Genomic DNA, 72089 nt, shown 5'->3' on the forward strand with positions numbered 1-72089 from the left:
CAATTCAGCAAGAGGAAATAAATAAGCACTCAACACCACAGCATGCAAATATATAAAGCAAATATCAATAGAACTAAAGGGAGACATAGATTGCAATACAATAATAGTAGGATAGTTCAACACCCACTTTCAATCAGGAACAAATCATCCAGGCAGAAAACCAACGAAGAAACATTGGAGTTAAATTACACTCTAGATCAAATGGACCTAACAGACTATTACAGAATATTTTATCCAACTGCTGCAGAACTTATATTCTTCTCCTCAGCATATGGAACATTCTTCAGGATAGACCACATGTTAGGCAATAAAACAAGTCTCAGGAAATTTAAAACAATTGAAATCATATCAAGTATCTTTTCTGACCACAAGGAATAAAGCTAGAAATCAATAATAGGAGGAACTTTCAAAACTGTACAAATATGTGGAAATTAAACAACATGCTCATGAATGACTAATGGATCAATAAAGGAAGTAAGAAAGAAATTACAAAATTTATTAAAACAAAAATGGAAATACAACACATCAAAAGCTATAGTATACTTTTAAGAAGGAACTTCATAGCAATAAATATCTATATCAGAAAAGTAGAAAGACTTCAAATAAACAACTTAACAATGCACTGCAAGAACTAGAAAAGTTAAGAATAAACCAAAAGCAAAATTAATAGAAAGAAAGATATAATGAAGTACAGAAGAGAAATAAATAAAATTGAAACTAAAAAATACAAAATATCAACAAAACAAAATGTTAGTTTTTTGAAAAGATATACAAAATCAACACCCTTAGCCAGACCCAGTGAAAAAGAGAGAAAACCCAAATAAATAAAAGCAGAGATAAAAAAGGAAACATCACAATTTATTCCACAGAAATTCTAAAGATAATTAGAAACTAAACAACTACATGCCAACAAATTGGAAAACAATGATAAGAAGTGAATAAATTTCTGCACACATACAACCCACAAATATTGAACCATGAAGAAATCACCAATAATAAGTAACAACATTAAAGCATTAATGAAAAATCTCCCATCAAAAAAAAAAAATCTCAAGACTTGATGGATTCACGCTCAATTCGTCAAACACTTAAATAGGAAGTAATACCAATTCTACTCAAACTATTTCAAAAAATTGAAGAGGAGGAAATGCTTTCAAACTCCTTCTATAAGGCCAGCATTACCCTGATGCCAGAATCAGACAAGGACACACACACACACACACACACAAACTATAGGCCAATAACGCTAATACACATGGATGCAAAAATTCTCAACAAAATACTAGCAAACTGAATTTAACAACACATTAAAAAGATCATTCACTGTAATAAAGTGGGATTCATTCCAGGGATGTAAGGATGGTTCAACATGTGCCAATCAATATGCATGACATAGCACATCAACAGAATTAAGGACAAAAACCATATGATCATTTCAATAGATATTGAAAGGTATTTAATAAAATTCAACATCCATTCTGATTTTTAAAAAACTCTCAATAAATAAGGTATAGAAGGAATGTACTTCAACACAAGGAATCCATATATGATACACTCCATTTAATATCATACTAAACAAGGAAAAATGGAAAGGCTTTTCACTAAGATCGGAACAAGGCAAGGATGTCCATTTTCACCACTTTTATTCAATATAGTACTCAAAGTCCTGGCCAGAGCAATTAGACAAGAGAAAGAAAGTAAGGGTATCCACATTGGAAAAGGAAGACATCACATTATCCTTGTTTGCAGATGACACAATCTTATAGTTAGAAAAACCTAAAGACTACACACACACACACACACACACACACACACACACAAATCAGAAGCAATAAATTAATAAAGTTTCAGAATAAAAAATGATCATATAAAAATCAGTAGCATTTATATACATTAACAGAGATCAATCTAAAAAGGAAATCAAGAAAGCAATCTCATTTACAGTAGGTACAAAAAACATACCTAGGAATACGTTTAACCAAGGAAGTAAAAGATCTCTACAAGGAAAACTATAAAACACTGATGAAAGAGAAGAAGGAGGTACACAGACACAAATGGAAAGATATCCCATGCTCATGGATTAGAAGAACGAATACTGTAAATCACCCAAAGTGATCAATAGATTCAATGTAATCTCTAGCAAAATACCAATGATGTTCTTCACAGAAACAGAAAAAAGCATTCCTAAAAGTGTAGGAAACCACAAAAGACTCCAAATAGCTAAAGCCATCCTGAGAAAAAAGAACAAAGCTGAAGACATCACACTGCCTGATTTCAAATTTTGCTACAAATGTATAGTAACCAGAACAGCACAGTACCAACACTAAAGCAGACATGTGGACCAATGGAATAAAATGATGAATTCAGAAATAAATCCACGCACTTACAGCCAACTCATTTTTGGCAAAGACATCAAGAACATACATTGGGGAATGGACAGTCTCTTTGATAAATACTGCCAGGAAAGTTAGACATGCAGAAAAAAATGAATCGAGACCCCCCCTCTTTTACCATACACATACATCAAATCAAAATGGATTAAAGACTTCAATGCAAGACACAAAACGATAGAACTACTACTAAAAAATAATAGGGAGAAACATTCCAGGACATTGATCTGGGTAAAGATTTTTTGGTAAGACCTCAACATTACAGACAACTATAACAAAAATAGAAAAATAGTATTATATCAAACCAGAAAGCTTCTACACAGCAAAGGAAACAATCAACGAAGTGAAGAGACAACCCACAGAATGGGAGAAAATATTTGCAAACTACCCATCCAACAAGGGATTAGTAACCAGAATATATGAGAAACTCAAACAACCCAATTAAAAACTGGGCAAAAGACCTAATAGACATTTCTCAAAAGAAATGGCCAACACGTACATGAAAAAAGGCTCAACATCACTAGTCATTATGGAAATGCAATTCAAAACCACAAGAAGATATTATCTGACCCCATTTAGAATTATCACAAAGACAAAAAATAGCAAATGCTGATGAGAAGGTGGAAAAACAGGAACACTCATACACTGTTGGTAGGGATGTAAAGTAGTACACCCACTAGGGAAAACAGTATGGGGGTTCCTCAAAAAACTAAACTAGAACTATGTTTGGTATGGTCCACCAATCTTACTGCTGGGTATACATCTGACAGAAAGGAAATCAGTATATCAAAGAGACATCGGCCCTCTCATGTTTATTACAACACTACTCACAATAGCCAAGACATCGAATCAACCTGTGTTCATCAATAGGTGAAAGGACAAAGAAAATATTGTATATGCACACAATGGAATACTAGTCAGCCATAAAAAGGAATTAAATCCTGTCATTTGCAGCAGGATGGATATATCTGAAGATCATTTTGTTGTGTAAAATAAGCACGACACAGAAAGACAAATGTTGCATGTTCTCATTCATATGTGGGAGCTACAACAGTGGGTCTTGTGGATGTTGAGAGCAGGATGGCGGATGCCAGATGCTGGGGTGGAATGGTGGAGAGGAAGATGAAGGGGAGCTGGTTAAGGAGTACAAGAATACATTCAGAAGGAATGAGCTATCACATGCAGTATAGTAATATATATACTTATTATATTAAGTATAATAAACTATTATACTTAATAGTTTATTGTACATATCAAAATAGCTAGAAGAATTGTAATGTTCTCAATACAAAGAATACAAAAATGTATGAGGTCATGAGTATCCCAATTACCCTAACTTTATCATTACACATTTTAAACAGATATCAAAATATCACATATAACCCAAGAATATTACAGATATTCTAATCAATTAGAATTAAATCTTCCAAACTATACACGGGGGTGTCTTTCCATTTATATATGTTTTCTTTAATTTATTTTGGCATTGTTTTTCTGTTTTCATAGTACAAGTCTTCTGCCTCCCAAGTTACATTTATTACGAGGTATTTTATTGTTTTGTATGTTATTGCAAATGGTATTGTACTTTTAACTTCTGTTTTAAATTGTTTCTGTCTGGTATACAGACGCACAACTGATTTCTATGTGTTGATCTTGTTCTCTGACACTTTGCCAACTTTTCCACTTCTTTAAAATCCAGAATAAGTATGGCCTGAGACAAGGGAGAAGGTTTGTGTATTCATGATGCATATGTATAGTCACGTGTATGTTGCTTACGTATATACCATTCAATAATCAATACATAAATATAAATAATAAGTATCTCCATTTTAACAACTGTAATTTATTCCTAAAGCCATATTTAAAAATAATTACATTTTTAAATGGTAAAAGTCATATGAAGATTCTGTCCCACCTCAAGATAACTAAACAATTTTTCAGTAGAAAAATAAATCTAAAAACAGAAAGAATAATAAATATTTTAAAAGTAAATAAATCGTACATAAAACGAAGCGCAATTGAGTTTTGTTGCACTAATGCTTTCTTCCTCTTTTTACACCATTTTGTTTGCAGAATCGACCTTTTGAAGGTTTCCGGTTACCCTGCAGTGAAGCTGTCATTCAAGCACAGTCAGGGCCCAGGAGAGGGCGCAGGGAGGGCGCAGGCGCGCAGGGAGGGCTGGGCATGAGCTCGGCGGGGCCTCCGGCTCTCGGGGACGCGCACGGGCGGAGCTCGCCGGGGCTGAACGCGCTCAGCTTCCTAGGGACTCCCCGACCCAAGCCCGGCAGTCCGCGCGCGTCGGGGGTGTGCGCTGGAAGCCGGAAAGTCGAATATCACTTCCCATCCTGCATCTGATGTGCTTTGGGGTTGAGAAAGCCCTTATGTGGTAAAAAAAAATGTCAGAAAAGTGGCAAAAGTCTTCAAGGGCCTGAAAATGGCCGAGGCAGGAACTGAGAAGCTGGCAGTAGATCCTGCTACTGCTGCAGGGGCGGCGGGCGCCCAGGGTGGGCCACGCGGAAGGGACAGCCGAGGCTCCGCGCCCACCCCACCCGCAAGGGGCCAAGCGCAGACTCAGGGGAGCCAGAGGGGCCGGACCCCTGAGCAAGGGCTAGGGAAGGGTGAGTCAGGGGTCCCTGTGGGACTGCACGGGGCGGGGGGGCTCGGGCCCGGACCTTTCTCACAAATGCCCCCGTGGTCCCCAAGGCTAACGCCGGCTGCGTGGGCCGCAAGCTGTTCTGGGTCCTCAGCTCACTCCCCTGGGCACAGGGCTGACACCCGGGCGAAGCAGGAGTGTCCCGGCTTGCTTCAGTCCCTCCCCTGGGCCCCCAGGCTGGTGGCTCCCGAACGACTTTCCTAAGAGGGTGGGAAGCATCAGTGCAGGTACCTGCCCTGGGCTAAGGGCCTCCTGTGGGTGATCTCAGCCCTCAGCAGGGCCCTCCCATTTGGGCATTGGCAGCCCACAGGGCTGTGGCCATGGAGCTGTTGAGTGGCAGCTCCCGGATCACCCCACACCTGCGTTCCTTAAGGCCTAGGCACTACTTGCTCCATGGTCAAAAGCATCACTGTGTGAAACGCAGACTGAGCAAAGCTGGCCTAAGATTTTGGTCCTCCAGGAATGACGGAAGGAGCTCTCTGCCCCCATGTAGCGTATAGCTGGGACACGCAGCAGCCAGTGAGTTGGTCACGGTATGAAGGCTTCTCTCCTCCCGGCAATCACAGATCCCAAGCTTGGATACTTGGGAATGAAGATGTGTTATTTCACCCACCGACTCGTTCCACACGACCAAGGCCTGTGCCTGCCCTGAGGGCGAGTTGGTTGAGCCTTGTACAGACAACTCTCAGAGCGTGGGCCTGGGCCGAACCTTTCCCTGTGAGCAGCAGCATCAGCGTCTAGAACGACGGCCCTCCCCGTCCACGGTGGAAGGTGCGGAGCTGCCGTGGTGCGCTGGCAGCCGTTCACAGAAGGGAGATGGAGGGGCACAGGGCAGGTCCTCGCACGGAGTCATCCAGGTCCAGGGACACCTTCCTCCCAGGTCAGCTCACAAAGGCACCACACATTAATCCTTGGAGACAACCATTCTGATGTGGCTAAGGCCATCGACAGGGAACATGGTTGTCAGGAAACCTCAACTTTTCGATAAATGACAACAAAACCTGAATGCACGAGAAATGTATCTCATTTTAATGCCTGACTTCTAAGCATCCTTATTCAACATATATGTATTTTTTGTTTCATGAGTAAAATGTGCATTGAGCTTCCTCCAATAGCTGTCCATAGACCAGCCACTATCACTGCTATCATTATTTTGTTTCTAAACTTTTCTTTTACACATGTAGGTCTAGCTTTTTCCTCCATATTGATGAAATAAAACTCACTCATTTCACAACTCAAAGCCAGGGCCTTCAGTTCACAGCCCGTTGCCTCAAATGGCCTTTCCTATATCTTATTGCTTCACTGTCTGACTCACTCCAGCGTGTTTCAGCCAAGTATACTTGTTTTTATTCATCTTGCTCTCTTTTCCTCCCTCCCCCAACTCCCCCTCTTTCCCTCTCTTTGTCTCTTTCTCTCTCCCCCATCCCTCCCTCTCTTCCCCTTTCTCTCTGGATGCCCTCTCTCCCTCTCTCCCTGTTTTTCTTCTCTGTGTCTGGCTCCATAATATTCAGAAATCCCAACAAGAGCAGCTGGAGCTGCTAAAGAAACCCCAGCGTCCTGTGCTGCTGCCGTTGCCTCCTCCAACTGGTGAGCCCGATCGGCCCATTTTTAGGCAGTGCTGTGGTTGGAAATGGGCCCTTCCTCTGGGGTCCGCTACTTCCCTCCGCCTGACTCAAAAGAATGAGTCAAGAAGGAAGAACAGCTCGTATTAGGGAGAGGGTCCCGTGTGTGCTGTTGCCTTTTTCTGAATCATTTCAATCATGTTTGCCAAATTCCCTACAAGGTTCTGTTCCCTCGTTTGACAATGAGCAGAGGCAGGAGAGATGAATTCCTAAATGGTTGTATCCCACGCCGTGCTGGGAGGCTCAGCAGAACAGAGACCTGTGTCAAGCAGGGCTTCCTTCTCCACCAGGCCCTTCAGCCTGCATTTTAACCTGTGACTTGCGAGGAGATAGCCCGTGATCACACCACAGGCCTGCTTACATTACAGGAAGCAAAATGCCAATTCCTTCGACCCCTTTCCCCCCGGTAGAAACCCTGCTAGTTCTTTTTAAAAAAGGGAGAGAGATCATGTATAGAAAACCTTTTTTACAATTTATTTCCTGTTGTTAATCTTTAAAAATGAGGTTCTAGCTAAGTGCAGGGTTTCAGTGGTGAAATTTTGACCATGTGAACACATAAATAAATATTTACAGTCTTTGGCAAAACACATGACGTTTCATCAACCTATACGATAAATTTGTTTAGAAAAACATAAATAATTTACAAAAAATATGGTACATTCTAAATATTCACATCATCATCATTCCCACACCGTTGTATGGTTGACCCCACAACACGGAAACAGAAAACCTGCACGCTGTTGACAGTCGCTACATTTAATGAAGTCTCCCAACGCTTCGTTGGTCTCGGGAATACAGCTCCACACAAAAAAGTAAAAAGTGCAGCAAAACAACAACACAACGATCAACCTCAAAGGAAACAACAAAAATAATTTTATCAAAATGCAATGTGTACATTAAGACTAAAGTTATGGATCGTTCCTGTTTGGCATAGAAATGTGATGACTATTAACAGAAAGGGGAAAAAGATTTGCCCCCTATCAGACAGACAGACTTCTCTTACTAAACCCTTTATGTGGAGTGGGATGAGTGACTATTTCCTGCAGAAAGATCATGCAACTTAAAGCCAAAACACAAACCAACCAACAAAAAAACAAAAACCAACTTGTGCATATTACACATGACTGATTATTGGGTATGCCTGGCAAAACTAAATACTGATTCGTTTTCAGCGTTTGAATTAAAAGAATTCCATATACAGCAGATAGATAACAGTAACAAATATTGAACTAAAATCGCTGGCAACATTATATATTAAGGTTCCATCATAAACTCCTCGTTATTCTCTATGTATTCTGTTACAGCTTCTAGCATGCTTCATCATGACAACCTAATATTATAAAGCCTCATATTTTCACAGGATTATATACTTATTAGATGTTTGTTTCTAGAAATTATACTGCATATGTGTTACTAGGCATATTTAAAATAAGTTATTGGTAAATGGAGCTGCATTCTATATTCACTTAATAAATATTAACAAAATATTTATAACCGGAACCTTAATGAAATGTATTATCAAATCAGGTAAAAGCAACTTGTCTGCAGTTACCAAAGCCTAGATACGAGTTAGATGCGCCTTTTCCAGCCTGTGCGTCTGCTCTGACTCCTCTCAGGAAGCAAAGCTGGGGAAGGAAGCTCAGGCAGGAGCTTCCCCGAAGCCACAGCAGCACAAGCAGCAGCTGAAGCACAGCACTTTGCTCTGCTAACCTTTTACTTAAATGAGGTTTTGCCAAATCCACATCTGGAACCATGTCACACCCATTTTGCAAGGATGTTTGTTCTTTGATGAAACTGCATCTCTACTGCACATGAGGGTTTTCATTGTAGGACAAGAGGAGAGTTCGTTTATTTTTGTAACTGCTTTCCATGTTCCAATTAGTTAATCGGTAGCTTATGTCATTTGCTATGCCTATTGTCTTCTAATCTCTCCTTACTAAAACATTACTTCAAATTTGAATTGAACCTTCTTTATAATTTATTTAATGGGATTTGTGTGTCATTGTAGAGCAACTCTAATTCAAGAATAGTGACAACTTTAAGCACCAAAAGTAGTTCAGCAATATTTTTCATGCTTAATTTATCATAATGGCTTATGCACAATATTCCCTTCAACTCCATATACACATAAATACAATAAGTAATTACATTTTATATGTAAACGTCATTCTTTTTAAACAAACAAGAAAAAGCAATGTAATGGCATGCCCAATTTTCACTCCACATAAAGTCTCATATATCACCAAACTGGTTTCCTCTAGTGGGTTAGATGTTCATCTCTGAGTTCCATTGATATTTATCCTCTGAAGGCACTTGGGTTTGGGGTTGCTGGCAGGAGGTGAAGAACCATCAGAGTTAAGGTCAAGGGACAGGAGGTGCTGCTGGAGAGAGAAGCCGCAAGGACCACAATGAACTGAGGTGTCTAGGGACCATGGCACGCACAGGGCATTGCCGGAAATGCAGCAAATCTTGTTTAAATATCTACAAAAAGAAAAAAAAAGCAATAAACAGAATTAGCATAACTGGGCCATGGGTAGTGTTTTATTTTGTTTTACCTAGAACCTGAAATATAATTACTTTAATTAAAGATGAGATCTACCATATGGATGGATGGATGGATGGATGGATGGATGAAATGAATGGGTGGGTGGGTGGATGGATGGATGGATGGATGGATGGATGGATGGATGGATGGATGGATGGGTGGTTGGATGAGATGGGTGGGTGGGTGGATGAGATGGATGGGTGGATAGATGGATGAAATGGATGGGTGGACGGATGAAATGGGTGGGTGGATGGATGGATAGATGGGTGGATGGATGGGGTGGGTGGGTGGGTGGATGAGATGGATGGATGGATGAAACGGGTGGATGGATGGATGAGTGGGTTGGTGGATGAGATGAATGGGTGGGTGGATGAAATGAGTGGGTGGATGGATGGATGAGTGGGTTGGTGATGAGATGAATGGGTGGATGAGATGAATTGATGGATGGATGGATGTATGAATGAGACAGGTGGGTTGGTGGTGGAGATGGATGGGTGGGTGGATGGATGAGATGGATGGGTGGGTGGGTGGCTGAGATGGATGGATGGATGGGATAGATGAGTGGGTGGGGGTGGTTGAAATGGATGGGTGGATAGGTGGGTGGATGGATGGGTGGATGAGATGGATGGGTGGGTGGGTGGATGGACTAGATGGATAGGTGGATGGGTGGGTGGATGGATGGATGGATGAGATGGATGGGTGGGTGGATGGACTAGATGGATAGGTGGATGGGTGGGTGGATGGATGGATGGATGAGATGGGTGGGTGTGTGGGTGGGTGGATGGATGAATGAATGGATGGATGGATGAGATGGATGGTTGGGTGAATGGATGAGATGGATGGGCGGATGAGTAGATGGATGGATGGATGGATGGATGGATGGATGAGATAGGTGGATGGATGGATGGATGAGATAGGTGGGTGGGTGGATGAGATGGATGGATGGGTGGGTGGGTGGATGGAGGGATGAGTGGGTTGGTGGATGAGATGGATGGATGGATGAGATGGATGAGTGGGTGGGTGAGTGGCTGAGATGAATGGATGGATGGATAAATGGATGGATGGATAAGATGGATGGATAAGTGCTGGGTGGATGGATGGATGATGAGTGGGTAAGTGAATGAGATGAGTGGATGGATGGATGGATGAGTAGGTGGGTGGATGAGATGGATGGATAGATGGATGGATGAGATGGATGGATTGGTAGGTGGGTGGATGGATGGATGAGTAGGTGGGTGAGTGGATGAGATGAATGGATGGATGGGATAGATGAGTGAGTGGGGGTGAATGAAATGGTTGGGTGGATGTGTGGGTGGGTGGATGGATGGATGGATGAAATGAATGAGTGGGTGGGTGGGTGAGTGGATGGATTAGATGGATAGATGGATGGGTGGGTGGATGGATGGATGGATGAGATAGTTGGGTGGGTGGATGGGTGGATGGATGGATGGGTGAGATGGGTGGGTGTGTGGGTGGGTGGGTGGGTGGATGGATGGATGGATGAGATGGATGGTTGGGTGGATGGATGAGATGGGCAGTTGGGTGGATGGATGGATGGATGGATGGGTGGATGGATGAGATATATGGGTGGGTGGATGAATGATATGGATGGGAGGAAATGAGATGCCTTGAAAGACATCCTAACTTAAGGAGAAGAAAACCTCCACAGAAGCAAGCAGAGAAATCAACCCCAACAGGGTTTTGCCCTGTTGGCCAGGCTGGTCTCGAACTCCTGACCTCAGGGGATCCACCCGCCTTGGCCTCCCAAAGGGCTAGGATTACAGGCATGAGCCACTGCCCCCAGCCAAACACATGATTTTCAATGTGTGATTCTTGAGAAGCATCCTGAGCCTTATTTACTGCATCTATGGAAGGGTAATGCACATTTGAAGGCAAGGAATTAGAGCAGATGGGATTCAAGTTATCTTCCAGGTCTATAATATTTTGATTCAAATATACCTGTAGTGAGATAACTATAGAGAAACCCCTTCCTTCCTTCCTTCTTTCTTTCCTTCCTTCCTTCCTGCGTACCTGCCATTGCTAATGCAAGGGTACCAATCTAAAATGGCGTCAGGAGCCTGGAAGTGGAGGAAATCTAGGAAACTCTAGGATATGGCACAATGAGGATGGGTGGGACCTGTAAATAATTGGAAAGTGTTCTACCAGAGGCATCCAAATGCAATTAAAAACAAAACAATCCAAGCTGACCAAATGAAATGGCTGCTTGGAATGTACAGGGGGCTCATGTGTGGTATTGTGCATTAGGTTTATTGCCCTGATGTACAGCTTTTGTAAGTGGAAGAGTGCACTGTGTACCCCTTTCCCTTTCCGGCAGCTTTTGTAAGTGGAAGAGTGCACTGTGTACCCCTTTCCCTTTCCGGGTGCCACATGCCTTCCCCACTAATCTGTGCTCACACTCACCTCTGCATTCGTACTTGAGGTCTGAGAAATAGACCATTTCTTGAGAGAAGACAAATAGACCCAGCCGCCCGCCAGCGTAGGTTTGGTCATAGATAGGTCCTGAGTCTGCCATGACCTGTTTTCCTTCATGCACTAAGACTCTAAAAATGGTGTTTAGAAAGAAGAAGAGGAAAGAAAGAGAACATGAACTCTGTGAAGCATTCAGCAGTGGTGGAAGGTCAGCTCCAGACACAAGCTGTGGATACTCTGCCCAGGGCTTCAGTGCCCCAGGGGGCATCGCTGGCTTTCTCCTTTGGAGCTCCAGCCACCCCTGGTGCAGCACTGATCCAGGGCACACCTTCCTTCTTGCAACCACACTATTGTCACAATCTGTGAGTTCACTTACAGTCACCTGGGCAAGGGCTTTAGAGGAGACTCTACCTTTGGTGGGGTGAGGAGGAAGCTTTCCACTTCCTGGGAAGACGCACTGGACTCTCCCTACTTCACCTTGTGCTAAAACCATGAGCTCACCAGCTCTCCTCTCCACTGTGGAAGCTGCGTGGGAGCAGGACTGGATACACCAAGCCTCCAACAGGAGGATGGGACATAAATGTGAATAAACAGGAGGCCCCCTAGGGAAACATTCCAGCCAGGCCATGAGCCTGCACTTCACCCACACAGATCTGCCCACTATTGCCAGGGACTCACACACTCCTGGCATCTGCACAGAGTCTGGCCTGATCTTGGTGCTTATTAACTTTGAAAAAACAAAAACAAAAACACCTTGATTTTAAATTTACCACATTTTGTTTGAATAAAAATCAATTATAAATGCTGTTAAACCAAGGGAAAAGATTCTGTTGGGCTAACCATGTCAAAACTTCATACAACTGTGTCTTAAATTCAGCCATTTACATCATCAGAAACAGGTACAAACCTAGTCTCCAATAAAGCACATGCTAATTCTGCAAAGATGCAGTTATTTTAATTGCAGTTGTTCTCCCCTGCCTGGGGTATTCATTAGGAGAAAATACGGTTATCATCCCAAAACAAAGCAGATTGTATATTCTCCTTTTCAACCATTTTTTAAAAATACTTAATATTTAGTAGAGATGCAGGATAGAAAAGAGAAGGCAGTTAATGCTGAAGAATCATCCAGAGTAAAACAAAAAGTTAGAATTCACTTGAGCTTATTTGTCTATTAATGTTCAAACGTGCCGTCTGATGGAAGCATGTTGGAAGAAACGCAGCCCCTTGGAAGAAATGCAGCTGTGCTGACCTGCCCTCACCTGATGTAGCCGGTCTTGGGCCTGTGAGTCAGATGCCACCTGTAGGCCGTGTAGTCCTTCCAGCCAATGTTCCTGGGGTCGTGCCATAAGGTTCGCACCTGAGAGAGAACATAGCACTCTTGAGTGCCATGGGCACCCGGGGCCTTAACCACAGCTCTGTAACACCAAGCAGGAAGCAAAAACATGACTTTGCAAGTTCATGCTTAAGACTCATGGTGCTCCATATCTCTCTGATGTGTTTATCATCCAAATCTCTACTGTGGATTGAAGCCCATGGACAGAGAGTGTGGCTCAGGGCTGAGAGCCCAGGCACCTGACCCTCAGATTCCTGGACTGAAGAGCCCAGGCACCTGACCCTCAGATTCCTGGGTTCATGTCTGGATCTTCTCTTTCCTTGATATGGGATGTTGGGCAAAATACTTAAAAGTTTTGATATTCAATTCTCCCTAGCTTCAATTTTTAAAATATTTTTTCATATTATATCTTTGATCATTATGTCCTATGCTCATTCCCTATCTCCAGAAGAGGGTAAAAGAGGTTTAATTTGTAAAAGGATTAGCAGCTGTATTTAACTGGTAATTATCAACTGTGTTGAGTTGTAACCCCAGGCACAGTGCCTATAATAAAGTAAGATTATTAAAATAACTGTGCCTGGAGTTAAAATTAATAAAAACAAAAGTGGGGTCTCTGGATTGGGCTAGTACTGCTGAAACGCCCCACAGCCGCAGTGGCGCAGAGGAGATGCGTGGGCCCGGCCAGCCAACCTCACCTGCCCTGGTGTGTTCCCCGTGTGCCACAGCGCATTCCTCAGGTGCTCGCCCGTCCCCGTGGTGGAGTTCACCACCTTGAGGGACACACCGGAGTAGCCATAGGCCCGCGTGGGCTGGTCCTCCCAGTAGGTCTGTGTCACCTGCTTCCACATCACCACGTAGAAGCGGCTGCTTGACTGGTAGCCAAAGACGAACCCAGCATAGTCGTCGTCCCGGTCAGTGTTTACGTAGAATGTGCCACTGAAGTCCACGGACCCAAACTCATCAAAACCTGGATGCAACACCATAAGGTTTCATTAGAAACACCTTTCAGGTGGCCAGGAGTGGTGACTCATGCCTGTAATCCCAGCACTTTGAGAGGCCGAGGTGGGCAGATCACCTGAGGTCAAAAGTTTGAGACTGGTCTGACCAACATGGCGAAACCTAGTCTCTACTAACAATACAAAAATTAGCTGGGCATGGTGGTGGGCACTTGTAATCCCAGCTACTCAGGAGGCTGAGGCAGAAGAATCACTTGAACCCGGGAACGAAGGTTGCAGTGAGCTGAGATTGTACCACTATACTCCAGCCTGGGCGACAAGAACAAGACTTCATCTCAAAAAAAAAAAAAAAAAGAAAAAAAGAAAAAAAGAAACAGGTTTCAGGCAATCCCCAGCTTGGCCCTGTGACCATCTGACAGTGGATGCCCAGTGGGTGGGGCGGGCTCCCCTCTTCATCCCACTGGGCTCTTTTACCATGAGATTAGTGGAATAGAAGGGATTTTTTTTAGATCCAACTTACAAGAGTTCTGAGAGGATTATGAGGTCCCATTTCATAGACCAAGTCTATAAAATAAAATGGTTTACTGAAATTTCAGAGACTTCAGAGCGGCAGGTGCATGTACCTGTCAAGGTTATTTAGGCAGACAGTTTCACAGACCATGGAAGGATGGGGGCTTCCAGAAAGACCACATGGCATCCCACCTGCATGATCTTAAAGCGCAGTCTGCATCCTCTGTAGGCGCCTCCCCCGGAGCAATGCTGCCACCACCGCCGTGTCTCAGAGACTCACCTACAGCGATGCCGGGGTCCGAGTTGGCTGTCTGAACCAGCTCCTTGCCTTGATGGCGAATGACCCAGTTGGGATCAATTTGGGTGGTCCCTTTGGGATCCAAGGGGACCATCTGGAAGTTCCTGAAGTCTGTCTCACTGATGGCATTGTTTTCAGGACACACATCATCAATATCTGGGACATTGTCATTGTCAAAATCATCTTTACAAATATCACCCCGTCCATCACCTATGCACAAAGAACAAGCACAAAAAGAAGAAAAAGAAAAAACACAAAAAACAAAGAAGCAAAGTCGGTGGTTTGCCATTTGCTTTTCTATGTCTGAGAAACATGAGTGCATCTTTCCCAGAACATCTAAGACTGAGTGCTTTGCAGTGTTTTGTGGATTCATGCCCTACAGTCTCCAAAACATTTGACTTCACAGGAGCCTCAACTCTTTTCACGACATTTTTGTGATAAATACACAGCAAAGGCCAGCACAGCAAATTCACATAAAGCCATTTCTCACCGTGTTCCAAACTCAATGCTGCAGGTATAAAACCTGAATGGCTGTCAAGTAATATCAACCTGCATTTCCAGCTTTGTGTTTGGATAGTTTTCTGAATGTCTGTTATTACTTTTCTTAGTCATCCTTGCTTTTTATAGTCTATTTGGCATTAAAGCAGAACTCACACTAAAATGGTTTTTCCTAGGGAGACATGGACTTCTGCTGTTTACTGGGTCCTTGTCAAGTTTTCAGTGGGGTTGTGGTATGGTGGGGAGTGGGGATGAGGTGGGCCTGGTGCAAACAGGGGGACCATGAATTTGCCACGTGTCCAGTCTATCAGTCTACGGCAATGACGATAACCTGACAGGCAGATTGCAATGTACTGAATTAGCTACCACATGGCCTGCTGTTTTAGAAGGAGGAAAGGCAAGTTGGATTGAATATTTCATCATATTCTTCAACTAGTTTCCATTCTGTTCAAGAACATACTCTACCTACCACGTGTCAGGCACGTAGTTGGTATCAGGGCATTCTGAAATGCTGAAATGCTGCTCTGCCTGTCAGCTTCTCTCTGTCCCTGTCCCTCCCTGGCGAAAGGCTGCCTGGGGAGCAAGCCCCTGCATGCCCGAACACGGAATCCAGAAGAGGCTTGCTGTGCTCACTCCATCCCTTCATGCTGCTCGGGGAGAACCCAGGAGCTGCCCTTCTGATCCCAGCATCTCCCATGTACTTCTGAGTTATGCTGTCTCAGATGCCCCTCAAGTCCTTATCTCCATCTGTCAAGGACGCGGCTTCCAAAGAGAGCCTGTGTCAGCCAGGCCCCACTCCAAGTGAGGGCCACTTTCTCACAGCCTCCCCGGAAGCCCCAGAGCACAGCTGTGCCCTTGTTTATTACTCAGGGACACTGACTTAGAGGACTGCAGCCCATCCAGCTCCTTCCTCAGGTCCCCGTGGCTATGGGCTACCTATTCATGCTCACTGCTGAGCAAAGCAGCTCTTCCTCTCATGCTTCACACTCATGCCACTTTTGTTGGCTGTGCTTTCAAAAAAATCCTCCCTGTCCCCTGCCTGGCCCCATACACCAAATTCCCAATTCATCCTACGTTTGTAACCCACATTCTTTCCAGGAGATCATCAACAATCTGGAAGTTATATGGAGGCAGGGATTTCTCCTCCTCCCAACATGCACACACACTTGAGGCAGCACACCTGTTGAAGGGCACACACACAGCCAAGAATGTGTTGAGCGTCAGGGCAGAAGAAACTCATATTGCATGGACCCACAGCTTTAAGAGGCCCAAAGTCATTGCCCTTTTTCCAGCAGCAGATTTAAGATGATCTCCGTGCATACATATCTCTGCCTTGGCGGGTTGCTCAGAAGCTGTTTTCCTCCACGCCCATGAGCTGAGAGAGCACCCACCGTCCAGGTCCTCCTGGTCTGGGTTGAACACAAGCCGGCAGTTGTCCCTGTCATCGGGGATGCCATCGTTGTCATCATCGGGGTCACAGGCGTCGCCCTGGCCATCTCTGTCGTGGTCAGCCTGGTTGGCGTTGGAGATGTAGGGGCAGTTGTCCTGGTTGTTCTGGTGGCCGTCATCATCTATGTCCTCGTTGTTGTCACACTGGTCCCCGACAAGGTCATTGTCCACGTCAGTCTAGGGGATGGGGCATGAGAGAAACAGCAGAGGAGCACCAGTTTGAGGAGGTGGAGAGGAACCAGCAGGACGCGAGCCTGAGAGCCCGCCTCCTTGTCCTACAGCACAAGCCCCAGGGCCATGCAGGGGCGGCTGGCTCGAGGTCACACTGACCCTGACGTCAGGACCAGCACTGGGGCCAGGCCCCTCGGTCCAGGAATCTCTCCACCCTCTGCCACCTCTCCACAGTAATTCACTTCATTAAAGGAAGACGTGCTTCTTCACTGGAAAAGCATGAACTACCAGGTAATTATGTCTTTTTTACACCATTTGCTATAATATATCCTATGAGCTGCATCAAGATAAGTGTCCTCCCTTGTCTCTTTCAAACGCAAACCTGGAAATGAAGCCAATTCCTATGTTGGCATCAGGAAAATGGGGAGAGAATTCTGTGCAGACACAACCTCGCTCCAGCTGATGAGGTGAAGGTGTCTTTTCATTTGGCCTGTGGCCACTGAGATACAAGAATAGTGCTGAGATTTGAGTTGAGTAAATGTTTTCAATTGAAATCATTGAAAACTCCATGTTATCCTGTCTTTGTGGAGCTCATGGAAAACTCCCAAGGCCCCATGGAGGGGACTGATGAGGACCTGAGACTCGCCTGCCCACAGCTGCCCTCACCTGGTCAGGGTTGTGTACCAGGAGCAGTTGTCATAGTGATCCCCCACACCGCCACCGTCCACGTCCCTCTGATGAGGACCCCCAAACCCGCCTGCCTGCGGCTGCCCTCACCTGATCAGGGTTGTGCACCAGGGGGCACTTGTCACAGTGATCCCCCACACCGTCACCGTCCATGTCCCTCTGGTCGGTGTTGTAGACATAGGGACAATTGTCTCGTTCATTGAAGACATCTGTAGGTGTTTAAAGGGGGAAGAAAACAAAAACAAATCAGGACAGGTGAGTTTAGAAAAAACACATTGTTTTTCCTATCACACGAAATTGCTTACAGTCACACTTCTATTTAATTATAATAAAAAGACGCCTAAGAATATAGTAAAATATAAAGACTATTAGATTTTAGAAGAACATATGACATATTTCATTACAATTCAAATTCCTTTCATTTGAAATAGAACCAACTTTTGGAGATTTCTGGGTAATGTTGCAGGAGGGGTAGTTGAATGTGCTGTCGCCGTGTAAATCTGAGCTTGCTAAATTGCTTATTTCTCCCTAATACCCACTCGGAAAGTATGCGTTGAGTTCCTAGGAGCTTATCATCCATGCACATGAGTAGGAAAAAGACAATGGCAGAGATTGGCAGGGCTTTTAGATGTCGTATCTTATTTTAAGAAATCTGAAAATGATGAGTTGCATTGATATTGAAGTTATAAAAATATAAACTAGCACTGAACTAAACAATACCATCAGTGACAGTGTCACAAATGACAGAGCAAAATGTTACACTGCAGCGAGTCCACAGGAAGAGCCAGAACTGAGCTGAGACGCTCGCTTTGCTTTGGTCAGGTGAGGTCTGGAGAAGGGAAGTAAGGAGCCCCTAAAAAATAAAAATGGAAGGGACTGGAGCTTGAGATCTGCATCCAGCACATCACAGACGCCATCCTGGATGGGGAGCCGAGGAGCCCCTGGCCACCACGAGCCCTCAGACAGCAACCCAGCACGTTCCTGGAGACCGAGACGAGGGTGGAGGCAGAAATCAGTGGAAAAGGTTAGATTGAGAAAACCGCTGTGAGACAGAACAGCAGGTTGGGGCAGCTCAGAAGGGGGGTGGCTGGTGCAGGGCTGGGAATAGGACTTCACGAGGCGCAGGGTGGAGGAGCTGGGGCCGAGCTCCAGCGTGGACGTGAGCCTGCCCCCAGCTCCTGCTGGTTCTACAGAAGCACTCGCCTGGTCTCCAGGCACCCCGAGAGAAGGGACGGCCGTGCGGTGACGGTGGCACTGGGTTGCAGAGCTCACTTACCAAGGCCAGCGAACTCTCCGGGTGAAGCAGCAACCGGGAGCAGTGGCAGAGGTAACCACAATACACCCATGTTATTCTAACTCCTAGAAGCCCAGTTTGATGAAAACACGTAATGCCTTCTTGGACTTTTTGAATGAAGGGTGAACATTAGAAAAGACACCCTGAAGAAGCACGAGGCCCAGGACTGCAAGGCTGGGGTCAGAAAGAGGAGGATACCAAATGCGTAGCTTTCTCTAGGGCGGTCCTGTGGCTGGTGTCCCCTGACCCTCAGGAAAAGGCAAGGCAGAATAAGCATGGGCCCCTATTGGAATAACTGAATGAATCATTTAATCTTATAGTAGTGTAAAAATGAAAGGAGCTTATCAAAATTCAGAATAAAACATGAAACTTGCAAATGCCTCCAATTGTGACCCTTAAAACACATGCATTGGGCCAGGCACGGTAGCTCACGCCTGTAATCCCAGCACTTTGGGAGGCCAAGGCAGGCAGATCACTTGAGGTCAGGAGTTTGAGACCAGCCTGGCCAACATGGTGAAACCCCGTCTCTACTAAAAATACAAAATTAGCCGGGCGTGGTGGTGCGTGCCTGTGATCCCAGCCACTCAGGAGGCTGAGGCAGGAGAATCGCTTGAGCCCAGAAGGTGGAGATCGCAGTGAGCCAAGGTGGTGCTATCGCACTCCAGCCTGGGCAACAAGAGTGAAACTCCATCTCAAAAAAAAAAAAAAAAAATAGTGCATACGTGGGAAGGAGCAGAAGCACCCACCGTCCCCGTCAATGTCCACGGAGCAGGCGTCACCCTCTCCGTTGTTGTCTGTGTCTATCTGGGCAGGGTTGTGCACATAAGGGCAGTTGTCACAGCGGTCCCCAACCTCATCCTTGTCATAGTCAGCCTGGCGGGGATTGAAGAGGAGCTGGCAGTTGTCCTGGAACACCAAGAAAGGGAAGACTTTAACAAAGATCATAGGAATATGTGTCGGGCCGTTTAGCACTTATGAGTTATGTACCCAAAGTTGATGAAAATCAATATAGAAATCAAACAAACACAAAAGCCAGTTAGGGCTGTACTGTGACTCACACCTTTAAACACAGCTGGGCACTGTGGCTCACACCTGTAATCCCAGCATTTCAAAAAGCCAGTTAGGGCCGGGCACGGGGCTCACACCTTTCATCCCAGCACTATGGGAGGCTGAGGCGGGCGGATCACCTGAGGTCAGGAGTTCAAGACCGGGGCCAGGTACAGTGGCTCACACCTTTAATCCCAGTACTTTAAAAAGCCAGTTAGGGCCGGGCGCAGTGGCTCACCCCTTTAATCCCAGTACTTTAAAAAGCCAGTTAGGGCCGGGCGCAGTGGCTCACACCTTTAATCCCAGCACTTTGGGAGGCCAAGGCAGGCGGATCACCTGAGGTAAGGAGTTCGAGACCTGCCTGGCCAACATGGTAAAACCCCATCTCTACTAAAAATACAAAAATGAGCTGGGCGTGGTGGTGCGTGCCTGTAATCCCAGTTACTCGGGAGACTGAGGCAGGAGAATCGCTTGAACCCAGAAGGTGGAGACTGCAGTGAGCCAAGATCATGCCATTGCACTCCAGCCTGGGTGACAAAAAAAAAAAGTTAGCCCTCGCCACTTTTTCAATATCAAATCATTTTATCATTATTTATGCATCTGTCTTTTGCTGAAAATTTGGAGATTGCTAAGGCAAAAATGGTATAACATACACTTCATGGTGAGGACAGATATGTAAATATCAAATAAATGAATGGATTAGTGAGTCAGTTTCTCCCATCAAAGTCAGATGTAAGAAAGCAGTGAGTAAAAACTTGATCTATTCTTGCTAGAGCTGTTTTGTGTACAGATATGTTAAACCATTTGTGTTTGCAGCAATTTTCTCAGAAAAATTGTAATATTTTAAACGTTGCCATAAAGGCAAGTCTATCACTCATGGTGGTGTCAGGCTTGCCCATCACTGGCTCCTCAGCAGAAGGAGAGGAGGTCTTCTATTTTTGTGCAGTTAAAATAGAAAAAATTATTCAAAACATTTCCGGCAGCACATCCTGGGCAGCCCCATGCACTGAGGTAAAATCCGCTTTTGCAAACGAATAACTTTATAGTGACCTTTGGGAACTGCTTATGCACAAACACTTGCAGGACAATGGCAGTTACGTTGACAAGGGCTGTTTGGTATAAAGCGGCCTCCTGTGGACCTCGCTGCTCCTGGAACCCAGGGCAGGTGCGCGGCACAAGCCGCTCCTACCTTCTCATCGGTCACACCGTCATTGTCGTCGTCATCATCACAGGCATCGCCAATCCCGTCCTTGTCAAAGTCTTCCTGTCCAGAATTTGGCAGATGGGGGCAGTTATCCTGCAATTAGAGAAGGAAGAATACTTGGAAAAACATTTAGGAAAGCGCCTCTTTCAGGAATGCAGGTGAAATGAAACCAGCATGGTGCTGAGGAAGGAAGCGTGCCTCGTCTGTCCTCGATCTCAAGCGGGAGCTCAGAGAGGAGCCAGGAGGCCAGAGGCGCATGAATTTCTTCTCAACTCCTGCCCTGGAAATTATGTCACCACTACTCACGAGGGAAACAAAAGAAACTTGTGTTCGGAGCCCAGAATCCCAGTGCGGTTGCCAAACAACTGCAGAAACAAGAAGAGAATGACAAGGTACTGCTCTGAGAGAACATGGGAGAGAAAAGAGGCTTTAGTGGTGCTTTCCTTCCCACAGACTTCAGCTCATAAATCAAAATGCCAACGCTTATAAATGTTTAACCCTCACCAGCCAAAAGATCTCAAAGAAAAGAGTCTTTCAAATATGTATGTGATATGTTCAGAAACCAGGGCTGAGAACTTGAAATTATCTGCCAACTCAACTTTTCATGGTGAGTGAGTAATGCATGTAATTGGGCAAAAAACTCCTTTCATTTCAGTCCAGTTATACCACAATTTAAAGCTGAGCTGTGCAAACACGAACAACTCGAGGGAATTGGAAATCCAGTAAAAGGTAGAGAGTAGAGCATCCGTTTCAGTTTCATGAACATGTGTATAAGAGCCCCAAGGGGTGTGTCATCCCCGTGGCTCAAAGCACATCACTCATTGAATCAGAAGACAGAACCTGGGGTCTTGTGCTGGAGCCCAGAGTTTCAGCACTTACAGATTAAGAAAGGAGAGCATGTTGCTTGTCATGGAGGACACGGATCCCAAATGGGGACCCCTGGCAATGGGGAGGATCCAGCACCTGTGTGTCGGGTTAATATGGGAACAGGCATAGGGGTCCCTTGTCAAGTCTCACTTTTAAATCCTTTTGTGTATGTGTGTGTGTGTGTATATATATATATATAAATTATGTACCATTTTCGAAGTTATTAAATTTCCATCTAAAATTCCAAAATGATGGAAAGAATAATCAGGATATCTTCTAGCAGCACGGACTCAGCTGCAGCTGACCTTCTGAAATCAGGGGCTTCAAGAAGGGTAGGCTGGGTAGCCAAGGGGTGTAACATAGGTTGGGATCAGTGCCTCATTGATTTTAAAACATATTCATATTTTGTTCCAGTCAGTATTTGCCATCTTTAATCAAGAGGGACCGAAAGAGAAAATTAACACAAAATTCACAGGAATTATTAAATATTAAATAAATGAATATATTTATATTTTCAAGTGATATTTTGTGTCAGTTTGTGGCATTTCCATGTCTGACTTTCTTAAGGCATAAAACTGCACTAAAACATTTTGGGGCACCCTGTGAGGTGGACTGAGTGGCGGTCCCCACAATGGATGTCTGCGTCCTAGTGTCTGGAGCCCAGGGATGTCACCTGATATGGCTGAAGTGAATTTCATCTTATATGGTAACAAGTGTAATTAGATTAAGGACCTTGAACAGAGAGGCTCATCCTAGATTATCTGGGTGGGCCCTAAATACAACCACAGGTGTTCTTATCAAAGAGAGGCAGAGGAAGTTTGGGGAGAGAAAGGCACTGGAGAAAGTGGTGTGAAGCAGACCAGAGGTCAGGGTGGTGCAGCCACCAGCGCCAGAAGCCCAGTGACGCCTGAGCCAAAGAAGCTGGGAGAAGCAGAGGTAGCATGGCCCCGCTAGCACCTTGACGTTGTGTTTCTGGCCTCCAGAGCTGTGAGATAACAGATTTCTGTTGTTCTCAGCCTCCCGGGCCGTGGTGTTCGTTCCAGCGGCCACAGGAAAGCAGTCCAGCCTGTGACGGGCCCCGAAGGAGCTCCTTCTTCCAGCCAGCTGAGCAGCTCCTTATACTGCAACACGCTTGGGCTTTGGGAAGAAAACCATGTCCTAACTCTTTCCAAGTGACACAGCCTGGCCAGACCTGCCTGAGACACAATGGCCTCTGCACAGCCTGGAGCCAAGAGCGGAGCCGGCGTCCTCCCTCTGCTCAGTTTCAGGTGTTACGATGCGCGCAATTGCAAATATGGGCCGACGGGCCTGCGGTTCTCTGTGCCCAGCAGTGGGCGGCGCCAGAGTGTGGCTGTGTCTACTAAGGACCTCCAGAAAGGGCTTCGGGGGGGATGCATTCAACCTGGTGATCAGGCAAGAGGCCTGAGAGACCCTCCTTCCAAAGTCACCGTGCTTCCAAATTCCCTGTGCTCCCCCCGCCCCCCGTCGACGTGGCGTCCCCGGCGCCAGGAGGAGGGCTGACCGCCGTGGCCCTGTGTGCCCTGCGAGCCCCGCGCCTCACCTTGATGCAGTGGTAGGTGGCGTTGGTGGCGCAGACCAGGTTGAGGTTGGGCCAGCCGTCCAGGTCCGAGTCCTCCCCGCAGATAAGCCCGTCGCCCGCGTAGCCTGTCTGGCACTCGCACTTGTACATGGGGTCGCTGAAGTGGCCCAGGTAGATGCACTCCGCGTGCTTGTGGCAGTTGTGTGTCTTGTCCTTGCATGGGTTTTCGGGCTCACACACCTACGGGGAGGAGGGCTGCGTGGTTAGCGACCGGCAGGACGATGGCTCCGGAGGCGTCGAGGCGGGGCGTCGGGCACCGCAGCCCCCAGCAGGTCCGGTCCCAAGCGGACCCAAGTCCTGAAGTGGGAAGGGCTTTCTGGACGTGCACTTGAGGTGCTGTTCGTTCCTGAGGCTCTGTGAGTGACTCAGCCATCATTTCTGAGCCTCGGCTGCAGCTCACCAAGGGATGCCGCTAACAGCTGAGAGGTTGCGGCCTGACCCTCACAGGCCCCGCCTGAGCACTCAGCCCCGCGCCCCGCGCTGAGAGCAGCAGCCGAGCCGTGTAGGTGCTCAGCTTCCCCGCGCCAGCCCCTCCCATGTCTCTCCTGGGCCACGCCACCCCTTCCTCTCCTTTCTCCTGCTTCTTTTCTGAACTCATCTGATTTTTGCAAAGCCTCGCGCAACACACAAGGAAGGCCGGCCTTGCGTACTTGCTTTTCCATCTTGGCTGCTTCCAGGCCGACCCCGACGGGCTGGCTCCCTCTGTATCGGGGCGGGCAGGGCAGGCAGTGGAAGCCGGGCTGAGTGTTGACACAGCGAGGCACCTTGCTGGTGGAGAAGCAGATGTCGGGGACCAGGGCACACTGCGGGGACAAGCAGACATGAGAGGCCGCTCCCGACCTCCAGGGCGCCCACAGCCCAGGGCGGGGTCACCCACCTCGTCCAGGTCCTCACAATGGGTGCCATTGCCCAAGAAGCCCACAGGGCAGGAGCCACATGACCAGGACCCATCGGGGAAGCTGCTGCACTGGGCTCCCGGGAAGCAGGGGTTGGATAAACAGCCATCTGTGTGGGAGAAGGCGGAGCAGAGTTCACCACGCACCCTGCACAGCACAGAAGGAAGCCCGCCCTGTGTGCTGTCAAACACTCTGGGATGTCTTTGTCATCAAATTGTGTAGTCAGGAATACTCTGGTATGATTCTGGATGATCATCAAGAGGCATCATCTCCAAGATTGCATTGCTCAGGTGGACACAGTGCAGCGGGTTGCAGAAGCACGTGTACATTATGACTACAGGCCACGGGCCACACCACACAACTACCCACACGCCACCTTCCACAACACACAACTGCCTACGTGCCATGTTCCACAACACAGAACTACATGCCAGGTGCCACACCACAAACCTACCTACGCGCCACATTCTGGACCACACAACTACCCACGTGCCACCTTCCACACCACACAACTACCTACACGCCATATTCCAGACCATACAACTACCACTTACCACCTTCCAGACCACACAGCTGCCCACGCACCAACTTCCACAGCACACAACTACACCCCAGGTGCCACACCGCACAACTACCTACGTGCCACTTCTGGACCACACAACTACCCACGTGCCACCTTCCACACTACACAACTACACCCCAGGTGCCACACTGCACAACTACCTATGCGCCACATTCCAGACCACACAACTACCCATGCGTCACCTTCCACACCGCACAACTACCTACGTGCCACGTTCCAGACCACACAACTACCCATGCACCACCTTCCACAGCACACAACTACACCCCAGGTGCCACACTGCACAACTACCTACATGCCACGTTCCAGACCACACAACTACCCACATGCCACCTTCCACACTACACAACTACACCCCAGGTGCCACACCGCACAACTACCTATGTGCCGCATTCCAGACCACACAACTACCCACGTGCCACCTTCCACACCACACAACTACCTACACACCATGTTCCAGACCATACAACTACCACGTACCACCTTCCAGACCACACAGCTGCCCACGCACCACCTTCCACAGCACACAACTACACCCCAGGTGCCACACCGCACAACTATGTGCCGCATTCCAGACCACACAACTACCCACTTGCCACCTTCCACACTACACAACTACCTACACACCATGTTCCAGACCACACAACTACCATGTGCCATATTCCAGACCACACAACTGCCCACATGCCAGGTGCTACACCACCCAACTACCTACATGCCACATTCTAGACCACACAACTACCCATGTGCCATGTTCCAGACCACACAACTGCCCACGCACCACCTTCTACAACACATAACTACATGCAAGGTGACACATCACACTACTACCTACACGCCATGTTCCAGACCACACAACTACTATGTGTCACATTTCACACCACACCACTGCCCAAGCACCATGTTCCACACCGCACAACTAGCTACACACCATGTTTCACAACACACAGCTACTCACATGCCACATTTCACACTACACAACTACATATTCCAGACCACACATCTACGCATGTGCCACATTCCACACTGCACAGCTACCCACATGCCGTGTTTCACACTGCACAACCTACATGCCCTGCTCCAGACCATACAACTATTTACATGCCATGTTTCACACCACATAACTACCCACATGCCACTTTCCACACTGAACAACCTACGTGCCGTGTTCCAGACCATACAACCACCCAAGTGCCACGTTCCAGATTGTGCAAATACCCACGTGCCACGTTCCACACCACACAACCACCCACGTGCCACCTTTCACACCACACAACTACCTACATACCACATTCCAGACCACACAGCTACCCACATGCCATGTTCTACACTGAACAACTACCTACATGCTATGTTCCAGACCATACAACTACCCAGATGCCACATTCCAGACCACACAACTATCCATGTGCCACATTCCACACCATGCAACTACCCACACACCATGTTCCATACCACATAACTATCTACATGCTAAGTTCCCAGCCACACAACTACCCACATGCCACAGTCCACACCACACAACTACCCACACACCACATTCCACACAACTACCCACATTCCACAGGCGACACCACACAACTACCCACACACCACATTCCATGCCACACAACTACCTACATCCTACAGGCCACACCACACAACTACCCACACTCCACATTCCACGCCACACAACTACCCACACACTACATACCACACCACACAACTGCCCACATTCCACAGGCCACACCACATGGCATCTTTTTTGTTTTTACATTAGAAATACAGAAGGACTGAAACACAGATGTTAAAAGCAGTTATCTTTGCGTGTGCAACTAAAATTGATTTTTCTTTTGTGTTTTTCATCTACTTTCCCAAAGCATTTGTGCTTTTCATCAGAATGGAAGCCCAGGTTTCAGCGCCCCCGCTTCCACCCCTCACTCACCCACGGGGCAGCTCCTCTTGTTGCACATCTGGCGCTCCTGCACATCCCCCATACAGGTCTTCCCTCCGTACTGAGGCTCAGGGCTGTTGCAGACCCGGGTGCGCTCCCGGATCCCGCCGGCACAGGTGACAGTGCAGGCCGACCACGGGGACCAGGGGCTCCAGCGGCCATCGACTGTGGGGAAAGCCAACCGGGAGGAGCTCAGAGCAAGGCCCGGGGTGGAGAACGTGAGTTGGCTGGGTGAGAGGGAAGAGCAGGTGGGACATGGTGTTCCCTATGCAGCCCCACAAACTGGTTTCTCCCCAGGTTGGCTGACTACAGGTTAGAGCGTGATCGCACCACTACGCCTGCTGCAACGGTGGATTCCAGGAGTGGTGCAGATGACAGTGTTTCCAATGGCTTTGCTCCAGAAGACAAATCATACCACCTCTTCTTTTTAATAAAAGAATTTTTTTAATAGAGAGGGTCTCGCTATGTTGCCCAGGCTGCTCTCAAACTCCTGGCCTCAAGCAATCCTCCTGCCTCAGCCTCCCACAGTGCTGGGATTACAGGCGTGAGCCACCATGCCCGGCCCCACACCACCATTTACACCAAGAAGCTCAGAGCTCCTCACCAAGGTGTCCCTCTGCCATGGAGGGTGGCCTCAACTCAGAAGCCTGGTGTGACACCGAATGTCCTCATAGGCAGTTTCCATGAGGCATGAGCACGACTGAAGGCAATCCCTGCACACCCTCTTTTTCTCAGTGCATCCATGCACTTCCTGAGCCGGGCCTCCCTGGGGAAGCCCTTGATGCTTTGGGCCAAGTGCTCTGTAACTCACACCCTAGTCTGCACAGACGCAGGGAAAGGCTATTTCAGAGAGACACAGTTCTGTGCATCTGCGGCATCCTCTGTCCACACTCACTACTCGGTCCAAACTCACTCCCCGTCCACACTTACTCCCCATCCACACTCACTCCCCTGTCCACACTCACTGTACATCCACACTCACTGCCCATCCACACTCATTCTTCCATCCACACTCCCTCCCCATCCACACTAACTTCTGTCCACACTTACTCTCCATCCACACTCACTCCCCGTACACACTAACTGCACATCCACACTCACTCCACCATCCACACTCACTCCCCCATCCACATTCCCTCCCCGTCCACACTCACTCCCCCATCCACACTCCCTCCCCATCCACACTCACTCCCCATCCACACTACCTTCTGTCCACACTTACTCCCCATCCATACTCACTACCCCATCCACACTCACTGTACATCCACACTCACTGCCCATCCACACTCACTCTCCCATCCACATTCCCTCCCCGTCCACACTCACTCACTTCCATCCACACTCACTGCCCATCCACACTCACTGCCCATTCACACTCACTCCTCCATCCACACTCCTTCTCCATCCACACTCACTCCCCATCCACACTAACTTCTGTCCACACTTACTCTCCATCCACACTTACTCCCCCGTACACACTCACTGCACATCCACACTCACTCCACCATCCACACTAACTTCTGTCCACACTTACTCTCCATCCACACTCACTCCCCCGTCCACACTCACTGCACATCCACCATCCACACTCACTCCCGCATCCGCACTCTCCCTCCCCCATCCATACTCCCTCCCCATCCACATTCACTCCCCATTCACACTCACTCCCCATCCACACTCACTCCCATCTACACTCACTCCTCAACCACACTCACTCCCTGTCCACACACTCTCCATCCACACTCACTCCCATCCACACTCACTCCCCATCCACACTCACTGCCATCTACACTCACTCCCCATCCACACTCACTCCCATCTACACTCACTCCTCATCCACACTCACTACCCGTCCACACACTCTCCATCCACACTCACTTTCCATCCACACTCACTCCCCATCCACACTCACTCTCTGTCCACACTCACTCCCCATCCACACTCACTTCCATGACAGAGCTGCAGTGCTGGCTCATTCTTCCTTTAATTACAGTCTGTCCTGAACCGGAATGAAACGGGGCTATCTCAGAGGAGGTTTGCGCTGAGCACAGGTGAGCAGAATTAATCCTAAAGGATGGGCTCATTACCAAGCCAGGCCTGGGATGGCTGCCCCTTGGCTGCTCGGCTGGGCTGGAACAGGCCCCGACACCCCGGATCCCGGCTCCAGCTGTGGTTGCTCACTGTGAGCCGCCTGCGAACCTGCCCACCCAGGGCCCCGCCTTCACCGTACTTACTTGGGCATGGGGCGCCCTGGCAGGCTTTGGTCTCCCGGCCACTCCCTTTGCAATTCTTGCCCCCCAACTGGGGCACTGGGGAGTTGCAGAGACGGATGCGTGTGATATTGCCAACTCCACAGGTCACAGAGCATGAAGACCAAGGTGACCAGTGGCTCCAGCCGCCGTCCTGCCGGACTAACACAAGAAGCACAGAGAGATCAGGCTGTGCCGTCTAGAGGGGTATTTGCCTGTAAGCGGTGTGCCTTATTAACTGAGAAGCATCTCACAGCTGCTGAGGAGAGGGAAGGAGAACCCCTCCCATCAGCCGAGAGGAAGAGCCTCACCTGGCCAGAATCCTTGCAAAGGCCCAGCACCTCGAGAGGACAGCTCTGTCCCTTGCAAAGGTCCCGATGACTGAGAGAAACCCGGCCCCACCCCCACAGGCATGCGGGTGTCACATGCCCGACACTCACTGCGGGTGTCACACTTGCTCAGGCTGCAAGCGCGTGTCTGGATGGAGGGCCCCAAGCAGGTGTTGCTGGTGACATCACAGGACCGGCCTCTCTGCTGGGTCCCAGAGCCACACGTCACAGAGCACTCGGTCCACTCTGCCCACGGAGACCAGCCCTCCTCCCCGTCCACCGCTGCCAGAGGAAGCAAACACAGTGGTGTCAGGCCCTGCCTCACAGATGTGCCACAGAACAGAACAGGCACAGGGCAGCTGGCGTGGGACCACAGTTCATGCATCCAGGAATCTGAGGGGCCACTGCCCGGCTGGGGCAGGTGGACATCCCAGTGGCTGGGCCGTGGCTCCGTGGGACCCAAGTTTGTGACCTGCACAGGAGTTCAGGTACTGCCTTTCAAGAGAAGAGCAAAAACGCATTTCTGGGTCTACTGTTAGGGTGCTGAGGGGAGCTAAATCCATGTGTGTCCAGGAAAGTCTTTTAATTGATTTTATAAAATAGCTTGTCAAAGACAGTGTTGAATCTTTTCTACGTGAGGTTTCATTAAAGTTACAAAGATGTAACGTATTTCCATTTAACCTCTGTTCGCTGATTTACATAATGTAGTGAAACATTTCAATTATTGGTGAAAATTACAGGTCACTTATTTCCAAGTAAACTGAAACAAGCTAATAAAAAGGAGATTCCCTGTAAAGAAATTCTTCATAGGTAATCACAGCTCCTAAATGGGAGGAAAGAGCAACCTGACGCAAGAAATCATTCCCGTAAGGAGAGAAGCCCAGTGAATGCGCCATGACTCAATGTTCTAGAAAGCAGGCAAATGAAAGAAAAGAAAAATGGTCAAGGAGGTCTTTTCCTGGTCATGATGCTCCTGATAACATAAAATGTCTCTTGTAGTCTAATGTGGGCCCTTTGATTATCAAGATTATATTTTTATGCTTTGCCAGGAGCAATCTGACTTTGTGAATACCTAACAGGCACTTTTACGCATATTGAATTGTTGGTTTTAATTATAAGACTAACTGTATAGAGGATACATTTTCTGCATTTTACAGGCAATAAATTTGAAACTCAGAAAAATCTCATTTTATTCAAAATCAGAGTGGCAGAGCGTGAGCTGTGAGTCCCTTCATTCTCTGTCCACATCAGAGGTAAGGTGCCCTGAGGATGACACAGCTCTGGGGCCACAGGGACATTCTGGGAATGTTTGGGGGACGGTGACTAGTTTAGTTTGGGAGAAGCGTTGCCTGATCTTAGTTGCAGCAGCAACTCGGGGTGTGGACCTGAAGCACCTTGCCAATGGCATGGCACTGGGGAGCCACGGATGGCTCAGGAGCTCTGGGTAGGGTCAGCAGAGCAAACTTGGGAAGGGAACTCGGGGCAGGGGTGGGAGGCAGCACAGAGACCTGAGGGCAGCATTGGGGCCAACTCAGTCTCTGAACGTGCACTGAGTTTCCAGGGTGGCCCGGGAACTCCCAGGGTGTCCACACGTGGTTCCTCTCCATCTCAGGTTCTGTTCCTTGGAATATATTTCTATCCCTTAGAACATATTCTTTGGATAAAAGTCTTTGGTTTTTGTTTGTCTGATGTTCTATTGTTCTTTTCCAGGAGTATGTGTACAGTGATCGCTTGCTGCCATAACACAGTCACAGATCTACATGTGTTCTCTGACTCTCAGCTGGGGCTCCATCAGGGCCTGCTCTGGGCTCACCTGTGTGACCACTGAGCTCAGCTTCCTCGTCTGAGAAGCATCCGGACTGGCCTTCCCACCCCCGCATTCCTAGGGCTTCCACACTCCTTTCTGGCCATGAGTCAGTCCTCAGTGGATGACCAGCGGCCTGGGGTGGCCCTCTGATTCTCTCACCTGTACTCAGGGGGTTGAACCTCACTCTTCTCTGCCAAAACCAACCAATGAATAAATAAACAAACAAGCATAGAACTCCTAAAAATGCAGGATGCGCTTGCTGGCTGGCGATACTCACAGTGGAGGCAGGAAGGGCAGCATTCGCCTTCCACAAAGGACGGGCTGGCGCAGGTTGCCGGCGGGCAGGTGATTTGGTGGCAAATGGTTTTAAATTTCTACAAGTAAAGAAAGGCATGCATGCAACACTCATTTAAAAGGAGGGGACATTGGTACAAGGGCTGAGACTAGAAGGGGTCGACAGAATGGCTGAATGTTTTCCATCCTACGGACCGTACGTTACAGAGATGTGAAAATAAGGGCATCTTTTTCTCCCATTAGTGCTGAGAGCCTAACAAGAACAGGGCCCCCAGATGGCTCTTTGCATCCATTCCATTCCTTTCTCCCTTCACTGAGCAGCAAGGATGCAATAGAGAGCTCCAGGCTTCCTGGAAGGAGGGAAGAAAAGACGGGCAGCAGGAACTCCTGTTATCTAAGGTAATGCTGAGGCCATTGTCAGCAGAAATAGAGTAACATTAAAAGCTAAATTGTCTGTCTATAAGACTTTAGGCGGTGGCTTGTATTTCCCCCAAACGTTTCTGCTGAGCCTCAGGCTCTGTCGGAACTGGATGGAATTAAACGCAGAGTCTAGGGCCATGTCTGGCTTCTCTGTTCCTCCTGTTTCTAACCAACTGGTGACGCTGGCCAGGTTGCTCCCCCTGTCTGGGCTCTGGTTCTTTATGTGCAAACAAAGAGGTTGATTCAAGTCATAAATATGGTTCCTGGCCCTTCTGTGGTTCTTACACTGAAATTTCCTCACATAGCTGAACAGGTTTCACACATCAGCACTGAACGCTGGCATTTCCAGGCAGTCAAGCTCTGCCAAGTGTCCAGTGGTGGCCCCTTCCCCCAAGAGCCATGTTCTGGGGACTCACCTTGCAGGTACACGTGGTGCAGCTGTCCACCACCCACGTTTCATTTTCCGCAAAGAACCGGCCCTCCTGCCAGCAAGCTGACATGTTCCTTGTCTTAGGAGGGCCACCAATGAGCTCCCAGAGAAACTGGTTATCATTCGACTGGAAAATGAAGTGAAACATTTAAGTATAGACAATAATACTACATATTTAGTCATCATGCTTGTGGATGAAAAACAAAGTTCCTTCTTCATTAAAAAGCTCTAAAGTCAAGTAAGACTTGACTCATCCCTGGGAGGAAGTTCTGGAAGCTATCCTCCATCCTCACGGGGCTTTCTGAGCCACAGCTTCATCACTGCCTGGGCTTCTGGGGCTCCCCATCCACCTGCCTTCCCGGGGAGCGGGAATCGCATGGCTCACATCATACCTGGACCAGTGCAGAGCAATGCTGGGGACACAAGGTGGGACTGGGGGTGGGAGCAAGGTCCCCAGGCAGCAGCCATAACGACAGACAGGGATACAACCAAGCTCCTGCCCTCGCCGCCCTCCCTGCCCCGGGCTCCTGCCCTCGACCCCCCTCCCTGCCCCGGGCTCCTGCCCTCGACCCCCCTCCCTGCCCCGGGCTCCATCTCCTGGCATCATTTACTTCATGTCCTCTGGGTATGAGTGACAGTCAGCGTCACTGCGCCCTGGTTAGCCATGTGGACATCGTGGGGCACCGTGGCCCAGAGCACCTCATTATGTTCAGTCCCTTTCTCTAAACTGCGAGCTGCCCGTCCTGAGCCCCGCAGGCATCTCTGTCTCTTCCTGGCCATGCTGTGCTGCTCAAACCCATTTCACTCCTGCCAGCCTCACAGGAACTTCCCGTCCTGTCTCTTGAGCTACCCCAACATGCAGTCCTTTAAATAAAAGTATTTTCCTTTGCAGGGGTGTGTGTGTGTGTGTATGTGTGTGTGTGTGTACACTCGTACCTATAGATTTACCAAGGAGGTAAATTTCCCAAAATTAAGAATTTATTTTGGAGACTGTGCCCAGGACCGTTTTCCTTGGGAATACTTCCCAAGATCTACCCAACTTCCCTCTAACAATGCTGAATATTGAACAAGGATCCTGAGGAGCCTGGCAGACACCTCCCCTGTGAACTGTGGGTTTTTACATCCAGCACAAGGCACTGGCAGGCCAGGGAATGTTGAGACCTGCAGAGATGGGCCAGCGGCGGAGCTGCCCGTGCCCTATGACCCCTGCAGCCCCCGTGTGGGTACCCACCACTCTCTTGAGGTTCTCACTGAGCTGGTTCACGAGGACGTGGAGCCCCGAGAGCTCCTGGACCATGTTTCCCAGCTCCTCGCAGGAGCGTTCGCACACCTCGGGCCTCCTCTCCGAGCTGGGGCCCACGTACTCGGTGGTGACATGCGGACCCAGGCGCAGCGTCTCCGTGTTCTCACTGATGGTGTTGATCTCAGCTGAGGGGAAGCACAGAGGGGCTGTGAGCGTCACGGAGGACGGGGCCAGCAGCAGGGGCCGGGAACACAGGGAGGATGACCTGCCCTGGCTCCCAGAGCGGCCTGGTGCTGGGTGACACCAGGAACAGCAGGGACAGGGGACGGCAGCTGTTTCCCACACTGCCACACGTCACAGAAGGAGCAGAGCAGCGGTTAGCTCAGGAGTGGGGGGACACATCAGTATAGGAGAGGCCCGCACAGTCCAAACGCGGAAGCAGCAGCGGCCACGCATGTCATTCAGACCCAGGTCCCCTCTTTCCAAAGCTTCCGACCACAAATCTGCTTCTTGAACAACACATCCCCCATATGTTCTGACGGCTCCTCTCGACTCTTCATCCTTTTTTTTCATCCCCAAACACCCTTTCTTACGGCTCCTTGTTCTGCTTTAAAGAAAATTCACTCATCCTCTTGCTCAAATAGCCAGTCCCCTTGAGACTGTGCCTTGTTCGTCCTGGCCTTCCCACCTCCCCGCCTTCCCACCTTCCCACCTCCCCACCTCCCCACCTCTCCACCTTCCCACCTTCCCACCTTCCCACCTCCCCACCACTCCCACCTTCCCACCACTCCCACCTTCCCACCTCCCCACCACTCCCACCTCCCCACCTCCCCACCTCCCCACCTCCCCACCTCCCCACCTCCCCACCTCCCCACCACTCCCACCTTCCCACCTCCCCACCTCCCCACCTCCCCACCTCCCCACCTCCCCACCTCCCCACCTCCCCACCACTCCCACCTTCCCACCTCCCCACCTTCCCACCTCCCCACCTCCCCACCTCCCCACCTCCCCACCTCCCCACCACTCCCACCTCCCCACCTCCCCACCTCCCCACCTCCCCACCTTCCCACCTCCCCACCACTCCCACCTTCCCACCTTCCCACCTCCCCACCTCCCCACCTCCCCACCTCCCCACCTCCCCACCTCCCCACCTTCCCACCTCCCCACCACTCCCACCTTCCCACCTTCCCACCTCCCCACCTCCCCACCTCCCCACCTCCCCACCTCCCCACCTCCCCACCACTCCCACCTTCTCACCTTCCCACCTTCCCACCACTCCCACCTTCCCACCTTCCCACCTTCCCCACCTCCCCACCTCCCCACCTCCCCACCTCCCCACCTCCCCACCTCCCCACCTTCCCACCTCCCCACCACTCCCACCTCCCCACCTTCCCACCTCCCCACCACTCCCACCTTCCCACCTTCCCACCTCCCCACCTCCCCACCTCCCCACCTCCCCACCTCCCCACCTTCCCACCTCCCCACCACTCCCACCTTCCCACTTTCCCACCTTCCCCACCTCCCCACCTCCCCACCTCCCCACCTCCCCACCTCCCCACCACTCCCACCTTCCCACCTCCCCACCTCCCCACCTCCCCACCTCCCCACCACTCCCACCTCCCCACCTCCCCACCTCCCCACCTCCCCACCTCCCCACCTCCCCACCTCCCCACCTCCCCACCTCCCCACCACTCCCACCTTCCCACCTCCCCACCTCCCCACCTCCCCACCTCCCACCTCCCCACCTCCCCACCTCCCCACCTCCCCACCTCCCCACCACTCCCACCTCCCCACCTCCCCACCTCCCCACCTCCCCACCTCCCCACCTCCCCACCTCCCCACCTTCCCACCTCCCCACCTCCCCACCTCCCCACCTCCCCACCTCCCCACCTTCCCACCTCCCCACCTCCCCACCTCCCCACCTTCCCACCACTCCCACCTTCCCACCACTCCCACCTCCCCACCTCCCCACCTTCCCACCTTCCCACCTTCCCACCACTCTCACCTCCCCACCTCCCCACCTTCCCACCTCCCCACCTCCCCACCTTCCCACCTCCCCACCTTCCCACCTCCCCACCTTCCCACCTTCCCACCTTCCCACCACTCTCACCTCCCCACCTCCCCATCTTCCCACCTTCCCACCTTCCCACCTTCCCACCTCCCCACCTTCCCACCTTCCCACCTTCCCACCTTCCCACCTTCCCACCTTCCCACCTTCCCACCACTCCCTCTGAAGCCCCAGATCTTGGGACCTGGGTGGGTATCGAATGTAATTTACAAATTGACCTGAGGTGAGTCAGGGATGGAGGCGGGGTCCAGTCCTCAGGTCAGCGGTGCCTGTGTGGATGCAGTTGGGCCCCAGGCTCTAGGCCAGAGCACACCTCACCCCCATCTAGGACCCCGTTCCCTCTCAGGGGTGAGGATCCCATCTTTGAAATGCCTGACTTCTCTCGGGCGGTCCATTATTGAGGAATGACTTAGACATTTTACAGCGCTGTCAGGCATTCCGTCATCGAGTTTTCAATCACTTGGTTATAAACTGTGCTGCAATTCACACTAAGCTCAGAAGCTTCGCCTCGGATTCAGGATGCCCATAACCATGTACAATCAGGTCAATATCAATGTATTAATGGAGACAAAGAAACCACCCTGAGTGGATTTTACCCAGCACACTGATATTTAACTAACCTAGGGTATTTGTTTTTCATTCCTTTAAAAGTTAAACAAAAGGCCGCATATATCTTTGCTTCTGCTCTGGCTCTGACAGGAATGTAGTTTTACCTGGTAGTAAAACCTTCCAGCTAACTTGCATTTCTCCAGGCTTCTGGCAATATTCTCAGTTGTGAAATAATAATGGCTCAGCCTCTTCACAAGGTTACTCTCACTTTTAACAAACAGTGAAAAAGGGGGTTTCGTTACCAAGCACCAATCCATGAACTAGCTGTTTCTATAAGACAAATTTTCCTTAAGTCTGACATAACCAGTGAAGAAGAAGTCTTTGTTGGCAAAGATCTCCAAATGGGACATTGGCATCCACCTGGCTTTGAGTAGACTAACTCATGGGTGATTGCCACATATGGTGGATATATGTATATGTATATAGATCCATACTTATTCTACATCTGGAGATAACAGATCTAGATTTCTCTGTAAGTGTTTTTTTTTTTTTTTTTTTTTTGGAAGATCTAAGAGTTTCCCATAAGTTTTAAAGGTTTGCTTTTAATAGTTCCAGGGATTATTGACTTGTACCTGTGAGCCTAGGAAATACCTGCTGAAGGAGGCTGCACCTACAAGGGCGTATGCTGGTAACACACACACACACACACACAAGGTGTTTGCTCACATAGAGGTGTAAGTCATGTTTGTCATAGTAGGTTAGTTTTACTCACTAACCATTATGACAACTGACTCAACATTCCATGGACAACCTTAGCTCTAGTTTAACTGAACCCATGTGAAATTATAGTGCAAACATGTGATTAGGAACACCACGAAGGGTATATTTCTTTTATACAAAGAATATTTGCATATATGTTTTGTTTATAAAAACAACATTTTTCTATATTAGTGAAAATACACACACACACACACACACACACACCTATACATATAAATATATCAGACTGAAAAAACATTATTGCAACAAAAAGTACCCAAAAGCCCCAGAGCCACCTGCACCCCAGGAGCCCCAGGAAGAGCACTGCCTCATGAGGCTGAGGGCCTGGCACGCAGAGTGCAGGAGCCAAGATAACTCCGCCTGTGCTGCAAATCTCCCCTCAGGTAACAGCGAGGGTCATGGTGGGGTGACAGTTGGAGCTGGAATGAGGGTTGGTCTTAGAACACCCTTCTCCCTGCATTGATGATCAAATGTCTCCTTGTTCTCTTTCCTCACAGGACTTGTGCAATGACCAGGACCTGCAAAGTGTAACTGAAGAGTGGGTACGCACCCCGGTTCTGAAGTAGGCGGTGGGATCACGGAGTCATTGTGCATCAAAGATACCAAATCCCACATATTCCTGATGTATAGATTCATGACATAACAGTTTACACTTGTCATAATTTGGAATTGAAATGGCCTGGCCTTCATGAGCACACAGCCACACCGTGTGGCAGACACGAGCTCTGCCTTGAGGCTGTCAGACCCAGGCAGCAGCCCTGCTCCCTGCTCACTGGGGAGCTCGACGCAGCAGCCACACAGCCCCACCTGGGGCGCCAGCCTTCATCTTTGTAAAACGAAGAAAGTGAAAGTGCCCATCTCACGTAGTCATTCTGAAGATTAAATGATGTATGGCATTTAATGAACCTGTCATAGTGACCTTCAGAATTAAATGCTCAAGAAAATATTGGAAAGTATGCTTGGAAATATCATTCACAATTGTAACAGAAAAGATGAGATCATCTGTCAATGATTTAAGTAGCACAGATTTCCATCATATGATGGAGTCAACAACTATGAACAGTATAAGAAAACTTCCAGGTGGCTCACACCTGTAATCCCAGCACTTTGGGAGGCCAAGGTGGGCAGATCACGAGGTCAGGAGATTGAGACCATCCTGGCTAACATGGTGAAACCCCGTCTCTACTAAAAATATAAAAAATCAGCCGGGTGTGGTGGCAGGTGCCTGTAGTCCCAGCTACTCGAGAGGCTGAGGCAGAAGAATGACATGAACCTGGGAGGCAGAGCTTACAGTGAGCCCACATCGTGCCACTGCACTCCAGCCTGGTTGACAGAGTGAGACTCTGGCTCAAAAAAAAAAAAGAATACTTCCGTAAGTCAAGTTCGACAAATATCTATGACTTTGCTTAGACAGACGAGCATCACACATTAATATACTGGAAAAGTTGTCTATATTTCAACTCATATTAAAGTACCAGCTATTTATATTTTGTCTTCTATAATAAAATTGTTTGGATTATTAAAACCTACTTAAAATTAACTGTTTAATCAATTTATTATTTTCAGATATCAACATGTCTAAGTTGACCAGCTAAGTCACTCAAAGACAATAGTGGTAGTTACCCAAATATTTTTACTTAAATTTTTACAAGCATGCATGCACACACATACACACACACACACACACACACCATGTCACAATAGAAACCCATCCAAGCCAGCATATAAAATGCATTTTTCAAAACACACCTACCTCCCTGGCCTTGCTGGCAACCCTTCTTGCTTAGAATATCTTCTACAGAGTTTTCAAACACTAGGTGGACGTTCTGAAGCAAACCCTGTAAATACACACAAGCAGAAAAATAGAGCATTGGATGTTTGATGCCAAGCTAACTGACATTCTAAAAATACAAGTTGGAATCTTCAAGTAGTGAGAGTATTTCCTTCTACGTAGCAGGTTTGCAATCTCTTTTAATCAGTTTTTCTGTATATAGTACTTTTGAAATTTTGTTTTTAAGCATGACACAAGAAATGGAAGTGTAATGTAAGAAATCTACCTAGAAGAAGGAAATGTTTCATAAATAAGAGTGAGATGGCCCTTGGAGAGGTGTGGCCTGCTGTGTGTGCTGGGCATGTGTGTGGATGTTCAAGGCCATTCGTTCCTTGCAAGTCAGTCATGATTAGCGAGTTTCTGCATTGGGCTAAGGGGCCCACAGAGGCCCACTGGTCCACTCAGAGACACAGACCCTGGGCCTGCAGGAGCGCCTTCTGCAGCTGAGTTACGATGGGGCTGGGCCAATCCTATATGGTGTGGAATTCCTGGACACCCATAAGAAACTGACTCAACAACAAGCTATGCATCTCTAGGCCTTTTACTCAAATTACTGAGTTTAACCATGTACTTATTTCCAAGGCCCTACACATCCGGGAGGGAGCAATGTACCACACACCATTGTGATTCTAAAGACCTGCAGTTTAAGATTCATTTCCAAACATATTTTAACCAAAATGGACATGAAACCATTCCCTCATGAATCACCAGCCCTTTCCCTTGGAAAAGGGCACCTGCTACTTTGCTCTCCCATCATTTCGCTACTAAAGCAAACATTTAGGAGTGGTTTCGGTTGTGATCAAAAGAGTCTGGGATTGCTAGAAACATTTGAATAGGGTTGATTCCTTAATCATCAAACCAGCCTCAATCTCAACTGATGATGATTAGTGCAGTTAGGGAAGCACACCTGGGGCAGCCCTCTCTGATTAATCGTGGCTTAGAAAGGCGTGCATTGTTGTGTGTGTGTGTGCTTGTGTGTGGTGTTTGCATGTGAAAGGGTGAGTGCATGTGTGAAAGTATGTATATGCCGACAACTGCCTGTGGCTCTGCATGCATTATGTGTGCATGTGTGCCTGTTTGTGTACACATGTGAGATGGATGTATGTGCATGCATGAGTTTGCATGAGGTGTTTGTGTGTATGTATATGTGTGTATGTGTGTGCATGTGTGCACGTGTATGTGTGTATACATGTGTGGTTCTGTGTGTGCATCTATATGATGTTCGTGTGTTTATGTGTGTGGGGGATGTGAGTGTGAGTGTATTTATGGTGTTTATGTGTGTAGGTATGTGCATGTGATGTGTGTGACTGTGTATGGTTCTTTTGTGCTCATGTGTGTATGTGTGTGTTCACATGTGTGTGGTGTGTGTGCATTGCATGGCTGTGTGTGGTGTGTGCACACTTGTTTTGTGCACACGTATGTATAAGTGCTTACATATGGTTGTGTGCACGTGTGCATGTGTGAGAGTGTGTTCACATGTATGTGTGGTGTGTGTGTGCATGTGTGGCATGTGCACACATCTGCAAATGTGAGTGTATACATGGTGTTTATTTGTGTATGTGCATGGGTGCCCATGTAGGGTGTGTGCACGTGTGTGCATGTGTGTGTTCACATGTCTGTGTGGTGTGCCTGTGTGCACATGAGTGTATGAATGGTGTTTATGTGTGTCTGCATGTGCATGCCCATGTATGGTGTTTGTGTGCACATGGCCATGCATATGTGAAGGTGTGTTCACATGCATGTGTATGTGGTGAGGTGTGTGTGTGCATGTCTGTGCGTGTGTTTCGTGGTGTGTGTACATGTGTGATGTATATACATATGCGAGTGTGAGTGCATATGCAGTGTTGGTGTATGTCTTTGGATGTGTGTTCATGTGTTTGTGTGCATGTGTGTTTGCATGTGTGTGGTGTGTGTGTGCATGTGTGCACATGCCTGTGGCTGCGTGTGGTGTACAGTGTGTGCATGTGCATGTAGTGTGTGCATGCATGTGTGTGAGCACGTGTGTGGATGTGCAGTGTGCTTCTCTAAGGCCAGGTTCTGCCCGCTCAAGCATCGCATTACCAGACGCACTAGCAGATCAGTTCCCAGCAAAGCTCTTTCCTCCCTCAGGGCGGCCACCTCCCTGCAGAGCGTACCCTGAAGTGACTCTCTCTGGCAGAACCTTTGGCCACGTACATCCGGCTCTTTTCCGCCTGCAAGTGCTCGTAGAAGGGCTCGTCCAGAGCGAAGCTGTCTATGAGGTCGCAGCCCACGTGCAAGCTGTAGGTCTCACCAGCCACCTGCACGGTGACGTTCTTCCACTGCGAGTCAGCCAGGCCGACGTCCTCCAGGGAGACCACGTGCCGGGTGCCGTCGATCCAGTAGGTGAGGTCCAGCGTGTCCGCGGGGCCATTGGAGACGATCTCGAACTGCCTCTGGGAGAGACCGGGGCCCTCCAGAGCCAGCAGCGTGCCCCTGGACTTGCCGTCCTGCTTGAGCTGGGCCGTGAGGAAGAAGCCCTCCTTCTGCCGCATGATCTTGGTGATCTTGCTGAGGTCATCTGCGTTCACGGGTGGGATGTAGTCAAAGCGCACGAAGCGGTAAGCCGGCATGCCGGGGTCGGGCCCGCGGAACTGCTTGGCGCCAATGGTCTTGCGGTTGATGTTGCTGATACTGAAAAGGTCGAAGGTCGTGTCTTTGTCCTGGTGACCAGCTGCAAAGGGAACCGCAGTGGAGAAGGGTGAGGTAGGGGAAGAGGGCGAGGTTGGCCTGACCCAGGGTGACAAACCAGAACCTCGAGTGTAAGGAAATTAACGAGGCGTCCCAACATCCCGCAGCTTCTCTCCCTTTTTTATAGGAATGCTGGAGCCACCTCCGATGAAAAGCCACTATCCTCCGTGCCAGTGCCGCTACGCAGAGTGTGGTCCCAACGCAGCTGCGGGTCTGTGGGGTCAGTTTCTGCCCCTGGCTGGTCGAGGAGCGTGTGCCAGAAGGTAAATCGGTGGGGCCAGGCAGCACCCTGTCCGTTCAGCTGGCCCTTTGCATAGCCCGACCTTCTTGGTGAGGGAATTCGGGCCTCGATTGACATTCTGGCACATGTCCCAGGTCGCTCTGTCTGGCTCTTCCGTCTCAGATCTGAGGCTGAAAAGCAGCTGTCCTGTCTACCAGTTGATTGCTCAGGAAAAAACCAAATAAATGAGTAAACTGGGAAAGACATGGATCTTTAGCCTTGCTATTGATAGAGTGTCAGAAAGTGGCTAAATTGTATGTCGCTTTCTTGTTGAGATCAACTGCCTAAAACCAGTTATGTCAGCAGGTTGTTATTTTGTAAAAATGTATTTTCCAACTCTTAATGCACCCTGTGGGTAAGGATCTGAAAGAGTGGTCAGTGTCAAGTATAGAAACAAATGGTTTTAAGTCACCACCTAAGCTATTGGCAAGAAAAGTGATCAGATCTCACCAAAATCATAACAGTTTAAATAATTCAAAGCCAGGCGCGGTGGCTCACACCTGTAATCCCAACACTTTGGGAGGCCGAGGCGGGCGGATCACGAGGTCAGGAGATGGAGATCATCCTGGCTAACACGGTGAAACCCCGTCTCTACTAAAAATACAAAAAATTAGCCGGGCGTGGTGGTGGGCACCTGTAGTCCCAGCTACTCGGGAGGCTGAGGCAGGAAAACGGCGGGAACCCGCGAGGCGGAGCTTGCAGTGAGCCCAGATCACACCACTGCACTCCAGCCTGGGTGACAGAGCAGGACTCCGTCCCCCCCAAAAAAAATAAAAATAAAAATAAAAGTAATACACTGAACGGAAAGTTTAAACAAAGCCTTCCTTTTCATCTAATATTTAGCAAATTAGAACAGTATCATACACAGGGTTGCTGATAGAAGTGGGCATTGGACCACTTTCCATAGAGTTACTTGGCAAGAATTAAAAGCTTTGATTCGGCAATTCTAATTTTGTAACCTATCCAAAGGATATAATCACAAATGCTCCTTAAGATTTATCCACGTCAATATTTTTTGTGTCATCATTTATGCTAATGAAAATAAACCAATCTAAGTGGGAATTGATTGAAAAAGATCAGGCTTTATCTGTGATGAAATATTATGTGGTCATTAAAAATCATACTGTAGAAAAGTAAACAAACACATGGGAAAATATTTAAAGGAGGAAGAAAGTGGAGCAAAAAGAATTCAACAAACACCAAATACTTGCAGTGCTGTGAACATCCTCTAGAGAAAAAAGGATAAACTGTACAACTCTAGGTGGAATCACATTTTTCTCTAACACCTGAATTTTCCAAAGATAAATTATCTCATGTCATATTGGCTCAGAAGTAAGTTACTATTTTATGTATAAAGGAGCTAGAAGGTCCTCACGGGTAAGATTGTCCAACCACACACTTTATTTTGTCATCTCTCCCCTTGCAGCTAAGCCACATCTCACAAGCCGGAGAGAGACCACAGGCTCTAAGGACACTCACCTTCCATGCTGGGCCACACCCACAGAGCCAGCAGGACCAGCCTCCAGACCATCCTGCCTCCTGCAGCTTAGCTCCTGGGAATACAGGAAACCCTTGTTAATGATGAGTCCACAGCTGCAAGCCTGCCTGTGAGCAAGACTGGACCGGTGACTCTCATGACCATTGAAAACAGTTTGCACATAAAACTCAGCACCAGCTGGATTTGTGGCAAACTGAGAGCGAAGGAGGAAATTTACTCTTCAAGCAGGATTCTTCTAACTATAACTAAGATTTGTTGGGCTAGCATTTGCCGGCAAGCACTGTGCCATCACGTTCTAAATATTCCTATTATTTCATCTTCATAATAGCCTGGGAGGTGAGTGGTGCTCTGTCCTCATTTTACAGATGCGCAAATGGAAGATTGGCGAGTTCAGCGCTTGCCTGGAGCACTTCTGTTTATACGACTCGTAGACAGGACTTAGATCTAGAAAGTTTGAATTTAGAAAAATATCCAGCCTGACAAAAGGAATGTGTGAACGCATTTTGTGTAAATATCCAGCAAAAAACAGTTATGCATAACCTAATTAAATAGAATGAATATCAACTGTAAAAAAAAGTTAGAAATAAACTTAATTTGGTGAATTATACTTACAAAAAAACAGAACACTTGACTTAGCCATCATTTTGACCCTGTCTCTTTATTTTCCTGCAGGCCTGTTTTTCCATTCTTGGGGATTTTAAGTTGGCACAGCTCAGTGGAGGCTGGCCCCGAAGTCAGGAGATGTGGTCCAAAGCCCGGCTGCGCGATTAACCCTGTGGGTCTCAGCTTCTCCTCTCCCGGGCGAGCATGAGCCTGCGGGTCCCAGGGCTCCCCAGGTCCCTTCCAGCAATTGGTCATACCCTGCTCTAGGTTGAAGGGAAGACTAAGACCCCAATTCTTCCCATATTTAGAATATCAAAGGCCGTTAACTTCTCGTTGTTAATCCAAGGACTCTCCCTCTCCAGAAACAACATTTGGTAACCTGGAAATCCTCACCTTCCAGGAATAGAGAAACGTTCCTCAGAAGAAGAGAAATGCTTGGCAGCACCTCCAGACCCCCCCACCCATCTGCTCCTGGGACCCCCCCAAACCATCTGCTCCCCCCAGTGCCGCCCCCGGGGTCCTTGGTAATTGTTTCATCTGTCCTGGCTCCGGAAGCAGCACGGCCTGCGGCCGGAGCCAGCACCAGGCTGAGCAATGCTGAGCACCAGCTGTGCAACCTAGGGAAACTTACTTAACTTCTCTGTCTCCGTTTCCTCATCCGTAGAATGAAACACAGCGTCACGTAAAATGCCCACCTCATCGGGTTGTTATGAGAGATGAATTCGGCAAACGAAACTTCACCAGGGGCTGACTTAGCCCAGCCAGCCACAGGCATGGGTTACAGGAGCAGAACGTGCCTCTGGGTCTGGGGCACTTTCTACTCTAACTGCCCGAGGCAGCCGCAGTAATAATGGTGGTGCTGATAGGACCTTTCTATGGAGCTCTTAAGAGGGTTGAACACACTCATCTTCACTCTTGACATGAGTGAACACTTGGCCGTTCGCTTAGAACAGTACCTGCACGCAGTAAGCACCACAGAGCGGCGTTAGAATACGCAGCTCAGGTACAGCCTTGGCAGGCTCTTCCCACCTCTCCACCTCATCAGCCCACACTGCCGGGCACATCGCAGTCCCCTAAGGACAGCTGTGTGGGGCTGGCCCTGCAGAGGCCAGCCAAGAACAGGATGGTAAATGCGAAAGTTCTGGATGCCCAGCTTCATAAGGACAGGTTAGAAAAAGTAAATCAAACTCCTTTGACAAAACCAGATCCTCCTGTCTCTGCCTTGAGGTGGATTCTTACAAGAGCAGGAGGCTAACAAAGCATCCCCTGCTGTGGATTGTCAAAGGACAGTGAGGCTCCATCCCACAGGAAGGATGAGCAGCCAGGCTACCTGGCCTCAGCCCATCCAGGGACACCTGGCAGGGATGGAGCCACGGATGAGCCAGTGCCGCTCGCCCCTGCCCCAGCCTCTGCACACCACACATCCACATTTATGCTTGTGTTTTTCCAAAAGAAAGATTTCAGTGCCTGTCTGCAGCAGAATGTAGTTTGAAATTGCAAAGGTCTTTTAAAACTCTTTTCATATGAACAATCAAAGTAAAAGATAGTTTTGCAGAGAGCTAATTGTTTACCCGCCATCCACCACCAACAGCAGTCTGATTAAACATCAGACTCCTGGGTGCTCAGCCCCCAGTCCTGGGAAGCCAAACCCACCTTCCTTAAGTGGTAGCCAGGCAACCTGCCAGCTCGCTTTTCATATGCAAACTGCCCCAAGACTGTTAAAAGTCGCTGTGTGTCCCGGCAGTCACAGGATTTTCCATAGACTTATCACAAATACTCTCTAGTTACACTCAAAACCACTTTTCAGCTACTAATAATGTTAACAATCAGAGTCTCTCTTTAATCTGCTAATAATGTTAACAATCAGAGTCTCTCTCTAATCCACTAATAATGTTAACAATCAGAGTCTCCCTCTAATTACTAATAATGATGTTAACAATCAGAGTCTCTCTCTAATCTACTAATAATGATGTTAACAATCAGAGTCTCTCTCTAATCTCCGGTTACTTTTCAGATATTCCGGGAGTTGTTTCTAATTCCCTCCTCAATAACAAACTCTCATGTGGAATCTTCTTATTCTGAAGCTGAAAACAAAGCATTTACCCGGGTTCCCAGGCAGGTATATGTATTAAAATAGCAGCAACCACAACCCTCAGAGAGGAAGGGGTGCCCAGCTGGTGAAAGCACAGCCACGGAGGAAAAGCTTAGGAGCGGCCACGTGCCTTGCGCTTCAAGTGGGCAGTAAAAACACCACGTGAAGAAACACTTGCCGTTTAGTGTTAATAGATACACCACCCATCTTAAGAATCTAAATTGCTCCTTTTTCTTCTCCCCTTCTTAGAGTTCGAGAACTCTAATTTCTTAAAATTAGAGCACGATGAAATAATTGATTGAGTTTAAGAGATAATCGTACCTGGTTTGCCAAAAAGATGCAGTGATGACTGGTTTCAGCGTTCCGGACCGAGTCAGAAAGGCTCAGCTCTGCTGGAGCGAGAGACCGGCCCCGCAGTGCAGGACGCTCCGGTGGACGTGGCCGAGCGGCTCCCGGGGCAGCGCGGCTTTATATGCCGCTTCTCCTGTGCAGGGCTGTCAATCAGACACATGAGGAAGCACGTTTAATTCATTCCTTCGAAGGAATGACATCATCCCCCTTCTGATCTCACCATTTGCTCCGAGTACCTGCTGCAGGGGTCCAAGTCCAGCCCCTCTGTACTGGAGGCGGCCTCCTCCTCCTGCACCCCGGCCCCTGCCAGACAGGCCTGGGAGGAGCCAGACAGAGAGAGGGAAGGCAGGGACTCACTTTTCCTGTCTTCTCTCAGGAAATAAGATGCTATAAATAACACTAGCAAGATTGGCTAGAACTCCTCATTTTGCTTAAGAGAAAAAAATGCAAGTTCTATGCCTTAAATATGTTTCGAATTACTCAGTGTGATATTGGTCTTTCTAAACCAAATGAGTGACTCTCAATAACACATAAAATACATCGGTGAGTATCAATAATCAGTCTGTATATTAATAAAGTTATTATGGTCAATAATCAAGTTTAGTATGTGTCAAAAATAAAATTTAATGTAAAAGGAAGTTGCCAACATTTATCTCAGGCAGTTAGAGGACTGAAAAACTGTACCGCAGCTTTGGAAAATTCATTTTAACCCAAATTCTGCTTCATTTGCTCAGTGAGGATCCCCTAGAAGATGTCTCCCAGCGGATGTGCAATACCCGTAGAAGGGTGTGTCCCAGTGGACGTGCAGTACCCGGCCAAGTCCCCTTGGTGCAAACTTTCGCGCGGCCCCATCACAGGGACAGCCTGATGTGCAGGCACAGAGCAAGGACTCGAGAGAACCAGACGCAGTGGCAGCAGCTAACCCCCGCCCCTCCCACACCCAGGAGTCACCCGCAATCAGGGTGCACTCTGCATGGGGGTGGGGGCGCCGTTTCTCAGAGGTCAGGGTGGACAATGGATGGGGAGGGGCTGCTTCTCCCAGGTCAGGGTACACAGTGGAAAGGGGAAGCTGCTGCTCTAAGGTGGGGGTTGATGGTACATGGGGGAGGGGCTGCTTCTCCCAAGTTGGGCTGGACAGTGGATGGGGGAGGTGCCACTTCTCCCAGGCCAGTGTAAAAGGTGGATGGTGGAGGGGCTGTTTCTCCCAGGTCAGAGTGAAAGGTGGCTGGGGATGTATTGTTTCTCCCAGGTCAGGGTTAATGGCAGACAGGGGAGCTGCTGCTTCTCCCGGGTTGGGGTGGACCATGGATGGGGGAGATGCTACTTCCCCAGGTTGGGTGGATGGTGACTGGGGAGCTGCTGCTTCTCCCAGGTTGGGGTGGACCTTGGATGGGGGAGGTTCTACTTCCCCAGGTGGGGTGGATGGTGACTGGGGAGCTGCTACTTCTCCCGGGTTGGGGTGGACCTTGGATGGGGGAGGTGCTACTTCCCCAGGTGGGGTGGATGGTGACTGGGGAGCTGCTGCTTTGCTTGGAGCCACCTGCACCTGCTTCATGTCAGCACCTGCCTGTGGGGTTCCTCCACGTTTGTGTGGAGTTGTCACCCTGGCCATGGACCCGTCAAGTCTTAGTTAGAGAACATTAAAGCGAATGTCTGTGGACACAGCCCTTACTGTGTCTGCGGCAGGGGAGCGTCTCTTAAGCCTCCTGGCATTCCCCCACAGGGGTCCAGCGCTGCAGAGGTTGGCAGGCACCATGAAGAGCAAGCTTCACTTTATTGCCTCTGTCTTCAGGGAGGATATGCGAGCGGGTGTGGGAGAGGGAAGGAGCTTTCATTTGTGAAAACCTCTGTTTTTCCTAACGGCACCTGTTTATTTATCACTTGGCAAACATCAGTTTCTGACACATGCACAGACAAAAGCCTCCAAGAGTGTATGTGTCATGTTTAAGGTACGTTATTTTGCTTTTTAAGCTATTGGGGACAAAGTCATCATTTGAATTAAAAAGTAGTTTAAATAGATTGATGTTATCTCAAATTCAAAAAAAGTATAACCCAGTTCCCCTTAAAGAATTTTCAGTGGATAATTATCCATTCATCAGTTTGAGTTTTTCTGCCTCCAGGTTAGTTTTTCCTGGGGCCAGAACATGGAAGGCGGCATCCCCTGCTCCGCGTGCCCCGGCCTCCCCTGTTTCTCAGTGCACAGAATGCGTGTTTCCTGATTAAAGCTGAAGACACGCAGCTCTGCTGCTCAGCACTTCAGGAGCATGTGGTGAAGACCGTGACACTCACTGGGGAGGAGGAAGGAATGTAGTAATGACCCTCCACTTGCCGATGGGCGGGTGCAGAGAAGAGGGGCCCTCCTTCTGTAAAATCTTGCAGCCCAGAATCAGGGAAGTCTGTTTAGAGGAGACAGAAGGTAAGCCGATTGGAACATGGCCCGTGAATGGGGTGTCCCCGGTTGAGAAAGTATTTCAGGCAGAGAGAGTGGGTAGGTGTTCACGGTGCAGAGAATAGCAGGTTCCTGGGGCGGCGCCCAGGCCAGGTGCATGGAATGGGCTTCATAGTCGGTGGAAGTCACAGAGAGGTTCCTGGCAGGGTGAGGCGGGACTTCGTGGCCCCACTGTGCAGGGGACCAGAGGGGCAGTAGAGGAGACAGCCCCTGGTCAGCATCTTCCCTCGGCCCCCTGGGGGTGAGGAGGAAGGGAGATGTGAGGATGAAAGAAAAAGTAGTCAGAGGCCTCGGCGGGAAAGTAGCGATGCTGAGGGAAACACCATCTCGTGCGAGCACGGGAGGACGAGGGACAGACACGCAGCAGGTGGAATCATGTCCCCCCAAGTTCACATCCACCCCGAACCTGTGAATGAGCTTACTGGAAATACCACAGTGTTTGTGGATGAAATCAAGGGTAGATGTCGTCGAAATGATGTAGGGCAGGCTCCAAATCTAATGGCTAGTGTTCTAATAAGAATAGAGAATATGAAGATGGAGACACAGGGCGAGCTCTGCTTGATGAAGGAAGCAGAGACCGCAGTGATGCAACCACTAGCCAAGGTCACCAAGGGCTGCCAGAAACCCCCGAACTGTGGGAGACAGGGAAGGGGCCTCTGCCAGAACATTCCGAGGATGTGCAGCCCTGCCACATGCTGCGTTTAAAACTGCTGGACTCCAGAACCACAGGACAATACATGTGTGTTGTTTGTGATACTTCATCACAGCAGGCCCAGGGAACTAACACAGGCACACCTTGGAGATACCACAGGCTTGGTTCCACATCTCTGCAATAAAGTAAGTTGCATAGATTTGTGCTCTCCCAGTGCATATAAAAGGGATGTTTACACTCCACTATTGCCTATTAAGGGTGCAGTAGCATTATGTCTAATAGAACAATGTGCATATCTTAATTCTAAAAAACATTTCATTGCTCAAAACTACTAACCATCACTTGAGCCTTCAATGAGTCGTCATCTTTTTGCTGGTGGAGAGTCTTGCCTCAATGCTGATGGCTGCTGACTGATTAGGGTGGTGGTTGTTGAAGGTTGGACTGTCTGTAGCACGTTCTTAGAGTAAGACCACAATGAAGTTTGCTGCATCTATTGACTCTTTTATCCAACGTTTCTCTGTAGCATGTCATGGTTTTTGATAGCAGTTTACCCACACAATAATTTGTTTCAAAATTGGTGTCCATTCTCTGAAACCCTGCTGCTGTTTTTTCAACTAAGCTTATGTAATATTCTAAACTATTTGTTGTTATCTCAACATCTTCCCCAGGAGTGAAGCATTTCACAACATCTTCACTGGGAGTACTTTTCATCTGTAAAAATCATTTTCTTTGCTCATCCACAAGAAATAACTCCTGATCTATTCAAGTTTTATCATGAGAGTAGGACAATTCAGTTCCATCCTCAGGCCCAGCCCAGCTTCTAATTCTACCTCTCTCGCTTATTCTGTGACATCTTCAGTGACTTCCTCCACTGAAGCCTTGAACCCTCAGGGTCATCCCTCATGGTGGGATTTGGAAGAATCCGCTTCCTCCAAACTCCTGTCAGTGTTGATATTTTTCCTTCTCCCATGAATCATGAATGTCCTAGTGGCATCTAGAATGGTGAATCCTTTCCAAAAGGTTTTCAGTTGACTTTGCCCAGATTCATCAGAGGAATCACTCTCTATGGCAGCTATAGCCTCATGAAATGTATTTCTTAAATAGTAAGACTTGGAAGTCCAAATGACTCCTTGACCGATGGGCTGCAGAATGGATGTTGTGTTAGTAAGCATGAAAGCAACATTCATCTCATTGAGCATCTCCATCAGAGTTCTTGGGTGACCAGGTGCATTGACCAAGAGCAGTAATATTCTAAATAGATCGTTTTTTGAGCAGTAATTCTCAACAGTGGGCTTGAAATATTTAGTCAGCCATGCTGAGAACAGACTTGCTGTCATCTAGACTTTGTTGTTCCATTTAAAGAGCATAATAATAATACATTTAGCATAGCTCTTAAGAGCCTGAAGATTTTCATGACGAGTTAATGGGTGCAGCACACCAACATGGCACATGTATACATATGTAACTAACCTGCACGTTGTGCACATATACCCTAAAACTTAAAGTATAATAACAATAAAATAAAATAAAATAAAAATATATTCAACTAATTAAAATTGTTTAAAAAAAAAAAGAGCCTGAAGATTTTCAGATTGGTAAATTAGCACAGGCTTCAACTTGAAGTCACTGGCTGCACTAGCCTCTAATAAAAGAGACAGCCTGGCCTTTGAATTTTTGAAGCCAGGCATTGACTTCTCCTCTGTAGCTATGACAGTTGGAGATGGCCTCTTCTTCTAATACAAGGCTGTTTTGTCTTCATTGAAAATCGGCTGTTGAGTGTAGCCACCTCCACAATGATTTTAGCTAGATCTTTTGGGTCACTTGCTGCAGCTGCTCCATCAGCACTTGCTACTTCACCTTGCGCTTTTGTCTTACAGAGATGGCTTCTTCCCTAAACTTCATGAACCAATCTCTGCCAGCTTCGAACTTTTCTTCTGCAGCTTCCTCATCTCTCTCAGCCTTCACAGAATTGAACAGAGTTAGAGCCTTGCTTAGATTAGGCTTTGGCTTCAGAGAATGTTGTGGCTGGTTTGATTTTCTCTCCAGGACACTCAAACTTTCTCCCTATCAATCAGCAATAAGGCTGTTCTGCTTTCTTATCAATGGTGTGTATTACATCTGATGGGCATATTTCAGTGGAAGCCCGATGGATGGGTCTAAAGCCTGGGCAATCCTTCCTTAGAGATGATGTTTAAATCCATGGGCAGGAGACAGGTGAGGCCACTGGAAAGAGGGAGGCGGGGAGGGGCAGACAAAGCCCCAGGGCATGGACCTCTGGCTGGAGCTGAACCACAGGTGTGGTGAGGGAGAGGGCTCCCTTCTGCCCCGGAAACTCCTGTCCCTGAACCATGATTTCCGTTGTCCAGTTGTGCATGGACTGCGTCAGAAACAGCAAATCCTGGTGTGGCTCTGTTCCTTTCACAGTGACGCAGGGGGGTTGAAAAACAAGCAGACACACTGAATGTGCAGAGGCCTGAGCTGAAGAAAAGAGCATGGGCTGGGGACCAGGGCCAGGCACACTCGTCACAGCCCTTCTGACTCAGAGGTTTTTATATCACCTCCCCTCACTCTTCTCTCTGGCCTGAACCTGCTTCCTAAGCACCCCAAGGTGATCTGGGGATACTTGCCGGATGGGCGCTGCTTGGAGCTTGTTAAAATTATCAAAAGAGCAAGCAGACAGACTTCCCCTGCACGGCTTCTCCAGCTGAAATGCGCACACAGGACACTGGGCCTGGCCCAAAGGCAGATTCCAACTCAGTAGGTGTGGGGTTGGGGAATCTGATGGTGGGTTTTGAACAAGCTCCCCTGCTCCAAGATCACGCTTGGAGCAGCAAGACTTTAGTGACTGGAACTCAGCAGGGCACTGTTATCCTGGCCACCACCCTGGGGTGGGTTTGTTGTCACACTCATTCTACAGAGGAGAAATCAAAGTTCCTGGCTCTGGCCTCGCCTTGTCGACCCTAGGGTCCTTGGGACCAGGATCCTTCCCTGGAGTGGGGCCCAGAATTCCCAGGGCCAGGGCTGAGGCCAGTCCCTCTGGCTTTGATTCCACCCAAGCTGCACTGACTTGGAGCATACACAGGAAAAGGAACAGAGGCCACTTTGTCGATTTGTTTAAGGCTCCGTTTGCTCATCCATTTATTCAAAAAATACTCATTGAGCATCTGTGGCACCTAACACATCCCAGACACTGCAAACAGCACGGTACATATGAGGCATAAACAGGTTCCTGCCCTTTGGGGCGCCTATTTAGCCTGGCCTGCTGCCTAATTGAATTCCCACTAAGCCTTGTGGAACTGTGGTCATCAGCTGATGCTCTGTGTCTTGTGTGACTGGAGCCTCCTGCCTCACAGGCAGCCGTAAGGGGTGAGCAGGAATCTTCTACTCATTTCTGTTGTGCATAAATTCTAATTATGTCCCGGAAACTACAGATTCCCTTTCCCAGGTGTTGTGCAAATATTCCAAGGCAGTGGCAGGGCCTTCTTGGACATTTGTGTGGCCCCCTTCTTCACCTGCCCAGCTATCACTCCCCTTGTAAACCCAGCGAGGACCCGAGCCCATGCGCTCCACATCAGGAGGCCCAGGGGCTGCATTCATGGCCCAGGCTTCCTGCGGGCATAGCCCAAGCCCCCTCCCCCTATCGCCTGCCCTGGAGTGGAGGTCATCCCTAGAGTGGAGGGAGGTCATGCCTGGAGTGGAGGTCATGCCTGGAGTGGAGGGAGTCACCCCTGGAGTGGAGGGAGGTCATCCCTGCAGTGGAGGTCATGCCTGGAGTGGAGGTCATGCCTGGAGTGGAGGTCATGCCTGGAGTGGAGGGAGGTCACCCCTGGAGTGGAGGGAGGTCATCCCTAGAGTGGACGGAGGTCATGCCTGGAGTGGAGGGAGGTCACCCCTGGAGTGGAGGGAGGTCACCCCTGGAGTGGAGGGAGGTCATCGCTGCAGTGGAGGTCATGCCTGGAGTGGAGGTCATGCTTCAGCAGGTGGATGTGTGTCACTTCATCCTCTTGCACTGAGCTGCCTGGACACCCAATTCATCCTCCCTATCCCAAGAGCCCCTTATTTCCTGGGTCATGCCTGTTTCCTGCTGGACTGGAAGTGCCAGTGTTCCAGACACTGAATGTCTCCCTCACTTCCCCTCTTTGCCTCTCAGCCCCTACATTCACCTGCCCTCCATTTGGGGAGTTTGGTTTCCAGATTGTGGAGACTTTGATCTGGCCCAGTCTGGTGCCCCTGGAAGGCAAGCTTCCTCCTATTCTGCATGGGCCATTTGGATGACTAGCTTGGGCTGCCTTTTCCACCTGCTGAGACCTTTTGCCCCTTCATCACACATATTGACCTTGCCTCCAGGGCTGTCACAGATGTGAGTTTGCTGGCTGTCTCCTCTGTGGCACTGGTCACTGACAGGAACGCTCATGGCCAGGACTGTGCACAGAGCCCACGGTCCTTCTCATGCCATTCTGGAATAATGGAAGTTTCAGGCAATGCATCTGCACGGATACTGCATCTTAACAAACTGAAGGTCTGTGGCAAGTCTGCAAGTGTCATTTCTCCAACAACAAGGGCTCACTTCACGGCTCTGTGTCATGCTTTGTAATTCTTATGCTATTTCACATTTTTTATTATTATTCTGTCTGTGCTGGTGATCTGTGATCAGTGACCTTCAGTGTTAACTACTTTAATTGTTTGGGGCCATCAAAAATTGCACCCCTGTAAGATGGCGAACAAAATCGATGAGGATTGTGTGTGCTCTCACTTCCCCACCAATGGTCATTCCATCTCTCTCCCTCTCTTCGGGCCTCCCTATTCCCTGAGATGCAACAATATTGAAATTAGGCCAATTAATAACCTACAATGGCCTCTAAGGATTCAAGTGAAAGGGAGAGTTTTGATTTCTCACTGCAAATCAAAAGCTAGAACTGATTAAGCTTAGTGAGGAAGGCATATCAAAAGCTGAGACAGGCTGAAAGCTAGGCCTCTTGCACCAAGCAGCGCCCATCTGGCAAGTATCCCCAGATCACCTTGGGGTGCTTAGGAAGCAGGTTCAGGCCAGAGAGAAGAGCAAGGGGAGGTGATATAAAAACCTCTGAGTCAGAAGGGCTGTGACAAGTGTGCCTGGCCCTGGTCCCCAGCCCGTGCTCTTTTCTTCAGCTCAGGCCTCTGCACATTCAATGTGTCCGCTTGCTTTTCAACCCCCTTTGTCACTGTGAAAGGAACAGAGCCACACCAGGATTTGCTGTTTCTGACACAGTCCATGCACAACCGGACAACGGAAATCATGGTTCAGGGACAGGAGTTTCCGGGGCAGAAGGGAGCCCTCTCCCTCACCACACCTGTGGTTCAGCTCCAGCCAGAGGTCCATGTCCCGGGGGCTCTGTCTGCCCCTCTCCGCCTCCCTCTTTCCAGTGGCCTCACCTGTCTCCTGCCCATGGATTTAAACATCACGTCTAATGAAGGATTTCCCAGGCTTTAGACCCATCCATAGGGCTTCCACTGAAATACGCCCATCAGGTGTAAAACTCCTCCCCGCTCCCCAGGAACAGAGGCCACCCCATCCCAACCTCCCCCAAACCAGCAAGTGTCCTGATCACTAGGCTCCACAAGGCAAGACCTCTGTGTCACCTCTGATTCTTATCCCTCCCTGGAACTGGAGTCCAATCCACCTGCAAGTCCCAAGAGCACAGCCCTGGCCCAGGCCCCCTCTGTACCTCCTGCACCCGCTGCCATTACTGCAAAGCCAGGGTTCCACCAGGCCCCTCCGAGCCTCCTGCACCTGTGGCCACTACTGCAAACCCAGGGTTCCACCAGGCCCCCTCCAAGCTTCCTGCACCCGCGGCCATTACTGCAAAGCCAGGGTTCCACCAGGCCCCTCTGAGCCTCATGCCCCCACAGCCACTACTGCAAAGCCAGGGTTCCACCAGGCCCCTCTGAGCCTCCTGCACCTGTGGCCACTACTGCAAACCCAGGGTTCCACCAGGCCCCCTCCAAGCTTCCTGCACCCGTGGCCACTACTGCAAACCCAGGGTTCCACCAGGCCCCCTCCAAGCTTCCTGCACCCGCGGCCACTACTGCAAACCCAGGGTTCCACCAGGCCTCTTCCAAGCTTCCTGCACCCGCGGCCACTACTGCAAAGCCAGGGTTCCACCAGGCCCCTCCGAGCTTCCTGCACCCGTGGCCACTACTGCAAAGCCAGGGTTCCACCAGGCACCTCCGAGCTTCCTGCACCCGTGGCCACTACTGCAAAACCAGGGTTCCACCAGGCCCCTCCAAGCCTCCTGCACCCGCGGCCACTACTGCAAAGCCAGGTTTCCACTATCTTCTCCCTCTGGATCCCGGCCATGGGAGTGGTCAGCGTACATCCTCACTCAGTGTCCCCAGGAAGCCACCTAGCCGCCTTCTGACCAGCACAATCATAATAAAATGGGGACGAGCCTGGGGCCCTCTCCTGGGGAGCTGAGGCCACGTCCCACAGAGTGCTCAGAACAGATCCCAGCCTAACAGCAGAGAGAGGTCAGTGGCTCACTAGTACCAGGCATCCCAATCCTCCGTCCCTGCACCCACCCTCTCGCCAGTCCCTCCCCACATAGCAACCACAGGGACATCAGTGATGGAGACCCCGCTGGAAAAAAAGCCCCCAGGGGCCTCCCAGTGCACTTAGTAAGAGCCGACTCTCACAGCTTCCTCCCACAGTCTGGCCCTGCCCCTTCCAGGCTTCCCCTCCCTCCCGGCTGCCTTTCTGTGCCTCAGATGCCGTCCTTGAGCTCACTGTCCTTCTCCCACCACATCCTCAGAGGCTGGGTCTTTAGTCACCCAGACCCCAGGCCCAAACCCTCTTCCAAGGGTCTTCTCTGACCACCGGCCCCAAATCCCCCACCCTGCACCCCAGTCCCTCAGCATCTGTCAGCTGGCTGTCTCTGAGGTCAGCTTGCTGGCCATCTACCACGCACATCCGGCTTCTTGCCCACCAGCATGAGCTCATCTAGAAGAGAATCTCGGGGACCAGCACCAAACCTTCCTCTCTAGGTTGCTCTGCATCACCCACCCAGAGCAGAGTGAAGCACAGAGCCAGCGACGGACACTGGCTGAGGGCATGAGCCTCTTGGCAGACGGGCCCACTCTTGGCTGTGAGCCTGGGTGTTGGTGTTTCGCTGAGAGAGATGGAAAGTAGCCAAGCTGGTCTGACCAGAATCTGACTGGTGCTCACCACATGCGGAGAAGAAACTCTGGTTTTCACACAGAAGTGAATGAACTAATATCTTTGTTCATTTGTTAAGTCAATCATAAATTTACTAAATACCATACACCCAGGACTCTGCTAGTCAATGAGCATGAACTAGCTGTGAACATAGCACACAGCACCCTGAGCAGGCACGGGCTGCGAACGTAGCACACAGCACCCAGAGCGGGCGCCAGCTGCGAACGTAGCACACAGCACCCAGAGCAGGTGCTGGCTGTGAACCTAGCACACAGCACCCTGAGCAGGTGCCGGCTGTGAACGTAGCACAGAGCACCCTGCTTTTGCGGAGGGAGAATCCAGTGCAATGATGAGTTCTGAGGCTGCTTCTTACAGAGTTCTTTATCTGAGACATCAATCTCAAATCTAAGGAACAGAGCTGAGCTCCTACTTTCCAGAATTGAGAAGGACGGCTTCTGCTACCGGAAATCTCCTGTGAGCGTTGCTGGCTCTGCAGAGCTTTCACTGTCACAGGCTCAGAATCCCCTCTCCTGTGGGCCCCAGAAAGCCGCTGCTCAGCATGGTGGGAGAGAGTGGGGCAGGGGCTCTGAGGATGGCGGAGGAAGCAGAGGGCCTGGTCCTGTGCTTTGGACACTGAGTTGTTTCACAGGGATGGGCACAGGAGCACAGGTCCAGGCCTCTCTGCACGCCGGAAGCAGTCAGTGCTCAGAGGAAAGAGAAACGTCAGGGGCGGATCCAATGTACCCAAATGGAGGCTGAGAGGTAGATGCAGGTGGGAACCCCAGACTACTGGTGGGTGAGTTCTTGACAGCAAAAAGAGAAGGAGTAGGTCTGGACCTACTTTTTGTATCCACAGGGATTGATGCCATCCACAGGGATAGACGCCATCCACAGGGATAAATGCCCGCCATGTCTGGGCCTTCCGTTCAATGCATCTCCTCTGATCCTCACAAGCAGTGAGCATCACTGGCCGCATTTTACAGAGACTGAGAATCAAAGAAGCTTAGTAATGTGCTCAGGCCAAGGGCAGCAGAGCCCGCTGGCATCTGCTGGGCCTGCACCAGCTCTGTGCATGTCCCCAAACATCACTGGGATACTCAGAGTTCTTGGAAGTACTAGTGAAGGTGCCAGGTTGAGGGCCCAGCATGCCACGGAAAACACACCATGGACCTCGGAGAAATAGGAGGGCTAGAAGCCCTTTTTCAAATGCGTCCCTGAGATCCCTAAGTGCATTCCCTGAGGGTGTGGGGGTCCCTTGATGTACCCTCCTCCTCCTGAAGCTGGCACAAAGGCAGGGTAGGGGGGAACTGCTTTGCAATTAGGATGGGCTGTGCTTTGCAATTAGGATGGACTGAGCTTTGCGATTAGGATGGGCTGACTGATAGCAACATCCACCGAAGCAGACGTCAGTGCCACGAGAGTGGATCAGGCTCTGGGAGAGGATCCAGCTAGAGGTGGAGAAAGCACTTGAGGAAGGAAGTGCAGGGAAACCCCCGTCTATGAAGTGGCAGGAATCAGAACTTTAGGTGCAGCGCCCACACACATAGCATTAGCTCGCATCTGAGGGGAGGCGCTAATCCTGGCTTGGGGTGGCATTTAGGGCAGAATGTGAAGGCACCTAAAGGAAGAGTCTTGGAACCCAGACAGGTGCCTGTGGCCCCGCGAGTGCAGATAGCGGGTTGAAAAGCAGCAGGGACAGGGGAGTGATTCGCAAGACGAGCTCGTCTGTGGGAAGCAGGGGAGCAGCCAGCGCCCTCGGGAAGGACTGAGTTCTCATAAGGCACCAGGCAGTGTCTCTCCACCACCTGGGCCTCTCCCAGCTCCCCACCTCCTGTCTCTGAGCCGTGGTCACTCTGTGATGTTGCCTCATAACAGTGTGGGCTCAGGGGCCACACACGAGGCCTCAGCTAAACAGGCCGTGGAAGAAGGAGATCAGGAGGCGAGGGAGGGGAGGAGCAGCTGAAACGGAACAGATGAAGCTGGAGACACTGGCCTGGCCATAGTGACAGAAAGGCAGGTGCCCACGCCCCACGGCAACCCGGCTCCAATGCACACAGGTTTCCTGGAGGCAAACCCTGGTGTCAGGTTCTTTAATTCTGCAAGGCTACTGTGCGGTGGAGGACATTGGGGCCACAGTAAAATCTTGAGGTCACCTGGGCCCTGGCAGCAACATGTGGGGAGAGACCAGGAATCTAATCCTGCTCCTCTGATGAAGGGAGTGAGAAACAGGCCTGGCTGGGGGCCAGGGCCTTGCAGGAGCCAGCGCAGGTTCTAAAAGGGTCCAGGCTTAGTGAGGATGCCAAGTTCAAGAGAGAAAATCCAAGGTGGGCTCATGCATGGAGTTGTGGGTGTGCAGAAGCGTTGCCCCAGGACCAGGAGATGTTGGGGCTGGGCTAAAAACCTACGTCTGGCCTTGTCAGGAGGGACCCATGCAGAAGGGGAGAGCTGGGCTTAGGGTGGCCCCATTTCTAGAAGGTTCTTGAATTGGGAGAATACAAGGAACACAGGGATAGAAGAATAAGCCAGAGTGAAGAGAGATTAAGGGCATTTCCCGTGACTGGATCCTGTGCCGTTGTTAGTGAGGGAGCAACCTTTTCCTCTTATGAACAAGCCAATACCCTTCTCTCTGGCATGGGAGCTTGTGTGTCCCAGGGCCCCCGGGGGTGGGGTAGGGGGTGTGCTGTCACTCCCCATACACAGGGGTTGGTTGAGAGATCCTCTGGGGGTGGCTGCAGCCATCTCTGTTCCATGCAGAACCTGAGCTGGGCGGTCTCTGCTCACACTCATAAGGTCTCATCGGCTATTGAACCTGCAGAGCAGCAGCCTCATTCAATGAGAAGAAAGGATTTCCATCACATCTTCAACAAGGATCCACTTGTATGCATTTGTGTTGTTTAACTTGGTAGCGATTCCTGGTGCTTTTATTGTTTACAAATCTTAAAGGCTGTCATCCTATTAGTCATAATGTAGAAAAAACCAGGTTCTGCCACACCAACCAGATCTAGGAATGGGGATGGCTGTTTTAGACACAGTTGGGCCTATTTCCTATCATCATATGTGATTAAGAAGAATGAACATTCATGTCGCGTTTCAGCAGGATTCTGTCCTTATTTGCTTAACTTCAGGGGTGTTTTCTCAATATTCATCTTCTGCAGGGAAACATGTTGGTCCTGAGTCACCCTCTGTGTGGTGTCCTGGGAGGATGCACACATGGCCGTGGCGTTTTCACAAACAGATTCATGTGACTGACATTTGCACAATATTTTTGTAATTAGGCAGGAATTTGAGCATGGAGACCAAGTTGAGGACGCTCAGCCATCGCCTGTGTGCTCACCACTCACTTGCTGAGTGCATGTGCGCGTCTTATTATTGTGGAATTTATTATTTAGTCAAAAAGGGCAGAAGAATTTCAGTGATTATAAAATACCTTAGCTAGCATGACAGATGTAAATATGACTCCCAATAATGAGCAAGCTTAACCTTTTGCAAAAGGCCATCATGGAAAGAGTTTAGAGTATCTTTCTTTTCAGTGTCATTGTAAGTTAGTGATAAGGCCAAATTTTGCAAGATTCCCTAAAGTGTATGACCTCATAAAGAGGCCTCAGGTCCTTCATTTTCTACTCAGTTTTGGACAGTTTTGAAAAGTGCTTGGCAAACCTTGTGTATTACCCAGGGCTTTCCAGAGAAATAGAACCAATAGAATGTGTGTGTGTGTGTGTGTGTGTGTGTGTGCAGAGAAAGAGAAAGAGATCTAGTATGAAGAATCAGATCACGTGATTAGGGAGGCTGACAAGACCCTAAGATCTGCAGTCAGCAAACTGTTGACCCAGGGGAGCTGGTGGTGTAGTTCTTGTCTGGAGGCTGACAGTCTCAATACCCAGGAGGAACCAATACTTCGATTCCAGCCCCAAAGAAGGAAAAAGACTGATGTCTCAGCTCAAAGGCAATCAGGCAGGAGTTCTCTTATTTGGAGGAGGGTCAGCCTTTTTGTTCTGTTCAGGCCTTCAGCTGATTGGACAAGGCCCACCCACACTGGGGAGGACCATCTGCTCTACTCAGTGTTTCAATTCGAAGGTTCATCTCATTCAGAGCATCCTCACAGATACCCCAGAAGTAGCATTCAACCAAATATCTGGGCACCCATGGCCCAGTCAAGTTGACACATAAAATTAACCTTCACATCTTACATGAGCAAAAATTAAAAGCCCCAAAAGAAGAAAAAGCAAACGGATGGCCTCTGTTGAGTGGAGTTTCCCAGTGAGCACAGGTCAGCCATGAGCCATGCAATGACACTTATTAAGAACACACTCACTCCTCCAGCAACTGCCTTAAAGCTTCAGGGAAGGGAGGGGGGATAAAAAACGAGCCATAGCAGGAGGGGTTTAAAAGGAACCCATTTAGTTTAGATCTTTGATCCTGAAAGTGCTTCCTATCACATGCATTTTGGTGTGCTTCTAATTTTTGAAGATATGAAAAATGGAAAAGATGGAAAGTTTTGATTGTCAAGTATTTTATTTCACTCATTTAGAAGAGCAGTTAGATGCAGAGAGGCTTTTAGGGTAGAATCAATGTTTGAACAACTAAAACTGCTGAGATTAAATGAAAATATAGGTGTGGATATGTGGATGTTTTTCTGGGGAGAAGGTCTATGGATTTCAGTTATACTACAGAGAGGCCCATGGCTCTAACTGGATTAAATGTTACTGCCTATAGTTACCTGGAACTTTGGAATTTATAAAGAACTGCTGTGCTAGAACAAAAGCTCCATGAGAACATAGATTTTTAGTCTCTTTTCTTCCAGGGCCATTAAGTACCAGCAATGAGTTTTCCCATGACATTCTTATTCTGGTCTTTGCATCTGCCCTGTACAGTAGTTCATTAGCAGCAGATAAATCACAGAAGCCCAGGGATTTTGAATACCCTCCACAAAATGAGCCTGGAAGGCCAGAATCTTGCTGCCTTTCTCACTGCAAGTCCAGGCTCAACTCCTCAAACCAGGGGCTAAGAACTGCTGGTGCAGGAACCAAGGGTGGAAGAGATGGGTTGTGGGATACTGACCCTGCACGGAGCCATGCACCCTTGTTGCTATCCTCACCGAGACCCTGCATGGAGCCACGCACCCTTGTTGCTGTCATTGCCGAGACCCTGCATGGAGCCATGCACCCTTGTTGCTGTCATTGCCGAGAGTAAAGTTCATTTCATTGCCTGCTATAAAAGTAGAGATAAAATTTAACAAAATAAGTGAATTCCAAGATTTGCTCATGCATGTTCCAGCTCAGTTGTTTTGCAATGACGGAGGCAGGTGGGGCTCTGGACCCTGTTTACTATAATAAGTGGGAAGTAAGCTGGATGAGAGAATGTCAGCTGGAGCAGAAGTTGGAAAGAGCCTTCTGCTCGTGATGTGGGAGTTGACAGCAACAGAGAAATCCCAAAATAAGTAGCTGAACTTAGAAAAGAAGTTAAAATTTGGAAACTGCTGTGGTTGTAAGAGAGATGAAATTGAAAGCAAAATCTATGAGTCAGTTCCTCATTCAAACATTACAGGCCATGGGCCCAGGGACAAGAGATTTAGTATGTCTAAACCCTGTTTTATCTGTGCTGTCCCAGAAGCAGTCCAGAGTCTCTTCCTCAGAATGATGTGCCAAGGTCTTATAGGAAATTATAGAACAATGCAGGATAATGTGTAAATCAAATAATAAAATGTTATCTGCCTTTACCAGCCCTCAGCTCACTTTCATTAGACTTGTCTGTACAAGACACTGAGGACTAAACTCTGATGTTTTATCTTGCCCAAATTCCTAAAGGGACTGGGGAGTCATGCCCTCTAATGAGTTTTACTTTCCAACCTGACTCTGGGATAACATTATGAGACAAAGAAGAAAATCAAAACATTTTACCCCAAATCATGTTTCTTTGTCATATTCTGAAATGGCCCTGCAAAGCTGTTCTTTGTGGGGGAAAATTTGCATCTGTAAAGAATCTCTATTAACATAGTTGCATCTTTTTCTTCCAGACCCTCCCAATTCTAAAGAGATTAACTAAGATCTCAATAGGAAACATTTGTCACCTATTGTCTCTAAGGGCAGTCACTATAAGACTTCAAAAGAATTTTGGTCTCCACAATCTTTATCTTAACCTGAACATTCCCTTTCTTTACCAGGTCTTTAGACAAACTCAACCAATTGTCAACCAGAAAATGTTTAAATTCACCTGTAGTCTGGAAGCCCCGGCTTTGAGTTGTCCTGCCTTTCTGGACCTATCCAATGTATTTCTTAAATGTACTTGATTGATGTCTCATGCCTCTCTAAGATGCACACCGACCACCTTGGGCACATGTTCTCAGGACCTCCTGAGGGCTGTGTCACAGGCCGTGCTCACTCATATTTGGCTCAGGATAAATCTCTTTAAACATTTTACAGCGTTCAACTCAACGACTTTCAAAGTGCTTTGTAATCATTAGCTCATTCAACTTTATAACACTGTATAAGGCAGAAAAAATCATTTTCTTAATAGATTTGTTCCTCTTAAATCTGTGCAAAATTCCATCCCATATTTCCAGGCTGGGATAAAAACAGTCACCGCTGGGCAATTCCTAAGGGGTAGAAAGTATAGTGAAGCCACTTGGCTATACATCCCAACTCCTCTGAGTCTAGAGTGGACTAGAAAAACATGTACCAAAAACATTTTGTCCTTTTATTCTTGCTTTTTAGAACTATTTCTTCTTTACCCACAAGATAGTGCCTGAAAAAGTATCGTTCTTCCACAAAGGCCAATCACTAATAGAAAAACCAACAAATAGGAGGATCTCTTTTACATCCAGAGAAGGTTAAATAGCAGCAATGAGATTTGCCCTTCCACCTGAAGCACCCCCACCCCCAAAAAAAAGACTGTATAAAATATACTAAACAAAATATGTAAAGAAACACATTTCCAGATACTAGATATCAACAACTAAAGGGAGTGAAGCCACAGCATGAGGAATAAGTGAGCTGGGCTCTGTGATCACCCAACTGACTGCTGGAGATTGTCTCCAGGCCCCAGAGCAGGAAGGTGGCAGGGAAATCCCAGCGGGCTCCCTGCACTCAGCTGACAAAAGTGAGAGCCTGGGGAGACGGAGAAGTGAGGACTCACAGGAGAGAGGTATTTAGAAGACAGGGCTGAGCAGAGAGAATCGCAGAGATCTGAAGCATCGGGTCATTCCTGTGCGGAAACCACACCCTGCAGGAGAGGGTGCCCCATGCTCATACAGCACCTGCAGTCGTGCCTGCCCCACTGGCTTGAGTGAAAAGCTTTATGTTTCAAAGGATTGAGGAAAGTACTTGGAAAGCTCTTGCCTATCCTGAGGAATAATTGGCCCTAAACTACATGCTGCACTCATTCCACCTCATGAATCTTAAAAGCAAGACCTGAAAGGATTAAACTGTTTTTAAGTAGTTTAGATGAACCCTAAAATAAAATACAAGAATATGTATAGATAGATTAAAAATCCAGCATTCCACAACACAAAACTCACAATATCTTGTTTTCTAATCATAGATTACCAAGTGTGCAATGATGTTGGAATGTAGAATGTAAAATGAAAAGAAAATTCAGTCCAGTGAAACTGCCCCAGAATTAACACAGATTTTAGAATTAGCATAAAATGACATTAAAACAGTTTTTATAACTATATTTCATGTGTTTAAAAGGTTAAGTACATACATTGAAGATATAACATATACCCAAATAGAACTTCTAATGTGTGAGATGAAAAATACATGTGTGTAGATTAGACATTGCAGAAAGTTTAGTGAACTTAGAAACCTAGCAACAGCCACTATCCATCAGAAAACACAAGAAGAACAAAGCATTTAAGAAAAATAAACAGAGCATTAACAAGCTACAGGATAACTTCAAGCAGACATATACATATAATTGGAGTTTCAAAGGAAAGGGGACAAGAAAACAATAATGTAAAAAATGTCCACAATTTGAGCATTATGATGCAACATATTCATGAAGCCAAATCAACCCTAATGATAAGTAAAATTAAGAAAACTACACCAACGTACATAATAATTGAATTGTCTAAAATGAGTGGTAAAGAGAAAATCTTAAAAGGAATCAGAGGAAAAAATGCATTCTGTACAAAAGAGCAAAGCTAAGACAAGACTTTTCTCTAAGAAATAATCAAAGTAAATAAGACAATAAAGTCCCATCTTTAAAGTACTGAGTTTTTTTTTAAACATTTCAGCCTAGAATTCTACACCCAGCAAAAATATTTTTCAAAAACAAAAGTAAATCATAGACTTTTTCAGACATGCAAAAGTGGAAAGGATTCAACACCAGCAGACTTGCACTCAAAGAAAGTCTATCAGGTAGAAAGAAACAAATGCAAGAGAGAAACCAAAAATATAGGGAACTTTCTCAACATGAAAAGGGGAACCTATAAAAATCTTATGTCTAATATAATACTTAGTAATAAAAGTCTGAATTCTAAGTGCAGAACAAGACATAAATGTCTGCTCCTATCAGTTCTATTCAATATCATGCTGGAAGTTTTAGCCAGTGAAACAGGCAAGAAAAAAAGAATATCCAGGCTGGAAAGGTAGAAGTAAAACTGTTCCTTTATTTGAAGATGTTCCTTTATTTACATGATCATCCATGTAGAAAATCTAATAACCTATCCAAAAAAGTCTACTGAAAATAATGAGTTTAGCAAGGTTTTATGACACCAGATCAATACACACAAAAAATTATATTTTTTATGGATATGTTTTTAATATGTGTTCCAAAATTATAGGAGATTCCTAAAATTCTGATATGTTGTGTAGATATTATTAGTCACAATTATGGTTATTATGTTAAATTATTACAGGCCACAGAAATAACCAGATTTTCCTGTCAACTGCATTTTTGACCATGACCATATTAAGTCTTGTCCACAGTTGATTGCTTAATTCCGAGGCATTTTCTGAAAGCTCTTTAGAAGCAAGTAAGATTCAAAGGGATTCATGGAAAGGATGGAAAGGATGTTAACAAGCACTCTTGAATACAAGTTTCTGATCACTTACTTTAGAATCATATTGCTCAAACTGGGCAAGAATTTCTAATTCCCAGAACTCTAGTGAAGAGAGTGACTGGTTTATAAAACTGTTAACCCAAGCAGGACAAAAAGTAATTAAATACTAAGGAAACAGTTTGCTAGATTTTTATGCTAAATCAGCCAGTACTGAAATTGTTAAGATATGCAATTTGAATGAGTTCCGTGGTCCAAGTCAAGTTACCTAAGACAACTCATTTAATAAACAGTGCTATGCACCTGATACTGTTTGGCTATTTGTCCCTGCCCAAATCTCATGTTGAAATATAATCGCCAGTGTTGGAGATAGGGCCTTGTGGGAGGTGTTTGTGTCATGGGGGCAGATCCTTCATGGCTTGGTGCTTCCCTCACCATAGTGAGTCTCATGAGATCTGGTCATTTAAGTGTGTAGCACCTCCCCCACCCCTTGCTCCTGCTCCCACCATGTGAAACCCCTGCTCCCCCAAAGCCTTCTACCATGATGGTAAACTTTCTGAGGCCACCCCAGAAGCAGATGCTGGTGTTATACTTCCTATACAGCCTGAAGAACCATGAGCCAATTAAACTTCTTTTCTTATAAATCACCCAGTCTCACATATTTCTTTAGCAATGCAAGAAGTGTCTAACACAGAAAATTGGTGCTGAGGAGTGGGGCATTGCTATAAAGATACCTGAAAATGTGGAAGGAGCTTTGGAACTGGAAGAAATTGGAAGAGTTTGGAGTGCTCAGAAGGAGACAGGAAGATGAGAGACAGAAATTTCTTAGAGACTGGCTAAATTGTTGTGATCAAAGTGCTGATAGTGATATGGACAATGAAGGCCAGTCTGACAAGGCCTCAGATGGAAATGAGGAACGTATTGTGAACTAGAGCAGGGATCAATCCCTTGTTATTCTCTAGCAAAGAACCTGGCTACATTCTGTTCATGCCCAGGGATCTGTGGAAGTTTGAACTTGAGAGTGATGACCTAGGGTATCTGGTGGAGGAAATTTCTAAGTAGCAAAGCATTCAAGATATGGCCTGGCTGCTCCTAATAGCCTACGCTCAGAACAGGCTATGCCTTCTACAGCCTACGCCTATGCAGGAACAAAGAAATGACCTGAAGCTGAAACGTACATTTAAAATGGAAGCAGAGCAGCCAGGTGCGGTGGCTCATGCCTGTAATCCCAACACTTTGGGAAGCCAAGGCAGGTGGATCATGAGGTCAGGAGATCAAGACCATCCCGGCTAGCATGGTGAAACCCTGTCTCTACTAAAAATACAAAAAAATTAGCTGGGCTTGGTGGCAGGCACCTGTAGTCCCAGCTGCTCAGGAGGCTGAGGCAGGAGAATGGCATGAACCTGAGAGGAGGAGCTTGCAGTGAGCCAAGATCATGCCACTGCACTCCAGCCTGGGCGACAGAGCAAGACACTGTCTCAAAAAAATAATAATAAATAAATAAAAATAAAAATAAAATGGAAGCAGAGTATAAATATTTGGAAAATTTGTAGCCTGATCATGTGTCAGAGAAAAAAAAAAAAAGCTTCATTAAGAGAGGAATTCAAGCAAGCTGTGGGGCAACCACTTGCTAATATATTTGCATAACTAAAAAGGAGCCAAGACAATGGAGTAAAGGCCTCTATTACATTTTAGAGATCTCTCAGGCAGCCCCTCCTATCACAGGCCCTGAGGACTAGGATGACTGATTGGTTTCAAGGTCCAGGCCCAGGAAACCACTGCCATGCATCACCACAGGAAGCTGCTCCTCATATCCCAGCCACTCCAGCTCCAGCCTCAGCTTAAAAGGGCCCAGATACAGCTCAGTTCTCATCTTCAGATGGAACAAGCTGTAAGCCTTGGAAGCTTCCACATGGTGTTCAGCATGTGAGTGCACAGAGTGCAAGAGTAAATCAGGCTTGGCATTCTCAGCCTAGATTTCAAAGGATGTATATAAAAGCATGGGTGTCCAGGAAGAAGACTGCTGCAGGGGCAGAGCTTCACAGAGGACCCCCACTAGGGGAGTTCAGAGGGGATATGTGGGGTTGCAGCCCCCACACAGAATCCTCACTGGGGCACTGACTAGTGGAGCTGTGGAAAAGGGGCCACTGCCCTCTAGACCCCAGAAAGGTAGATCCACCAGCAAGTTGCACCCTGTGCATGGAAAAGCCACAGACCACTCAACAAGCTGTGAGAGAAGCTGCAGGGGCCGAACCCTACAAAGCCAAAGGGACAGAGCTTTCCATGGCCTTGGGAGCCCATTCCTGGCACCAACATGCCCTGGATGTGAGACGTGGAGTCAAAGGAGATTAATTTAGAGCTTTAAGATTTAATGACTGCCCTGCTGGGTTTCAGAATGTGCATGGGGCCTGTAGCCCCTCTTTTTTGGCTGATTTATCCATTTTGGAATGGGAATGTTTATCAATGTCTATACCCCCTGTGTATCTTGAGAGTAAATAACTTGTTTAATTTTACACATTCATAGGTGGAAGGGATTCATCTCTGGATGAGACTTTGAACTAGAACTTGGGACTTAAGACTTTTGAATTAATGCTGTAATACGTTAAGACTTTAATGGACTATTAGCAAGGCATGATTTTATTTTGCAATGTGAGAAGGGCATAAGATTTAGGGGCCCCAGGGGCAGAATAATATAGTTTGAATATTTGTCCCCACCAAAGTCACATGTTGAAATGTAATCCCCAGTGTTGGAGGTGGGACCTTGTGGGACGCGTTTGGGTCATGGGAGTGGACCCTGATGTCATGGTGCTGTTCACATCATAGCAAGTGAGTTCTCATGAGATCTGGTCATTTAAAGGTGTGTAGCACACCCCCCTCCTCTTGATCTTCTCCCGCCACCTGTTCCCCACTTGCCTTCAGCCATGACTGTAAGCTTCCTGAGGCTTCCCAAGAATAGATGCTGGCACCATGCTTCCTGTGCTGCCTGCAGAACTATGAGCCATTGAACCTCTTTTATAAAAAAATTACCAAGTCCCAGGCATTTCTTTATAGCAATGCAACAAGGCCTAATACAGCACCTAAATTGGAGAAACAAAATTTGTCTTTAAGAGGACATAAATTCAATGTTAAGCATAGACTAATGGAGAGCCTGGGCCGCTGCCCAGTCCTTGCTGAGTTTTTAAACTTTCCATTATTAAAAGCTCTGCACTCCATGACTCATCATGGAAAAGATGAACTAATCCAAATTACATATATCTATATCTATGTAGGTATAGATATATTTGTGGGTGGTGTCTGTTCTTAGTTGCTAAAGTAGTTATGACCAATGTCTGGTTTGTCAAACCCATAATCCTGGAAATCCAGTGAAAACTTCAGGGACATTTCTGCAATCTGTTAGGCCATTTAAACATTTATAGAGAGATTTTATTTAAAATTCATTTTAAATATATGTTTTCTGGTTGTTTAGAAGCTTTCCCATGTCAGAAGGCTGCTGCTATCACAGTAGCTAAAAGGTTATTAGGAAATGTGTTTCTTTTGTGGGGCATTCCAGGAGAAATCTCCAGTGATGGAGGTACTAATTTCGCTGGACAAGTTGTAAAACCATTAAGATATCACTGATGAAATAGATTAGGCAAAGCTAAATGAATAGGCTGGATTGCCTTGATCAAAGGGAGTGAAGGTTGATGACAATCAAATCTCTTCCAGTGGAAGACATACGTTGACCCCTTATGAAACAGTCACTGAAAGAATTCTGCCCCACTAATGGAACCTCATGTATCTTCTGCTTAAAAACTCTCATATGGCTAAAGGATATGAGGCTTTAATGCATTATGCTAAAGTGTATTTCCACCAGGTATAGGAAGTCGTTCATGGTTCCCTGACTGAGGACAAACAATTCAAAATCTAGAACCTGCAGACTGGATCTTCTGGAAATGACATCAAAGAAAGACTGCCCTTGCCACTTACACTGCCGCAAAACCTTGGGAACCTCAAATTTTGGGTTCATTATCTCAGAGCTGAGAAGGGCCACTCCAGACTCTTGGAACTATAAACTTATTGGATTCCTTAAACTAAAACTAACCAGGGAAGTTTCTCCCCAGAAGTAAACAGCATCCTAGAAATGGACAGTCTTCCCAGGATCTTTTATCAAGATTCCTCTGCCATCATGAGATGCTACCTCTCTTAATTTTTTCATTGCTTATGTCTCTCTGAATAATAAAATTGAAAAATGGGTCTTGTGTACACTCATGCTTATACTTTTATTTGTGGAGGATTTCACAGCCAACCACATACATTGGAAACCTTATGCCTTGACTGATGAAATATGAAGGGCCAATGTGGGTAAGGAATTTTAATGGTAGCTTTGTTGCTCCATAATGTCAGAAGCAGAGCATCTATCCACTCCTGTTAACATCATAGGTCAAAGAAATGTGTAACCATAAGGGCACCATAACCTATGAATGACAGTGCTGCATGGAAACCCAAAATGATGGTAACTGAGAGTGGTGCGAAGGCCCTAAGTTTTGGTCACACTCTCATTTCAGTGAAAACCTGACCAAAAGGGGAGGATTTTTAAGCAAAATTATGGGAGGCCATTGTTTTGGACTGAGCTCATGCACTAGGTCCAGTAGATCAGACCAAAGCAAATGAAGTCATGCATGTGAAATGCAACGTAATTAAGCTGAAACTTTAAAGAAGTAGATAGATCCCAAAACAGACCAGTTTAATTTTTCTCCAGAAAACAGGAGATTCCAGCACACCAAGGAGGTCCCTCTGCTCTAACCTTTACAGAGAAGCCCCCTGAGGTAACTAGTTTTTTCCTCCTTTATTGTTTTCTTGTTCCCTTCTTACAAAACCCACTGTTCTGCTATTTCCCAGAGGGATTCGAGACCAACTACGTCTATTTACCGTGGTGACAGGGTGATGTCAATGACTGAAGTTTTGATCTACCTCTCAAAATTGAGAGGTGGATTAAAAGTTGAGAAATTATTAAGTTTAGCCTAAAGCTGCCTCTTTACATGTTTTAATTTCAGCCTGAAAGTTTCTCTGTGCGTAGTGAACTGCATCCTAACTGGATGTGTAAACAGACTTTAACCTACTCTTGTGCCAATCACCAGAGGCGAACTGTTCAAACCATGTTCAAATAAGGCAAAATCAAGCTGTATTGAATCCAGTGCTTCTGCACCTCACTTCTGTTTTGTGTACATTACTTTCCTTTTTCTGTCCATACATAGCCAATCATGTGGCAGCCCCAGAGTTACTCTCAACCAATTCTGGTTCTAAGGGCTGCCGGATTCATGAATTATCCTTTGCTCAATTAAACTGTTAGACTTAGTTTGTCTTAAGTTTTCCTGTTAACAAGTACAGGTTCTGTTATTGTTTTGTTTTGTTTTGTTTTTGAGACTGAGTATCACTCTGTCACCCAGGCTGGAGTGCAGTGGCACAATCTTGCCTCAAAACAACCTCTGCCTCCTGGGTTCAAGTGATTCTCCTCCCTCAGACTCCCGAGTAGCTGCGATTACAGGCGCACACCACCACACCCAACTAAGTTTTTGTATTTTTAGTATAGACAGGGTTTTGCCATGTTGGCCAGGCTGGTCTCGAACTACTGACCTCAGGTGATCCGCCAGCCTCGGCCTCCCAAAATGCTGGAATTACAGGCGTGAGCCACCACACCTGTTATTGTTTTATATGAGCAAAATAAATAAGTAGGAAACCAGTAAATAAATTACTACGTACAAAATTTGAGATGAGTGTGGAAGAGTACTTTTAATTTTTGATGTTTAAATTTCTTTTTTTTTAACATTGGTGTTAATAAGTAAAAGAAAAGTGATTCGTTCTCTGTTTCCTAGAGTTGCTGGCAGATTGATTACTGGACGTACCAAGCAGCATTTGTAGAAGCCAGCACACTTTCTATGCCCTTAAACAAGCCCTTTTCTATGCAACTGCAGGATAAAGTAGATATAAATCTGTAACATGAGGATTTTACAGGACACACAATTTCCCTAGAGTTTCTGTTCATTTTCTGTAGATATGTTTTTTAATATTGTAGCTTATACTGGTTTCCTTTTATTATTCTCAATTCTCATTTGAAAATCATTAATATTTCCAGCTTAAAATTATTATATAGTACACTAAAAGATTTAGTTCAACATAATTGTCAGAAGGCTTGTGATCATTTGCATGCAATGGCAAACCTGTCCAAGACACTTAGCTTCCAACAGGAAAACAAAATTGGTCTATTGAGGAAGAGTAAAGCTGTCAGTCTCAGTTGCAAGAGAATTTTAGATGTCCACACA

The 72089-nt window shown here is 47.8% G+C and overlaps 1 protein-coding gene and 1 long non-coding RNA gene across 3 annotated transcripts; one reads left to right on the forward strand and one right to left on the reverse strand.

The window, feature by feature from the left end:
• Positions 1-7116: 7116 nt before the first annotated feature.
• Positions 7117-46893, reverse strand: THBS2 (thrombospondin 2). 2 transcript variants are annotated; one of them, XM_063666868.1, is made up of 23 exons: positions 46736-46893; positions 46470-46642; positions 43435-43508; positions 41102-41658; positions 38889-38973; positions 33727-33923; positions 32482-32622; positions 31629-31725; positions 29656-29826; positions 29201-29377; positions 26958-27131; positions 24432-24559; positions 24205-24357; positions 23516-23734; positions 21073-21180; positions 19583-19742; positions 17633-17751; positions 16627-16861; positions 14720-14947; positions 13669-13940; positions 12900-12997; positions 11632-11771; positions 7117-9146 (listed from the first exon to the last, which is right to left on the reverse strand). In XM_063666868.1, exons 3-23 carry the CDS (start codon positions 43484-43486, stop codon positions 9139-9141), a joined length of 3519 nt encoding a protein of 1172 aa, XP_063522938.1. In that variant the 5' UTR covers positions 43487-43508; positions 46470-46642; positions 46736-46893; the 3' UTR covers positions 7117-9138. The 2 variants fall into 2 exon arrangements, with proteins under 2 accessions (XP_063522938.1, XP_063522936.1); XM_063666866.1 differs by having other exon boundaries at positions 46720-46784.
• LOC129038732 (uncharacterized) lies at positions 29820-31617 on the forward strand. Its single transcript, XR_008503219.2, has 3 exons — positions 29820-30032; positions 30748-30797; positions 31255-31617. It is a non-coding gene; the product is annotated as an uncharacterized LOC129038732 (long non-coding RNA).
• Positions 46894-72089: the final 25196 nt, after the last annotated feature.

This window comes from Pongo pygmaeus, chromosome 5 (genome assembly GCF_028885625.2).
Source record: "Pongo pygmaeus isolate AG05252 chromosome 5, NHGRI_mPonPyg2-v2.0_pri, whole genome shotgun sequence".
Taxonomy (NCBI): domain Eukaryota; kingdom Metazoa; phylum Chordata; class Mammalia; order Primates; family Hominidae; genus Pongo; species Pongo pygmaeus.

Coding starts and splice junctions, on each gene's coding strand:
- THBS2 (XM_063666868.1), bottom strand. CDS start 43,486: ATGGTCTGGAGGCTGGTCCTGCTGGCTCTGTGGGTGTGGCCCAGCATG. Junction 24,358..24,431: donor ATTGTGAGGACCTGGACGAG/GTGGGTGACCCC, acceptor TTGTCCCCGCAG/TGTGCCCTGGTCCCCGACAT. Junction 11,772..12,899: donor CCCAAGACCGGCTACATCAG/GTGAGGGCAGGT, acceptor CACCATTTTTAG/AGTCTTAGTGCATGAAGGAA.